Source organism: Zingiber officinale, chromosome 10A, assembly GCF_018446385.1.
Source record: "Zingiber officinale cultivar Zhangliang chromosome 10A, Zo_v1.1, whole genome shotgun sequence".
Classification (NCBI taxonomy): Eukaryota; Viridiplantae; Streptophyta; class Magnoliopsida; order Zingiberales; family Zingiberaceae; genus Zingiber; species Zingiber officinale.
In genome coordinates, this window is record NC_056004.1 from 95,534,447 (window position 1) to 95,606,535 (window position 72,089).

At 38.6% G+C, this 72,089-nt stretch overlaps 3 protein-coding genes across 6 annotated transcripts; 2 read left to right on the top strand and 1 right to left on the bottom strand.

The window, feature by feature from the left end:
* Positions 1-25,450: 25,450 nt before the first annotated feature.
* Positions 25,451-31,211, top strand: LOC122027240 (P-loop NTPase domain-containing protein LPA1 homolog 1-like). Its single transcript, XM_042586167.1, has 7 exons — positions 25,451-25,926; positions 26,165-26,490; positions 27,431-27,512; positions 28,948-29,367; positions 29,467-30,189; positions 30,442-30,567; positions 30,643-31,211. Exons 1-7 carry the CDS (start codon positions 25,756-25,758, stop codon positions 30,979-30,981), a joined length of 2,187 nt encoding a protein of 728 aa, XP_042442101.1. The 5' UTR covers positions 25,451-25,755; the 3' UTR covers positions 30,982-31,211.
* Positions 30,220-33,840, bottom strand: LOC122027241 (U11/U12 small nuclear ribonucleoprotein 31 kDa protein-like). 3 transcript variants are annotated; one of them, XR_006124326.1, is made up of 3 exons: positions 33,032-33,840; positions 31,386-31,496; positions 30,220-30,238 (listed from the first exon to the last, which is right to left on the bottom strand). XR_006124326.1 is itself a non-coding variant. In XM_042586168.1 (2 exons), exon 1 carries the CDS (start codon positions 33,793-33,795, stop codon positions 33,034-33,036), a length of 762 nt encoding a protein of 253 aa, XP_042442102.1. In that variant the 5' UTR covers positions 33,796-33,840; the 3' UTR covers positions 31,286-31,496; positions 33,032-33,033. The 3 variants fall into 3 exon arrangements, 1 of the variants encoding a protein (XP_042442102.1); XR_006124325.1 differs by lacking the exon at positions 30,220-30,238 and adding an exon at positions 30,286-30,304; XM_042586168.1 differs by lacking the exon at positions 30,220-30,238 and having other exon boundaries at positions 31,286-31,496.
* Positions 33,841-34,328: 488 nt separating this feature from the next.
* Positions 34,329-38,514, top strand: LOC122026233. 2 transcript variants are annotated; one of them, XM_042584890.1, is made up of 3 exons: positions 34,329-34,604; positions 34,763-34,799; positions 37,099-38,514. In XM_042584890.1, the coding sequence occupies exon 3, from the start codon at positions 37,110-37,112 to the stop codon at positions 38,202-38,204; it is 1,095 nt and encodes a 364-aa protein (XP_042440824.1). In that variant the 5' UTR covers positions 34,329-34,604; positions 34,763-34,799; positions 37,099-37,109; the 3' UTR covers positions 38,205-38,514. The 2 variants fall into 2 exon arrangements, with proteins under 2 accessions (XP_042440824.1, XP_042440823.1); XM_042584889.1 differs by having other exon boundaries at positions 34,330-34,799.
* The last annotated feature ends 33,575 nt before the right edge of the window (positions 38,515-72,089 follow it).

Here is a 72,089-nt window from a genome sequence, read left to right on the forward strand (position 1 = left end):
AAATTATTTTCAAAATTTTAACTTAAAAATTATTTTCAAAATTTTAACTTAAAAATTATTTTCAAAATTTTAACTTAAAAATTTTAATTTTAAACTTAAAAATTATTTTCAAAATTTTAAACTTAAAAAATTATTTTCAAAATTTTAATTTTAAACTTAAAAAATTATTTTCAAAATTTTAATTTTAAACATAAAAATTATTTTCAAAATTTTAACTTAAAAATTATTTTCAAAATTTTAACTTAAAAATTTTAATTTTAAACTTAAAAATTATTTTCAAAATTTTAAACTTAAAAAAAATTATTTTCAAAATTTTAAATTTTAAACTTAAAAAAATTATTTTCAAAATTTTAATTTTAAACTTAAAAATTATTTTCAAAATTTTAACTTAAAAAAAAAATCATTTTCAAAATTTTAATTTTAAACTTAAAAAATTATTTTCAAAATTTTAATTTTAAACTTAAAAAATTATTTTCAAAATTTTAATTTTAAACTTAAAAATTATTTTCAAAATTTTAACTTAAAAATTATTTTCAAAATTTTAAACTTAAAAATTATTTTCAAAATTTGAAACTTAAAAATTATTTTCAAAATTTTAACTTAAAAAAAAATCATTTTCAAAATTTTAATTTTAAACTTAAAAATTATTTTCAAAATTTTAACTTAAAAAATTATTTTCAAAATTTTAATTTTAAAACTTAAAAATTAATTTCAAAACTTAAATTAATTTTAAAACTTAAAATCAATTTCAAAATTTTAATTTTAAAACTTAAAATTAATTTCAAATTTTTAATTCTATAACTTAAATTAATTTCAAAATTTTAATTTCAAAAACTTAAATTAATTTCTAAATGTTAATTTTAAAACTTAAATCAATTTCAAAATTTTAATCTTAAAACTTAAATCAATTTCAAAATTTTAATCTAAAATAAAAAAAAAAAAAAAAAGTGTCAAAAACCAGGGGCGGGCGCCCCTGGTATTCTCGTCGAGGGCGCCCGGAAGGGATTCCAGGCGCCCCGCCCCATCAACCCCGGGCGCCCGGAATGGTTCAGGGCGCTCGGAGTCCCCTATAAATAAGGGGCAGCAGGCGCCCCCAACCTCTGCCCCACTCATTCACACTTTTGCCAAGGTTCACTTTGAACCTCAGTGCGAAAGTACTCTAAATCAAAATTTTCTTGCGGTGAAGACGCTGTTGCGATTCAACCGAGGTCGTCAAATCTATATTTTTTTCGATGGCTCCTCGGTAAAACATTCTTCCCCTCTCTAAAATTTTTTTTGTCTTCTAAATTTTTTTTTAATATTCTTTATATACAGTAGGAAACGAACAAATACTGGTGCTGGACCCTCCAATGCTAGTACAGACCCTAGGTTTCCCACAGACGAACTTAGGATTAAATTTGAGTCCACCATTTATAAGGCCATTAGGACTACCTACATAGATAGAGCGTTCTTCCTTAGGTCATGTCCCTCCGCTTTAGAGGTTATAGGCCACTATAACTTAAGGAACCTCGTCGAATGTACTAGTCCTATAAATATAAGTCTGTGTGCCGAATTTTGCAATAACCTAGTAAAAGTAGACGATCTCACCTATACCACTAGGGCGGCAGGCATTGATATCACATTTTCCCCTAGCGCTATCCGACAGTTCTTAGAGCTGCGTCCGTCTACTTGTTCCTTTTTGTGCTACCCTCCGAGGGATCTACCATTCGGAGATCCCTACGCACATATTACTCTCGATACGATTTATTCGTATTTCTTTGGAGGAGAGAGAGATCCCACTGTGACACAGTTTAGGTCAGTAGAGCTTCGAGTCCAGGACTACGCTCTTTATAGGGTTGTAGTCCTTTGCATCTTACCACTGACTACTCGAGACATCGCTGTGATGCGCCCTTTCCATTCGTTCTTACTTTATGCCCTGATTCATAGGTTAGAAATTGACATCAGCCTACATATCTTCTCCACCATCATCTATTCAGCTGGATATGTGACTGACAGTAGAGTCCATATGCCATTTGGTCACATTCTGACAGCATATTTGTCCTCGTTGCACATTGATGTCACTAGGGGAGACGTTGCCCATATGACCGAGTTCGATGTTATAGCCGCTCGGAACTTTTCCCTAGCCGGCATCCATATAGATAGAGATGACGGGACTATGTCTTGGCGGAGGGGGGCACAGCACTAGCCCGATCCAAACGCACAGATGGACGAGTTCATGCTCGCACTATTTCCGGAGGAAGCCGCACCGGCTCCACCACCACCCCCAGCTCGAGCACCATGACATGCTCCCCGCACCCTAGCCGACCGTATGACCGGACTAGAGAGAGCCATGGCGAGTCTCCAGCAGGAGAACTCCGAGTTTCATCGGGACATACGGCGAGAGGTTGCCGAGTTACGAGCTGCCGGGGACACCCGCCACACTGAGCTGATGGCACTTCTTCGATCCTTAGGATCTGGACCACCCCCTTCATCATCTCAGTAGCTTTAGCGATGACCTACTTCTGTAGCTACAATTTTTGTAAAATATTTTGGATTTATCTAGTGGCATTTCAAACTTACATTAAATATGTTCTATCTTAATAGACTAGGTAATTTCAAAAATACTTTCAAAATTGATTTCACCAACTTATAGGCTAAACTTGTTTGTTTTCAAACTTTCCATTTTTTAGACTTTCGAAAACAGTTTTTGCCCTTAGACTAGTTTAGAATCCTTAGAAAGCATGTACCCATAGGTTTAGTTCTTGAGCATCTCACCAACATCTTAGGTTTACCTTGCTTGTGTTTGATAAACATAGAAAGAGGTGAGATGCATAGGCCAATTGTCTGGACTTAAGATGCTTATTTCAGTGCATCAACATAAGTCTGGACATTAAATACAATTCAGATATTAATCAGATTAAAGTTCATCAGTCAAGTCAAACAATGACTGATCATAATTAACTTAATCTGACTAACCAAGTGAAAGTTACTATCTTCTGATAGTTAGTTAGTTAGTACCTAATTGGTTAGACAGTTGGTAAGCGTTAAGTATCAAATTCAGGGGGAGAAATAAAACTACTTTAGTTTTTCAAATTAAATTTTAAACTTAATTTTGAAAATCAAAATTTAAAAACAACTTGTTTCAAATTGTGAAATTTTTTTTCACAAACTTTTTATCCTTTTTACCTAGTCTTTGAAAACTGAACTTTTCAAGTATTTTAAACCATGGTTTTGAATCTAGTACGTTTAAACTTCAAAAAATTTGATTTCGGAAAACAAATTTTATCAAAACATTCTAAAAAGTAAAGATTTAAATTTAATTTAACCTTACTTTGAAATGTTCCTGAATCTAGTTCTTAACATTTGATTTTACTTAGTTTTGACAATTTGATTTGAAAGTTAAATTTTACAAAACTTATTTTACAAACCAAGCTTCTCAAAAACATTAGTTTTTCAAACTTGATTTTTGAAATTTGAATCTTTTACAAACTTAGTGTTGAAAAATAAATTACAATTTGTTTGGAAAAATAGATTTTTCAAACTTAGTTTTGAAATTTTGGTTTTGAAAACTTATGTTTGAAAAGCGTTTCAAAGTTGAAACTTGTTTTGAAAATTTAATCTTGAAATTTAGACCTGATACACTTATGTTTGAAAATTAAACTTAAAAGTTTTCAAATCTTTATACTCCCCCCAGTCAACTTGATTTTTTCTTGGATTTAAAAATTGTACTTTTGTCCTTGAATCCTGAACCAAACTCAGTTATTTTTCAAGATTAAGTGTTATTGTTTTAAGTAACTCTTCACTATGATTGTTTACCCTTGTTTTTTTTATGAATGCCAAAGGGGGAGAAGGGTTAGGTGGTTAAGTTAGCTAAACCAATCTGAAAAACACAAACTAACTTTAAAACCACACAAATGCATGGTGTTTCGTACATATGCTTTCACTAACTTAACCAGGTTGTCATTCCATCAAAAAGGGGGAGATTGTTGGTGCGGGTAGCACTAACGGTCTAACCCAGGTTTTGATGAATGACAAATAGGTTAAGTTAGTTGTGTTGTTGTCTGACACTTTGATCGAGTGTGCAGGAGAAGTCCAGACAGGTCGACGGGCTGACCAGATGTCTGGCACGAAGTCCAACTAGGTCGACGGGCAGACCGGATAGCTGGCGAGAAGTCCAAGTGGGTCGACGGGCTGACCGGACGCTTGGCGAGAAGTCCAGACGGGTCGAAGGGCTGACCGGACGTCTGGCAGGTAAGTAAGGTAAGTCACTGGAGGGGAGTGACTGCGAGGACGCGTTCCCGGGAAGGGAACATTAGGCGTCGATCCGGCTTAGATCCATTTCGGATATCTAAGTCGAGATCGTGACTAGATTCCGGTCTCGGAAAGACGGAATCTAAGTCATACTTTGCTTATCTATAAAACTGTGCTAACAATCTTTGCTGCAGGGTACATTTTGCCTCGGACTAACCTTTTCTGGCAGGAGAAGGACTTTCTGGAGAAGAGGGGTCCGGGCGCTCGGAGGCAAGTTTTATCCCCAGGACGACGTTGACACTTGGAGCATGCTGGTTGGGAGTGTTACGTCACATTCCAGGCGCCCGGAAGGGATCCAGGCGCCCGGAGCAGCATATAAAAGAAGCCCCAGGCAGGAGCTTCAATATATCAGTCTTCTGAGAACTCTGAGTCCAATCACTCTGCTGCTCTGCGCTCCAACAACGTTCACAAAGCTTCGGCGACTCACTCCGGCTCTCTTTTTAATTCATTGTTTGTCGGTTAGCTTTGTTTTCTTTCTTTTTCATTAGCAATATTTGTACGTAAATTGTAATTATCCGAATTGCTAGTGAATTGCCCAACGAAAGTACTCAAGGAGTACGGGCCTTCGAGTAGGAGTCGTCACAGGCTCCGAACGAAGTAAAAATCAACAGTGTTCATCTCTTTACTTCTTTACTTTTCCGCTGCGTTTTAACTCGAGATTTTCGAATCGATATTCACCCCCCCCTCTATCGAATTCAACGGTCTTACATCGTAGACTCATGTGTCACTCGACCATGTTATAAGCGAGTATGCTCTCACACCTCAACTATAGCCCCCGGGTTTTAGACCAGGCTTGTCCTAGACTCACGTGCTAATCGGTGGTGTTATAAGCGAGCATACCCTTACACCTTAAGATTATAGCCCCCGGGTTTCAGACCAGGCTTGTCCTAGACTCACGTGCAGATCGATCGTGTTATAATCAAGCATGCCCTCACACCTTAAGATTATAGCCCCCGGGTTTCAGACCGATCTTATCCCAGACTCATATGTCGATCGGTCATGTTATAAGTGAGTATGCTCTCGCACCTCAACTATAGCCCCTGGGTTTCAAATCGGGCATGTCCCAGACTCACATGCCTATCGGCTGTGTTATAAGCGAGCATGTCCTCGCGCCTTAAGATTATAGCCCCCGAGTTTCAGACCGGGCCTGTCTTAAATTCCCATGCTGATCGACCGTATTATAAGTGAGGATGCCCTCACGCCTTAAGATTATAGCCCTCAAATTTTAGAATGGGCCTGTTCTAGACTCACGTGTCAATCAGCTATGCTATAAGCAAGCATACCCTCGCGCCTTAATATTATAGCCCCCAGGTTTCAGACCAGGCCTGTCCCAGGCTCATATGTCGATCAACCATGTTGTAAGCGAGTATGCTCTCGCGCCATATAAGTATAAGCCCCAGGTTTCAAACCGAGCTTGTCAAAAACTCTTGATCCATTCGAGAGAGTTATAAGTGAGCTAAGCCCTCGTGCTAAGTGTCAAAGACTCTTGACCCATTTAGGAAAATTATAAATAAGATAAGCCCTCACGTTAAGTGTCAAAAACTTACTTGTTGTTCGGCTGTGATATCAGCAAGCAAAGCACTTGCACTTAATACTCAAGATGCATGTGATGCTCAGCCGAGATCAACTCTCATTCTACATAATATATGGACAAATATAAAAACCAAGTCAAGTACACTAAGGCTAAGTTGAAAGATTGAAAAAGCCCCACAATAGAGAACTTAAAAGCGTTGAACGGGTGCTCATCGATTCATACTTAGAAATTTTTTACAAAGTGCTTTCAGTGGAGGTTGTCAATAAACTTAGTGAAAAAACTACACAAGGTAGTCGAGCATGGCATTCAGTAGTGAATCTAAGATCTTCTTCCTTTTTATAATTTTGTTTGGCAGATCGAGGGAAAGATAACTGTTGTCCTTCAGTTATTGGAGGGTTCCATCAATACTGTAGTCAAAGAGGCGGAGGGTTCGGTTGGTGAACATTTCGTTGAAATCTTGGGAGCGAAGGTGCTTTACCGGGAAAGATTCCAGTCGATCGCACTACAAGAAATTTTGGATTCAGCAACAATTTTTTACCGTTGTTGTAAGCCCTAAAGAACTGTTGTTAAAAGCTGTGTTGTTAAAAGAGGTACTCAAAGATAACAGTTTTTCACCGTTAGCGTTTAGCGCGATCAACAACAGTTTAGCAACAGATTTAAAACATTGTCTTTGGGTAAAATAGACAACAGTTTGATAAGAAATAAAAACTGTTGTCTTTTATTTTGACGACAACAAAAAAACTATTGTGTTTTCAATAGTTTGACAATAGTTTAAAAAAATCATTATCTTATATTTAAAAGATAAATTATTTAAATAATTAAAGAATATAGGGATCAATCCAATTCAATAACAACAATAACATTATAAACATACTTCACATTAATAAAAAGTGATAATAACATTAATTACCCATCTTAAACTACAAGATATTGTAACAAAAAATGAGTCATATAAGGATTTAGTTACAAGTAGACTTAACAATAGTTTCTCCAATGAAAACATAAAACATGCAGTATTTGTGACATGCTTCGCCAAATTGATGCCTTTCATGTTCATAATATGACGTGCTTTTTGAAAACAATGCAACATGCTTCGCCAAACTCTGTTATCTTGTATATAGACACCAAGACTCGACTGTTGCTTATTTGTACAATGCATCCTCCATGAAAAACTAAGGCGCGTCCACTCCAATTCGTCAAATTTCTAAGAAGACAGGAGAACATGGAAAGAGGGAGCAAGTTATTCAAATAAACAGACTTCTACCAACATAATGAATGTGACTCAGAGAACCACATTTCTACCTACAATACCAAAATGGAAATAGTCAAAAGTCATTAAAATAATCAGAGGTATTTTATAGAAAGAAATTAGCATTAAAAGTAGATTACAAGGAAGAACATGATCAACCAAATTTACACAGCAATTGAAAAAGAAACAACTTTTATTCTCACAAAAGTAGATTACCAGGAATGGAGACCATTTTGTGCAAACCAAAATAGAATGGATACCATTCTATTTTCCAGCGGTGCTCAACAACACTACACATATAAATACAATAGTGCTCAACAACATATGCAATGTTCCCACTTTGTTGAACATTGTGCCGAGGCTAAAGGATTAGGAAAATAACTTATTATGTCATTACATGCAATTTCAAAATATGGAGTCGTACCTGATTGTTCAGTATAATTGCATATTCTAAACTTGATACGAACAAGATACATAATTTTCGAGTATCAATATGGTGACAAGGGGAAGAAATATTCAAAGTATTATCTACATACCATTAGTTTAAACATATCCATCAAAGCTTCATTTGGACCAATGAAGAGGTGCATCTAAGTATTAACTGAATCAAGTTAGCCATGTTGAGAATAATTAGCATAGTCTTAGGTGAGCTAATGTATTTGTTGGCCTAAAAAGGGAAAATGCATGATGGAGAATAGCTAAACAAGAATAATGAACAAGCTTAGTAAACTAAGATGAATAGCTAAATCCAAGATAGTACTATAATCAGATGCTTTCACGCTTACTTGTTGTAGCATTTACGACATGCTATGAATTGTCTTCAACTTGCATGTTAAGTCTCCAATAGACAGAAAAGTCACCAAGCCATTTTCTTGATTGATCATTGAAATCGGCTAAACATAATCTTTGGTTGGATCAGATCACCCTACTTAACCAGTATCTAACTGTTTTTCTTTATTTATTTGTCAAATTGTTAATGACCAATACACACATTAAAATATTTGAATGAAATAGAAGTACACATACCTTGATTACTTCTCATGTGTACATGCTTTCTTCCTTTCCTTCCTTTGTTCGAATTAAATAATCTTAATTCCCTTTATATATACATTCACATAGTTGATATAGGAGTGTTTTATGACTAAATTAAATGCATAATAAAAAGAATATATGAACTCACATCTTGCTCAATGCTAATGAACCCTCAAATAAGCTTAACATCAAGCACCAAATTGATAAGAAAATAGAACCTTAAGAAAGACAAGGTCATACCAGAGAGAAGCTGAGGTTTTTCTAGTCAGAGATGGAACGTGAATCTCACATCTTGATGTTTGAAGAACTCAAAGATCTACCTTTGAATCTGTATGAAGAAGAGATAAAAGAGGAAAGGAAGAAGATGATAGCTAGAAAAGAGAGAAGAAAGAGAATCAAATCAGTCAAACAGTGATTTTCGTTAAACAAAAATCCTTTCCCCCAAAAGAAATATACTCATCTCATTAAAAGCCACACACCATATCGATTGAATGGATCCACACCAGCACAAGAGCCACCATGCATGACTTAGGAGACAATTATCCATGAATTTAGACCTCAGAAAGCACCCTTTAATTTCTCTCCATGGAAACAAAAAGACAAAGTGAACAAAAAGGGAGAATCAGAGCAAGTAATGAAGATCGAGAAAGAGAAACACCTGACAGCTCTTCGACCAAGGGAGCACGAGCACGAGGAAGAGGTGGAGGAGGCGCGACCAATGTTGCGGAGAAGAGACGGAAGAGGCGCAGAGGGTTTTGACGGAGGAGGCGCGGAGGAGGGATTTGGCGTCGTGGGGTTTGTTCGTGGAGGCTACCTAGGTTTTGTGTGTGTAAAAAAAATAATTAAAGACAAAAGTTTAGTATAACCCAAAATTATTGTTTATTATTATTATTTTGGGGGGATTCAATAATATTCAATAGACAATAATTTAATAAAATCATTGTCTATTACCATATAAGAAACATTAATAGACAACGGTTAATTAAAACCGTTGTCATAGGTCCAAAAAATAAACTCAAAGACAACAGTTATAAAACACCGTTGTCTTTGACATACATAAGACAACAGTTTTTTAAAAATTGTTGTCTTTTATAAAAAAAGGTCAACAACAACAGTTTACAATAAAATCGTTGTTAAATGGGTGTAGTTAAATCCCAAATTTCTTGTAGTGTCGGGTTCCTCCTTCTTGAACTTGCTAAATTTAATCTTGGATGCCTCCAACTTAGCCTTCAGCGCAGCCAGCTCTGCATCTTTTTCACTTATTATTCACTTATACTCCTCGAGCTGGAGCTCACTCATCGCTTGCTCTGTAGTTCAGCCGCCAACGAAGCTTCTGCCTCTTTAAGCTTCTTTGCCAAGACCTGAACCTCCTTGTTTTTTATTTCCATGTTTTCAATGGCTCGGAATTTCTTGGCTTTGGCAGAATTGATCTTTGACTCAAAATGGTGGGCCTGCTTTGTAAGCCAGTCGAGATGGAAGGCATGTTCATGATTTTTGTTCTTCTCCACTATAAGCACCAGCTCGGACCCCAACAGTTGTTCGGAGCTCATATCCAAGTGTTTTTTTCAGTTGAGTCACCTCCGCAATTAGCTGCTCCACTCGAGCTTGAGAAGTGTCTGTTTGCCCGACCGGTACTCGAAACTACTAGTTCTCGTGTTCCAAGAAGGTCAGCCTCTAACACATAGGCAGACTCTCCACCCAGAACTACAGTCAAAAGAATCCAATTAGCGCTGACTAGGAAAGTGTATGAGAGACTCCAGATAAAAACTTGCTCTAGTCGATTTTTGAGTGAAGTTGTCAGCGAGCTCCTTGGGCGAAATGGTAGATGCTCAGACCCTAGCGTTTGCCCAGGTTTGTGCTAAGGGACCTTGAATGTTGATTTGGTGGTCAAGGGAGTGCGGCTCGGCATCGTCTGGGTGGCGCCACTCATCGGTGGACAAGCTAATGATGGCCCTGATATGTCTGCGGTCACTCGAATCTAAGGGCTCCGAGGTGGCCAGACCCTTAGATTTAGATATCATGGAGGAGCAAATAATGAAAATGGGTGCTTTTGTGCTAACCGGCGGAGGTGGAAGATAGGTGATCGGTGACATAAGTGTTGTCCCGGTCGGCAACACGAACAACAAGGGGGTTCGGTCGGAAGAAGGGGGAGTAGGCAACATAGCCTCCCTCTCAGGAATCGCAGAAGTGGAGGATTCCCTCCCCCCCCAGAAGGAGGTCTGGAGGTCATTGCTAAAGCACGGGCCTGCAAAGTCGAAGTCGTCGAGTGGGAAGAGGATTATGTTTGGTGTCGCTTGCGGCGTTGGATCAATGGCTTGCCCAACGTGGCTGATTCTAACGGAATAGCGATCGACGCCATGGGCTGCCACTCGACTTCACCCTGCTTCGCCAGTGGGCTCATCTGAATGCTCAACCGGCAATAGGCCGCGACTCTCTAACTCGCCCACTCCTTTAGCATTGATATATGCATCGACAAGCTTACACTTGCCGCTCAGCAACGCTCGATTCATAATTTGATCTGCAAAAAAGAGAAAGAAATTAATTAGATTCAAAAATGACATAAAGAAAAAAAAAGATGTGCCGAGAGGGATGGGCAGCCGTGTATATGGTACTTCTAACCAGCCAGGCTTGCAGCTGCTTGGAAGTAAGCCCACTAGCCTCGATATCTCCCAAGTGAAGGAGGCTTTGACAATTCTATCTACTAACCGATCGAAAAGTCTGGCCAGTCGGGGAGATGAACATAGAAGTAATGCTCTTTCCAGTACTCATTGGAGGAGGGCATTTTGTCAAAATAAACAGTGCCTACTTGGGCTTCAAAAGAAAAGTGTCTGGCTCAGATAGCTTTGGATAGCAAGAGTAATGAAATATGCAGGGTTCTAGGGGAATCTCGTACAGATGGAATAACACGACAACCCCGCACAACAGTCTAAAAGAATTAGGTACTAATTAATGCAGTGGAATATGAAAATATCTACAAACTTCAAAGAAAAAAGGATAAATGGGAAAGCGTAGGCCGACAAAAAATTGGTCTTTGAAGAAGGAAAGAAAATCGGATGGGGCGTCTGAGGGAAGTCATAGGCAGAAGGAATGGCGATTTGGCGATCGTCGGGAAAATGATAGATTAATTTTACTTGTTAGGACCAAAAGTAGCTAGAGGGGGGGTGAATAGCTCGTCGCGTTCGCTCGGTGCGCTTGGTTGCTTGGCGTTGCTTGTTTCTTCTTGGATGTGCAGCGGAAAATACAGAAACAAACACAAAACGCTAACGCTAGGATTTTACTTGGTATCCACCTCACAAGAGGTGACTAATCCAAGGATCCACACCAACGCACACACCCTCAACTATGAATAACACTCCTTTATGGTAACTACCAAAGGCGGAGAAGCCCTACAACACTCTCAATACAAGAAGAAGAAAGGGAAATACAAGTTAAGCAAAAGCTTACAAGATGTGCAGTAAAAACCCTAACCCTAACTTCTTCCTCTTGCAATAGATCCGCCTCTTGACTTGGAAAGCCTCCAAGAACCTTCAAGAACTGGCGATCACGTGCTTGTAGAGAGCTGTGGAGGAGCTGGAATGAATCTGAGAAGAGCTCGTGAAAGGATGCCGAAGACCACGCTCGCCTGCGGCTTTAAACACGACGCAACGGTCGGATCCCGATCGATTCAAATGTTCCGAATCGATCGAGGCTGGATCGATCCACGGATCGATCCGACCTTTCTGGAAAGCGCTGGATCGATCCACGGATCGATCCGGCGCTTATCGCAGCATCGTCCCGATCGATCGGCCGATCGATCGGGACCTCGATCGATCCACGGATCGATCCGAGCTTCTGATGACCGGAAGTATCCGGATCGATCCACCGATCGATCCACATCTGGATCGATCCACGGATCGATCCGACTTGGTTTTGCCCAAACCAAGTCCCAAACCTCCCTAACCAACATCCGGTCAACCTTGACTGTTGGTACATCATGTCTCGCATCTGGTCACTCCCTTGACCTGCCAGGACTCCCCACCAAGTGTCCGGTCAATCCCTTTGACCCACTTGGACTTTTACTCATCGTGCCAAGTATCCGGTCACTCCATTGACCTACTTGGACTTCTACCAGATGTCTGGTCAACCTTGACCCATCTGGACTTCCTTCCTTGCCAAGTATCCAGTCAATCCCTTTGATCTACTTGGACCTCCCAACACCAGATGTCCGATCATCCTTGATCCATCTGGATTTCCTTCCTTGCCTGGCTTCACTCACCAGGACTTTCACCTAGCTTCACTCACTAGGGTTTTCCATCTGCCTAGCTTCACTCACTAGGACTTTCACCTGGCTTCACTCACCAGGATTTCCTTCTGCCTAGCTTCACTCACTAGGACTTTCACCTGGCTTCACTCACCAGGATTTCCTTCTGCCTAACATGCCAGTTAGGACTTCCCAGTCAGGTATCCGGTCAACCTTGACCTACTTGACTCTTCTTCGATCAATATCTTATTGTCAAACATCTAAACCCTAACCAAGACTCAGCTTGGTTAACCAGGTCACCCTTGACCTGAGGGATATTGCACCAACAATCTCCCCCTTTTTGATGTTTGACAATACCACAATAACACTTACAATCCCACATGTAAGTTAGGCTAATCCTATAGCCTCCTTCTTCATGCCACTAGGTAATGAACCCATAAATTAAGCTTTCCATTCTCCCCCTAAGAGGGCAAACTCCCTCTAGGTAATGAAAACCTAACTTACTTCCTTTCATTCTCCCCCTATTGGCACACATCAACCCCCTACAAAAAACATCAACCCGTCTTTGGACACACATCAACCTATGCTCCAATTTTGGGCACACTTCAACAACTCCATTTGTTGAAGACTCTCCCCCTGAAGAGTTGCTCATCGTGATCACAGTTTCACTCATTGTGATCAACTCAATATTGAAGGTCTCATACCCTTCATTATCCTTAACTTTTCCCTCAATGTTGACAAATACCCAACCTTGAGCATTTTCAACCACTTGAGTTGCCACTTGAAATGATGAGGATATCCACTCCCCATTTACCCCCATTTCAAGTTTAAATGCTCAACCTTGAGCAAGTTCACAACAGAAGGTTAACCACCTTCCAAGGTTTATGAAAAATAATTTTCATGTCTTTAAAGAGTCCCTCCCCCTAAAGACATGGTGGTAACTTCTGTCATTGCACCAACAATGACTTGGAATCCCTAAACCTTTAGGAAACCCAGATTTAGAAGTTTTGAGGTTCAAATGTTCAAAATTTGAAACAAACCTCAACCTAAACTTCAACTTAGCCTTCCTTTACCATTTCATCCTTGTTTTCAACACGAAAACACCCTTTTTATGTATACAAATGTATTTTAAGGGTTTGGAATGGTTACCTAGACTAAAATAGGTTCAAAGTGCTGAAATCAGACTTTCCCAGCCAAAATCAGCAACTTGGATCTATTGGAGTTGGGTTCCAATCGATTGAACCTTTCTGAATCGATCCACTGATCGATTCAGACTACCTGGATCGATCGGTGATCGATCCAGAGCACATCTGTCCTCTCGAGTGCCCGAATCGATCCATGGATCGATTCAGCACCCAATCGATCCATGGATCGATCGAGCTCGATAGTTGCTGAAATTCCATTTCAGTCAACGAAACCCTAGAAAATTCTACAAAATTCAAAAATTATGAAATTTCGTGTAGACATTGTTTAGGGCATATATTATCAAGGAAAAATAGTTTTCTATGAAAATACATCATCTTTTCAAAGATTGACACAAACTTGAAAACTTGCAAAAACTTTAGTGTTTTCTTCAAGTTTGTGTCTAACTATTCAATGGTGATTACTATCAAAAGATAGCCTTCACCAAGGTTTTCCAAAATCATTTTGAAAAAATTTTTAAAACCAATATCCCACCATATTCCTTGGGCTTAATGCACATGACTTGTACATTAGCTTTCCCAATGATGGGAAAACACATAACTATGTGTTTTGATGAACCTAAAACTCAAAAGAATGCACTAAATCAACATTTTGAGTTTTGTTCATCTTCCTAACATCTCACTTGTATCTGATGTGCACTAAAACACATACAAGTCATCTTATAGTCCTTGTGAGATGTAAGATTTTGGTTTTGCCCTATTCTAGGGATCATGCATATCTATCTAGGCATTTTAGATATATACTAGACATCCACCAAGGATGTCACTTGTTAATAATTGTTGTTAAATGCCTTTTGTCCTTAATTACAAGGAATTAAACTAAATGCATGATAATGTTATGTCATACATCAAAAGGAAATAATTTTCAAAAGAAAATATCCTATAACTACATGATGTATGAATGTCATGACATGGTATTTTTGTATTTTTCATGATAAGTCATGAATGCAAAAGTAGACATGATGTCATGGCATATGATGGGCAAACAATCATGGCAAGATTTAGCATAAATAAAGTATACCTAGATTAGCTATCTAAGTATCCTTAAAACCTTAGCTAAACTTACAACTTAAACCTAGATTGCCCTTAAGTGCGTCAAGAAAACGCCAAAACCTAACTTGGCATTTCTAATTCCCTTGATTAATTTATGCCAATCGAAATTAAGCATATCCTCAAATGTTGGCATATTTCATTTTTCCACAAGAGTAGCACTTCAACATAAGGCTTCAATATCCTTCAATTTTCTAAGAACATACCAAAATCTCAACTTGGTAGCTCTTATGAATTTCCCAATATGTGCCTTTTAAGATTAAAATCAAATTTTCACCACTAGGCACATTTTACTCTTTCAAGGAGTAAATAATAGTTCCATTTCATTTTCAAAGGTTAACAAAAACCTTGAAAATGCTCCTTGAGTGTCAATTTCCTCAAAGTTGGGCTAACTACCCTTCTAATTGGAGTTGACACTCTCTAACCCATTTATGGGGTAGAGAAGATGCTCCTAGGAACCCAACACCTATTGGTGCTCCTTGGATGCTCTAGGTACTCACTAGGGATAACTTCCCTAGATACCTTCCTAGTGACCTTGTTGGGCTTCTTAGAAGCCTTGGTCACATTTTCTAGGTCAACCCTAGGGATAGCCTCCCTTGTGACCTTGTTAGTGACTTTCTTAGACTTCTTAGAAGTCTTAGTCACTTTGGTTGCAAAAATACTCTTAGGGATGACTTCCTAGTATTCTTGACTTGACCACTAAACCTAGGGTTTGTTCCATAACTATATGGAACCCTATGATAACTAGGCACATCCTTCTTAGCCTTTGGTTTGTATCCCAAACCTCTATGGCTATTTGATGGCTTTGACTTTCCTAGCCCTAGGTTTTGCTCATTTTGCCCTTTTAGGATATTTTCCATCCTTTTAGGGTCTTTTCCATTTTATCAAGTCTTGATCTCAAGACTTGATTTTCTATCATTAAATCCTTAGAATTTGGTTTTCATTAAGTCCATGAGCATTTTGGTTTCTGGGCTTGTATCTAAAATCCTTAGAGTTATTGCCTAGACTTTTACCTACATTCCTAACCCTAGGAGTGATAGTCTTAGCATGTAGGGCCACATGCTTTTCCTTAAAGCCCTCATGCTTTCTATTCTTATGGTAAATTGCATTAAAATGATAAAAATTTGAACTATCATGCTTTTTACCATTTTGCAAAGGAATAGGCTCAATGAAAGTTACCTTCCTTTTTACCTTGGAGGCTCCCCCTTGACTAGTGCCTCCTTGAGCCTTGACCTTCTTCTTCCCTTTGGGGCATTGACTACGATAATGCCCCTTTTGATTGCAAGAGAAGCATATAATATGCTCCTTGCTCTTCTTTGTGTTGGGGATGGTCTCCTTGGGCTTCACCTTGCCCTTTTGTGCCACTTGGCCCTTCTTCTTGGCTAATTTAGGGCACTTGCTCTTGTAGTGCCCATGTTCCCTACATTCAAAGCATATAATATGATTTTTATTATTAATTGAAATATTTATACCTTTGCTTGTAGGGGTGGCATCTTTTTCTTTGGATCCGGAGGTAGAGGCTTCCTCTTGATCGGACCTTGATACTCCTCCATTTGATTTTTCTTGACTTGTGGAGGTAGAATCTTCTTCCTCCTCTTCATCTCTTGACCCGGATGTAGAAGCTTCTCCTTCTTCTTGATCCGGCGTCACCAAGGATTGCTCCCCCTCAATCCTAGAGGTGGAGGCTTCATCATCTTGAATATTAAACAAGGAGTATGCTTTCTCCTTGTTCCCTTCGTTGCATTCCCTTGAGGATGAAGCTTCTTGGATTTCTTCTTCTTCGGAGGTTGAGCATTTTTCAACCTCGGAATCCTCCTCTTGGTCTTGCTCCAAAGAGTCACCCTCTCTGGATTCTTCTTGATCTTGTACAGTGGAGGGGATCTCTTCATGAAGCTTGGCCAATTTACTCCAAAGCTCCTTGGCATCTTCGAATTCTCCAACTTGAGCCAAGATGTGGCTAGGCAATAAGTTGACCAAAAGCTTGGTCACTTTGTCATTTGCCTCGCCTTTGAATTTGCTCCGAGCTCCATCTGCTTTTCTTTAGAAGCTTGCCCTTGGAGTTCGTTGGAGCTTTGAAGCCTTCCATTAGAGCAAACCATTGCTCTATCTCCATCATAAGAAAGTTTTCGATTCTTGATCTCCAAGAATCAAAACTTGTAGAAGTGTATGGTGGAGCCACCCTTGTGTCAAATCCAAGTCCATCTTGGAATTGCATCTTGAAGTTGAGCTTGATAAAATCTTGAACTTGAAGAATTTGCTCCAACTTCTTCACCCTCTAGCTTTTCTTGATATGCTTGACCCTTCCGGCGATGATTCCGGTGAAGAGCGGCCTCGCTCTGATACCACTTGTTAGGACCAAAAGTAGCTAGAGGGGGGGTGAATAGCTCGTCGCGTTCGCTCGGTGCGCTTCGTTGCTTGGCGTTGCTTGTTTCTTCTTGGATGTGCAGCGGAAAATACAGAAACAAAACGCTAACGCTAGGATTTTACTTGGTATCCACCTCACAAGAGGTGACTAATCCAAGGATCCACACCAACGCACACACCCTCCACTATGAATAACACTCCTTTATGGTAACTACCAAAGGCGGAGAAGCCCTACAACACTCTCAATACAAGAAGAAGAAAGGGAAATACAAGTTAAGCAAAAGCTTACAAGATGTGCAGTAAAAACTCTAACCCTAACTTCTTCCTCTTGCAATAGATCCGCCTCTTGACTTGGAAAGCCTCCAAGAACCTTCAAGAACTGGCGATCACGTGCTTGTAGAGAGCTGTGGAGGAGCTGGAATGAATCTGAGAAGAGCTCGTGAAAGGATGCCGAAGACCACGCTCGCCTGCGGCTTTAAACACGACGCAACGGTCGGATCCCGATCGATTCAAATGTTCCGAATCGATCGGGGAGGCTTTGGATCGATCCACGGATCAATCCAGAGCGCCTCTGTGCTCTGGAAACGCGCCTGGATCGATCCACGGATCGATCCAGCGCTTATCGCGCGAAGCAGCATCGTCCCGATCGATCGGCTGATCGATCGGGACCTCTGGATCGATCCACGGATCGATCCAGAAGCTTTCTGTTCGCTGGGAAGTATCTGGATCGATCCACTGATCGATCCACATCCTGGATCGATCCACGGATCGATCCAGCACTTGGTTTTTGCCCAAAACCAAGTCCCAAACCTCCCTAACCAACATCCAGTCAACCTTGACCTGTTGGTACATCATGCCTCGCATCTGGTCACTCCCTTGACCTGCCAGGACTTCCCACCAAGTGTCCGGTCAATCCCTTTGACCCACTTGGACTTTTACTCGTCGTGCCAAGTATCCGGTCACTCCATTGACCTACTTGGACTTCTACCAGATGTCTGGTCAACCTTGACCCATCTGGACTTCCTTCCTTGCCAAGTATCCAGTCAATCCCTTTGATCTACTTGGACCTCCCAACACCAGATGTCCGATCATCCTTGATCCATCTGGATTTCCTTCCTTGCCTGGCTTCACTCACCAGGACTTTCACCTAGCTTCACTCACTAGGGTTTTCCATCTGCCTAGCTTCACTCACTAGGACTTTCACCTGGCTTCACTCACCAGGATTTCCTTCTGCCTAGCTTCACTCACTAGGACTTTCACTTGGCTTCACTCACCAGGATTTCCTTCTGCCTAACATGCCAGTTAGGACTTCCCAGTCAAGTATCCGGTCAACCTTGACCTACTTGACTCTTCTTCGATCAATATCTTATTGTCAAACATCTAAACCCTAACCAAGACTCAGCTTGGTTAACCAGGTCACCCTTGACCTGAGGGATATTGCACCAACAAGAAGGAATGGCGATTTGGCGATCGTCGGGAAAATGATAGATTAATTTCATTTGGTCAACCTCATCGCTGTTAAACTTGGACTCGGTGGAGGTATGTCACAACCCGAGGACGACTGGGGTGGGGAAGGAGAGACTGCCATGAATGAAGGCTGGAAATCAAAGATCAAAAGAAGGAAAGAAAAAGGAGCTTACGGGAGAAGGGTCGTCGGAGATGAGCAAAAGTAGAGAAACGAGAAGATTAAGGCAACACAGTGGATCAAAAGGAGGACAAAGAGTTTAAAAACCTGAGGGGCGGTTGCTCGGAGTCGTCTTATTCAAGGCTTTAGAAAACAAGGTTCGATCTCAGGCGTTGATTTTGAAAAGGAAGCCATCACATCAAATCTAAATAGTCGTCTGCCATATCACACATGCGGCGGCATGGAAAGGTGACACGTGACATTCAATTATAAGTGGCATTAATAAGGAAGGAGAAAGCATGATTACAGGGCATGACCAAGCTTGCTTTACATTCATGGTTGGGGTTTTGAACGATTTTCGAGAAATTATGGTGATGTCAGCGGTCATTAAAAGGCACTACATGGGGGTAAGGGGCGAGAGCATAGATCGGAATGAAGTTGGAAAATAGCTAAGTGTTGCCCACGATAGATCCGAGTTGCACCGACCTTAGAGTATACATAGTCGATCAGAAAAATGACCAAAAGGAAGTTGAAAGTTAGTTAAAGCGCATGCGATAGCCGAGCGATGGTTCTAAACTCTAGCATCTCCGCTCGGAGAAAAGACAACTTCTCGACAAATGACATGAGGTGAGTGGTGTGAATGACGCAGCTGAGTGGCGGCTATAAACTCTTGAGCAGTGAGGATTGTAGCTGAGCGGCGGCTCTAAACCCTAGAACACCTGATCGGGAAGAAGAGTTTCAAAATATACTAACAGTCCAGTCAGTCAAACTTGTAGCTTCCTTCGACTAGACTTGAGGGGAAGACTTGTGATAGAGTGATGAAGAGGGGCCCCACTAAAGATAGGTCAAAGCAAGGAAAACCGGCTGACGTGCAAGTCAAAGTCAAGGAAGGTAAAGATCAGGCAAGGTCAGTCGGCCAGCTGAGTTATGGCCGACCGAATGGCACAACGGGCGAGCAGGGCCAAATGGACAACATAAGGTTACGAGATAAATAGATAGCACATCCCTCAGCCACCATCCCTGCCAAGGGGGCGGTGTATTAGTTCAGGGGAGGAGCCCTTCGATTACGGAAAAGCTAAGTAAAGGGACATTGCGTTGTTTAGCACAACCGAGCAGGGCGCGTCCCGACTGAGCAGCCAACGGTTGGCCTACAATAGGACCCACCTACGTATCACCTCGTATCCTTTTAGAGGTTTGTGTCACTGACAACAGAGCATGTTTTGTAGGCAAATCGTATGATAGATGCTTCCAGCCTGTCACATCAGGGATCTATATGCTCGCTTAAGGAAAGGTATTAGGAACACTTTTGGACTTGTCTTTTCTTATGATACTTGGGAAAATGTGCACCTGCTTTGAGATGTGTGCGCCTTGAGACTACAGTGACACTATAAAAGGGGATTCCCATCTACAGGCGATGGTATGCACAACTTCGTTATTTCACACGCTCTAGCTATAATTTTCTATTATTCTCCACTTGTCGAAACTGATTTGAGCGTCGAAGGACTAATACCGGGAACCCCTTCCCGGCCCAGCACTGAGTCTCTGGTGTAGTAGGATCACGTGGAGTCTCCACTTTATCAACCTTCAAGCTACATCTCTAGCTTGCTATTTTCTTCGTTTTCTAACATAGTCACTAACTATAACTCATAATTATAAAGAATGTCAAAAATACCCTAAATATCATAAAAAAATAATAATAATAATAATAATAATAATATATTTGAGGCTCAGTTGAGAACTTAAATGATGAAATTTGGATTAAAAAATTAGTGGTTACAAGTATCTCTAAAATAAATATAGATTTTTAAATTTTACATACGTGGTCACTGATAGAACCTAATTCCATTCAAGGGGTCATATTTGATTGATCCTCCATCAATTATATCTTATGTTCTCTTGTCAAGATCTACCAATCTATCCTAGGATAAACTCAGATATGAGTTAATTACCATCTCGCTATTCTAGAGAATGATGAAAGAAGCATAACTCTTCACAAGTAATCTGGGATCTAGATCGACAAGAGGATTTAATTTCGCTATGAAGCTCCAATCGAGGCGATCAGAGGCACGTTCTCCCTAACAATACCGATAAGCATCGCACCTTCCATGCCTTCCTAGTATTTGAAGGAGTAGCTGGTTTCATAAGCAAGAAAAAGTGCCTTGTATATAGCTCAGCTCGATCGATCCTAAATTTTGAAAGGTCTAGTAAAAAGGAAATAAACCCTTTATAATTATATTATATAAAAATAATAATAAAATTAATGCTATAAAAATAATTTTATTAACCGAATAAATTTTTTATCATAATAACAAAAATCAAACAAACTAATTGAGTAGTTTAAAATTATTTTTCATTTAATCATGCATCAAGTTAAATTAACATGGATCAAATCAGAAAATTCCATTTAAATTGAAGCCTCGAAGGGTCTAAGCACATGTGTAGTGTCAGTGGACATCGGTGGTGACATAATGATGCGACAATGATACTAGAAATCACAGTGTGAGAATTAGAAAGGTGACTATCGGTAGTTATCAAAGTGGGTGAAAGTGAAAAGTTTGAGTATGAGACATAAACCAAAAGTGAATTTAATATTTAAGAAGAATTAAAAAGCATAGGAAGAAAAGATATCATCCTCCCTTAAGTATTTCTCTCTTATATTATTAATACTTATATAAAAAAATCTATAATCATTTTAAATTTTATAATTAAATTTTTTTAAATTAATTTTTCATTCAATAAATATTTAAAAAAATTATTAATAGAAGTGGGTCTTACCCGACGTAAAACCTTATGCGCTGATCCCACCTTGACCACCTTAGGATCGATCCTAACGGCCCAGTGACTTGAGCCGATGACATCAAAGGCGGCCAACTCTTGTCGTTGTAAGCCTAGGGCATTCGCGGCACAACATGTGCCCCAACTGGCATGAGGACTTGGCTGTCGTGCGGACTGAGTTTGCAGCCACACGGGCAATTCAACCACCTTGGGCAGGTCAAGTTTGCGGCCGTATGAGTGACTGAACAAATGTATAATTTTCTCTTCCGGAAAAATTGCTCTTTGACGATGCCTTGCACTGATAAAGTCTAACCATCGTCGGTGAACAATCACAAGAAATTTAATCCATGCATCTTGTGGGCGGACGTAATGTTTGAAAACAGGGAGCACAAACTAACTTTCCGAACTGCTGCCAGGTTCCTTAAGGTCAACTATCTTAAAAAGTCAACTATTAGCCGTACTAATCCAGAGATTTGACTTCTAGATTGAAGTACCTCGGCAATTTATCAAAACGTACTTAAAGTTATGCAACTTTTAAATGTAAGAAAGAATGGATCTGTTTTTCTTTTATTTCATCCCTGCCAACCACATATTACATTTAAAAAAATTCATTGTGGTATTACATTTTGTAAATAAACATCACCATCACAATGATGCTAATTTTTAAAATACAACTATAATGATATTCTTTAAATGTAATAATATAATAGTTGACCAGAGAGATAAAATGAAAAATAAATACGTTATTAGAAAAATCTAAAATTTAAATAGTCTTTTTAAGAATTTCACAAGTTTAAATGCATTCTTGGATCAATTGTTGCAGTAATTACGCTAGCCAACGACTTAAGGGATCTTTGTTAAACTTACAATTAATGCTAAATTATTTTAAAATGGAATTACAATAATAGGAAATTACTAGCACACCTAAAAATGCGTTTGCAATTTTGACATTTAGGGAACATTTAGTTCAAATTTATCAATAGTAATAGATTTGATTACGATCAATAGGAATAAGAATCAGAATTACATTATTTGGTTCAAAATCTAGAATAAATATAATTATAATTAATAATGTTTGTTTCAAATCAACATCAATAATGAGAATCAAACAAATTTTCAATTTTATCCTTTTTATCCTTATTAGTTAAATAACATACATCCACTCATACTGTGTTTCAAGAAAAATAAATTCCAAAAGTATAATAATATAATTATACACATTATATAATAACTAAAAAACTTAAATATAAACTTAAATATCAAATAATCTTGAAAAAGTTAGGCAGTACATAAGGTAACTAGCAGAGTCATACAAAATTCTATATCACATTGAAAATATTCTAATCAAAATACAATAAAAGCATAAACACATGCAGTAGTCATCCTATACCGAATACTCCATTTATCTGATTATTAAACATTTCAATTGTCATAATATTCTTGAATGTATTCTACTGGTCAGTTGGGGAAATTATTCATATATATTCCACTTCATCATCATCACTTCCCTCATTTTCGCTTTCTTCATTGTCCTCTATAGATTCTTGAGGATCTTTACTCATAAATTTATGAAACAGATTATGGAGTAGACAGTAGGAAATAATAATACGTACTTGGGTATGTATTACGAAAAAGGAAGGGGATGCTAGAATTTTCCAATACTCCTTCAACAAACCAAAATACCTCTCGATTACATTTCTTGCTTTAGAGTGCTTCATATTAAAATGTTCTTCTGGAGTCTCGGGTCGATGACCATCAAACTCATTAAGATGATACCTATGCCCACGATAAGGCGCAAGAAATCCAGAAGAATTACAATAACCAGCATCAACCAAATAGTAACAACCTTCGACAATAAAACAAAACATGTAACACTACAACAAACAACTTATTTTGGGAATTTAAAATTAGGGATTGTTGGTTAATTCACAACCTTTTTAAATACGTTGAGGAACTTTAAGACCAATTGGTTTGCTAATGACATTACGAATAACTCAATCATCGTGAGCATAACCTTTTTCATCTAGGTAACACATATATAAACTGCATATTTGGGAAACATACTCCCAACACATTTGTCGCTATATCTCTCTTCCTCGTGCGATAGCGTTGTTTTTCTTCTTTAGGAGGTGTCATTGGAATAAAAGTATCATCTAACGTGCCTAAGCAACCCTTTAATATTCAAATGAATTAATAAAAAAATACTACTAAAACATAGTGACTCTAACATGTTACTAAAGTATTTATCATTTATTATTATCTTAAATGGTTTATATCTATCATCTTCATATTCTTTGAATATAGGTTTGATGTTTTGAGTAATATGTAGTGAAGGAAAATCGTCAACTGATTTTAAAGATATGGATATTAGGGTAGTCTATTCTGACATTATAAAAAAATTTATTCCTAAAACTCATGAATGAATCGAATAGAAGAGGGAACACGAGAATAAGATTATATCCAATTTTAAATAATAATTCCTATATCTATATTTTTATTTCTATCTTCTAAATATTATCAATGATAATTATTTTCTTTTATTCATATTGCTCATCCCTATTTTCTTAAATCAAACGCCCCTAAGATTTTAAGTGAGATACGTTTCCTAGGTAAATGGTAAATTAATTTATTATTTACTTTCGTAAAGTCAATTATGAAATATCTCTCCCTGTGTTAGCGGATCTTGACCAATTCTACCGAAGAAGAGTTGAGTTTGACCTTCACCAAACGTTCGACTAATTGTCACTTCTAGATTTTGCATTGTTTTGACATTTTTTTCCCGTAAAATTTCTTATCCGAATTTATTTAAAAAATAATTATTTTGTTGAAATTATTCAATTTGGCAATTTTTTAATACAAGTAAAAAAATATTTTTGACCCAGCACTTAGTTAGACCTGAGCCAAACCGGACCAGCACGAATTGTGTCAAGCCGGTGACTTGACACGTTTATCTCAGGTTTATTTTCAGCCGGACCGGGCCCATGGTTCTGTACTTTCCTTAGTCATTGAACGCCGACCAACGATGTGACTCAACGCCTCTATTGGTCGGTCCTTTAGGGGCCCACCAGGTGTGAATCTAATATTTCTGGAAAAATAAGTAAAATATAGTATTATTAATATTATTTAAGCCCGCGCGGGACGATGGCATTGTAAATATTATAATCTCAGATGAAATGACATTTCTACCCTTCCTTTCCTCTTAGTTAAAAATTCATCCATTAGTCATTGATTCTAGAACCTGTTTTAAAAAAACAGCATTCACATTAATTTCACAACAAATTGTCCTAACATCCCGGCATACAAATCCAACTTCGAAAAAAATTATTTTCAATTTTTATTTATTTCAGCTCTTTAACATATACTGATGACCTAATTGTCCTTATTTTTTTTTATATAAATTTTTTTAAAATAATATATAATTTCTTCTAAATTCAACATCATTTAATTAAAATTTAATATTTTTTTATTAATTATGCAATTCCAATCAATTGAAAATAAATTTGCAATCGATTAATTTATCGTGAGGAAATAGAAAACTTATTATTTATAAGTATAAAAAGTCTAGTATAAAATAAGATATAATTTCTTTTAAATTCAACATAATTTAATTAGAATTAAATATATTTTTTATTTAATTGAACATGACTTTTTTTTTATCTACCGATTGGGAGATATATCAATCAATTGACTTAGACTGAATTGATTGAGAGCCTAAATTAATATATTTGTATGAATTCCTAATTGATTGATAGAATGCTAAATTTGATAGAATTTTATTTTAAATGTGCTATATTTATGAGGAATTATATATTATTTTAAATTTTTTTACCTAAAAATGAGGATAATTCAATGTATATTAGAGAGTTAAAAGGAATTGAAGAAGAAAAATTTATGTGCAAAAAATAGGAAGGATGTAAATTGAACTCCGTAAATTAATTTTAAAATTCAAAATAATAAAATTAATAAAAAAAGAAATTGTTGTGAAATGGGGAGGGGTAAAATAGTAATTTGACAACGCTTGGGGTTTGATTTAGAACTCTTCAAATTGCGCCGTTAGAAAGCGGCGGGTTGGTCGTCCGCACCGCTTCTTCCTCCTCAACCAAATCCCGAGAAAGCGGAGGCCGCGCGGAACGCGGCGTGGAATGGGTCGCGCGGTGACAGAGGCGACCGAGATGCGCGTTCCCCCAGCGATCGATTCGTGGAGGCAGTGACAGAGCGCGACGACAAGGTCATGCCGCCCGTTGGGGCCAAGCATTGTAGGTGTAGCCCATGGCGGACGCTCCCTACCCCTTCCTCGAGCTGGCCCCAACCCTAGTCCGTCGCATTGCCCTTCCCCCTTCCTTCTTTATCGTTGTAGATTCGTTTTGATTTGCATCGGTTCTTTTGTTCGCGGGCATGGCGGAGGTCCCCAAGTTGCTCTACATTGTCGTGGTCGACGATGTCGGAGAAGAGAAGGAAGGGGGCGATGGCGAGAGGCAAAGGCGGAGCTTGTCCTTCCGGTACACGCGGTCGGTGCTGCAGAGCACGCTGCAGCTCATGGGTTGCAAGGCTCGTCATTCTTTCAAGGTTCGATGTCTCTAATGAATCCTTCGCCCGCGTTTGTGTCGCTTTCATCGCTTTTACTGTTCAGATCTCTTAGATCACGTCGCTTGTGAAAAAGAACAGAATTTTATGTACATTATAATGCGAAATTAACAAAATAAAATAAAAGCCTCTTCTTTCGTTGCACTTTATCTGATCTTTTGATGTTTTGTCTGATGCAATTTTCCTAGATTTAATCTGTAATTTTTCCTTGTTTATGTAGATTAGCAGAAGGGTGTTTGAAGTGATGAAAGCTGAGTACTCGAGCTGCAGTTTGCCTCCTGATGATCCAAGTCCAGATGTCTCGAATGTCTCATCCCCAGAAGAAAACAAGCGTAACACAAATGCCTCCCTTGATGAGGCAGAGAAGACTAACCATTTGACGCAAGACAAAGTTGATTTGAGTAGTCGAATGCCGTTCGAGTTGTACAAAAGACTAACAACTGTGGTTGTACCACGGAAATGCTTCTTACAAATTGTTTGTGATGCGCTTGCCATGTACAAATATGTTGCTCCCAATCAAATGTCTGACTTGCGCCTTGCTTGCAGGTATGTGATATCTTCCTACCAGTTGAGTTGTTCTAGAGGAGACCCTTGTGGCGCTGCTAACTTTGATTAGTTTAGATTGGTCAGGAATGCTAACTATAATGATGTTGTATATAAAGGTAGTTTGGTGATATGAGAAATTCTTTTAAATGCATTGTTGCTCTTTATTTATTGGCTCTCTAACAAGCATAAATTCTTCATCCTCAAGATTGGGCAGACTTGAGTTCCATTCATCACAGGATAATTTGTCTGATAATATGCCCAAGTCCCTGATTTTTACCGACTCAACTATTTATATCAATTTTAAAACTGAATTTGGACTTTATGTTTCTCTTAATTCACACTTATAGGTTGAATAACTTCCTATGCTTCTCAATCACATACCATGTTCCGACTGCCATGCTAGTAGACATTTTTCAATGAGTAGAAATTTTTTTTAGAGATCTCATGTTTCTCCTAGCTATGCTTATTCTTCCAGCATTCACTATGCTATTACAGATCATCTTGTTTATCAGGTTGATGAATCTGGGATAACCTTCTAAGATACTTAACATATTGTTCTTGTTTATCAGGTTGATGAATATGCAGGTGGTCTTGTTTCTTCGGAATCTGTACTCACAGCGCTCTTCATTATGTCTTCTTTGTTATACCATGGTTAATATGACCACATGCACCATACCATACACTTGGCTTCATTCAAATTCTCCACCTCAAGATAACCTTTGGATCCTGAGACATAGTGTTGGAATATGGCCTTTGGTCCATTGAAAGATCGCAATAAATATGTCTCAGTTGTTTTTCTTTGATTTTGATGTGTTACATCTGTCTGTTAAAGAATCTACTCAATTATTTTTTCTTTCATTAAATAATATATTTGCTTTATTTCTCTCCTTTTCTTTCCCTATCTTATGATCTCTATTTTTCTACACATTTTTTTTTGAAGGATTCGAGAAAAGAAAGAATCTGTGACAGTTCTTTTGTGTGGCGCTAGTGGTTGTGGCAAGTCTACCTTGTCTTCCTTGCTGGTACTTTACAGACATTTCTTCTGTAAAAATTGTCTAATTTCCACTCTTTTCTTTTCCATGTTTCAAGTAGTTGATATGCTATACTTTTTTAGGATATAGAAATGAAGAGCCATGATATGTTGCTTGACTCCCCGTGAGCGACACACTTAGAATTTTAGGTGCCTAAATCACTTTTGGGCACCCCGCACATTCATCAGGCATGGGAGTTAGGCATGGGGATCAGGCAGCATATCAAAACCGTACAAATGAATTATGATATGAATATAGTTATCGTTTGTTATTGTTGAATCATCATCCTCGTTATCATTATCATAAAGTTATATTTGTCCCAAATATTTTGGGTTGGGTATATGGATCTTATTCCTCCATTTAGGTCATGCAAATCGATATAACTCGTCTTATGTTCGTTTTTCTTCCAATCATAACATCTAACATTTCTAGTCTTCTTCCTCAGTGTTCCTATCCTTAGTTTCCAATCTAATCCTGTAAACATGGCTCAACCTTTGTCTATTGAGATACCTACTCTAATTCAACTTTGAAGCTTTTTCATCTGGGGTTAGAACTGTAATTGGCAGATATACTTAATAATTGCTGAATGAGATTAGTAAAGATAGGAAACTTAGATGTGAAAGAAAATAGAAGATCAAGACAAATAAATTAAGAAAAATATGTAATAGAATTGTTACATAAATTTGACTTGATGCACTATATTCAATCTTTACTGCATGCATAGAAGACTCAAGTAACAATGGTTTTTTATTTTGTTAGAACTAAGATGCTCAATGCCCATTAATCCTTCACGAACAAATACGGTGGTCTATATTATGTATAGTTGGCCCCTCTTCTATTGAGATTTTGAGATAAGTGGTTAACTGATCAACGTTAACTTTAACATCATGTTAGCGTTTGAATAAGATGTTCAAAGGTTAAATACTGTGTCAAAAGAAGTGCTCGTACCTCTTGTGTCATGATGTGTGAGGGGAAGTGTACCAAATCTATGTATATTATTGCCACATGAACAAGTTGATGTGTCATTATGAGAGCTTGCTCTTTTAAAATGAGTGGTTAACCAATTAAATTTTAATACCTAATACCTTTTGTCGTAATATTCAATGCCTGCTGGATTTTTATGGTTTTAGTGAATCGTATCTGATAATTGTATGGCTAATGTAGCTTGATGCTTGTGAAGAAAATTCTATTCTAAGCATGCTAATACAAGCATTTGGAAGTATGGACCAATTCTTTCTATTTAGATAATTCAATTGTATTTTTCATGTACTTTTAGCTAGTTAAACTTTGTGTGCTGATAAATGTTTGGTGTTCTTCAAAAATTATAGAGCTGTACATGCTACCATACGTGTGACCATATTACGAGCATGAAGTTGTAAAACTAATTCAATTTGACAAGGATTTTCTTCTGCATAACTTTTAACAGGGAGGGAGACTGGGCTTGACAACAGTTATTTCTACTGACTCAATTCGTCATATGATGAGGGGCTTCACAGATAAAAAACAGAATGCACTCCTTTGGGCTTCAACATATGATGCTGGTGAATGCCTAGATTCAGTAGCAGTTGCAGAAGCAAAAGCTAAACGCAAAGCAAAGAAACTTGCCGTTTCGCGAACACAGTCCAAGGAAGAAGCAACTAATGGAGTTCTTCATGAGAAACATGATGGCCGATTCCACGATCCCGTTATCGGTACTGATTTAATCAGCAAAAAGCAAATGGCTATTGAAGGCTATAAAGCACAAAGTGAGATGGTCATTGACAGCCTTGACCGTTTAATCACTGCATGGGAAGAGCGCAAGCAATCTGTCGTTGTTGAGGGTGTCCACTTGAGTCTCAACTTTGTGGTAGGTATTTGGCAACTTACATCTCCTTTAGAATTTACTTCAAGATCATTTCGACTCGATTTCAATTGCTTAAATATGTTTTGTTTTGCCATTCAACAGATGGGGCTCATGAAGAAGCACCCTTCAATAGTACCATTCATGATTTACATAGTAAACGAAGACAAACATATGGAAAGATTTGCTGTCCGGGCTAAATACATGACCCTGGATCCAACAAAAAACAAGTATATAAAGTACATCCAAAACATTAGAGCAATTCAAGATTATCTCTCGAAAAGAGCTGATAAACATTTGGTTCCAAAGGTAAATAATACAAATGTAGATCGGAGTGTTGCAGCCATTCATGCCACTGTCTTTGACTGCCTTCGCCGGCGAGAGGCAGGGGAGCACCTCTATGACCCTACTAAAAATACAGTGGCTCTAATACATGAAGTATACAGAAAGCAGTGTGTTGCTAATTCTCTTACTTCCAAAGGAATGTTTCAGTTGATCCAGAGGAAGGGCTCCTCAAGGAATCTAATGGCACTTCTTAATACTGATGGATCCGTCGCCAAAGCTTGGCCTGTTGGGTCAGTTGATCCTAGTGGCGTCTCATCCTTCGAAAATGGAACTGTAAGCCCCATGTATGGCCCTTTGCTGATCGGGAAAGCTGAGCCAGTGAACCTTCAGTTTGGAAATTTCGGCTTCAGTGCATGGCACAAAGATGGATGTGGTACAAGTCAAGCAGGAAGTATCCATGACTCCAAGGATGATGGCACCGATAGTCGATATTTCTCTTCTTGTTGCAGCTCTCCAAAGGCATTAGATGGGCATGCTAAAGAGGTATGCCATGAGCTGAATTTTAGCTATGTTGATCTTAGTCCTCTCTCTTCTGCATCATAATTTTTTTCCATGTTTAAGATCTTTTCATATCTGAAAATTTCTCAAATGCTTAAACCTGCAAATTTTTTAACTGGATTTACTGTCAGCATTAAGTGGTTGTTAGATTTTCACATTACATTCAAATTGAAATCTTTTGATTCAGATAAATGTCCCAAAAGGGGAATAACCTGTTTCCTCTTTATCTTTTTCCAGCTTCAGGAGGACTTTTTTGTTGCTGGAAGTGAAGAAGAAGAAGAGGAAGAAGAAGCTGACTACCCTGCTGAAGGGTTCAGCGATGAGGATCTCAGTGACAGAGACCACAGTGAGATGGTAGATGAGGTAAGATCTAAGATTGGATCTTCACATATGTCATCTAAACTATGAGAAATGAGAAATCGTCGATGTCTGTTTCAGTTTCAAGGCTCTGTCGACGAGAATTCTAGGTCGGATGATGAGTACGATGACTTGGCCATGGAAGACGGCATGGACAATAGTTATTTGCCTGATAATGAAGTCGATGAGCCAACAAGCGACAAGGTGGCGCCCGACATAATGGTGGCAGCGGACAAGTACCAGTGGAATCTTGAGCACTTCCTGGGCGAGCAACTCGCCGGGCCATCTTATTCTTACAGCCTGCTACCGGAGGGAACTGAGGGCGGCGGCGCCAATGGCATTAAAGCGAGGAGACGGTCCTTGAGTGACCCCTTCCAACTACCAAACAGGGCACAAGGCATCCCGCTGAAAATTTTGTAGACGCCAAGTGATCTTGTTTTTCTGTATCTTCGTATAACCCAAGATTTAAGGAACGTCCCATGTTAAAACTGGAAGTAGGATTATGGAACTTAATAGAATTACACTGCCAATGCAAGGTCCTCTGTTATGTTTTAACTGTCTCAAGAATTTCTTGGCACAATACAAACAATATTTCATATTTTGAATAACATTTAGATATGTAATTGTGTTAATGACTTATTATATTTAAAGATTAATCAATTAGGATTTTGATGTGATAAAACTAAAAAATTAGCTCTTATAAATAAAATTATAACGCAATAAATAAAAGGAATAAGAGAGCATTAATAGCTGTGGCGTAGTGCTTCATCACATGATGCAAGTTCAAGAACTCTCCCAAACGTTAACCCAAAGCAAGTTATTACCTATCAGCAGATGAAACTGCTACAAAGAAACTGCATCAATTATGTTGAGTGCGCGGTAAATGCCCTACTGTTCTTTAGTGGTGCTAAAGATGGAGATGGTTCACCATGAGCCTGCAAACAAGAAGTCTTGAGACTCAACAATTCGATCCTAATTATGATAAGTTACTTTCATAGTCTAGGGCACTGCAATAAGTCAAACTAATGTTAGTAAACTAAACTAAGCCTACTAGCTAATTACACAACTACCACATTACTTCTGATGTGAGACTGAATCTTAAAAAAAAATAAATACATAAATAAAAATCTCTGTGTAAGGCTTGCCATAGCTCAAAGAATTAGGTTGGTTGTAGTTCCAAATACCAATCATCATGATGTAATCCATTGTAAGAACAACTGAATGCATAATTTAACAAATTAGAATCAAGATCAGGAAACTAAAGACATTATTGTGATGAATTGTTTTTTTGTACAATGAACATAAGACCCATGGTATGAATGGCACATTCGAACTATTTCTATAAGCACAAAGGAAGCTTAGTGCCCATCAAAGAATTAAGTTGTAAGCTCAAATCAAACAGATTAAAAAATTGTCATCATTACAATTTGGGATGAACTATGTATGAACAATTGAATGCATAATTAGAATCAAGAAACCAAAGAAAACACTGATGAGTCTAGCTTCATTAAGCGTGTGAATTAACATATGTAGTCCACCAAATATGAGACTACATTGGAAAAAAGGCCTGCTTGTTGCTAGAAAAGTAGCGAAATAAATGTGATGAATTGATGTTTGTACAATGAACATAAGCACTATGGTATAAATGGCACATAAGAATGATTTCTATAAGCACCAAGGAAGCTTGGTGCCCATCAAAGAATTAGGTTGTAAGCTCAAACCAAACAAAGTAAGAAATTGTCATCATTACAATTGGGGTAAACTATGTAAGAACAATTGAATACATAATTATAATCAGGATCAGGAAACCAAAGGCAAAATTGTTGAGAGTAGCCTCATCAAGGCGCATGAATTAATATATGTAGTCCACCAAATATGAGACTACATTGGGGGAATAGGCCTGCTCATTGATGGAAAAGTAGTGAAATAAATGTGATGAACTGATGTTTGTACAATGAACATAAGCAATATGGTATAAATGGCACATTAGAACAATTTCTATAAGCACAAAGGAAGCTTAGTGCCCATCAAAGAATTAGGTTGTAAACTCAAATCAAATAGTAAGAAATTGTCATCATTACAATTAGGATAAACTATGCAAGAACAATTGAATGCATAATTAGGATCACGATCAGGAAACCAAAGGCAAAACTGATGCGAGCAACCATGTTAAGGGGAATGAATTAACATATGTAGTCCACCGACAATGAGACTACATTGGAAAAAAGGACTGCCCATTGATAGAAAAGTAGTGAAATAAATGTGATAAACTGATGTTTGTACAATGAACATAAGCACTATGGTATAAATGGCATATTAGAACTATTTCTATAAGCACAAAGGAAGCTTAGTGCCCATCAAAGAATTAGGTTGTAAGCTCAAATCAAACAGAGTAAAAAATTGGGATCATTAGAATCGGGATAAACTATGTAGAACAAGATGAGATTTTTATGAGTTTCAGAGAAGTTACCTCTATTCATCCTCGCCGCTCTCGTCACTGAAATAACTAGCTTTCTTCTCCTTTTTCTTCTTCTCGTTTCCATCTTCAACGGGTTCCTCCCTCTCCCTCTCCTTCTCCTCAAATCCACGAGTGTCCACCACGGATGCCCAATTATCATCTTCAAACCGTTCCTCTTCCCCGGCGCCGCCGTCGGAACCCCAATCCTGAGCCCCACCGCCACTGGAGTCTTGAGCTCTCCTGCGTGTCCTCTTCGGATTGGGACGCTCCCTGGGGCCCAGCTGGTTCTTCGGACACTCGTAGGAGAGGTGGCCCTCCTCGCCGCATTCGTAGCACTTACTCTTGTCCTTGTAAACCCTCCGGCGAATGAACTCTGCGGCCCGGCCGTTGTCAGACGCAATGGAAGCGGCGAGTGTGCGTCCGTTGAGGATCTTCCCGTTCATCGACCGGGCGGCCGCCGCGGCGTCGTCGCGGGAGACGAAGAGCACGAAGGCGACGCCGCGGCTCCGCCGAGTGGTCCGGTCCTTGAGCACGGTGACGCGGGCGACCTTCCCGAAAGTGGAGAAGATGGTGTGGAGGTCGGAGTTGGTGAGCGAGAAGTCTAGGTTGGAGACATAGACCGTCGATTTCGAGGGGGCGAGCCCACCGGATCCGCCCCTGGATGAACCCGAGGCGTCCGACCCGGAAGCAGAATTGGCGGCGGGCAACGGCGGAACGGGGTAACGGTAAAGGAAGTCATCGTCGTCGTCGTCGCTCGCGTTTCTTCGGCGAGCCATCTTCTCTCTCTCCCCTTCTCTCTCTCTCTCTCTCTCTCTCTCTCGTCTTTAGGGTTCTACATTTTTATGGGAAAAAAAAAAAAAAAAAAAAAATTAAACCTGAGACCACCACGTCATAGCTGGGCCCGTATTCATCGTGATTTACTCCCTCTCATACTTGTAGGGCCGAGTTGAGGGGGCCGCTGGGTTGACGGTTCCAACCTTTGCAGCATTTTTATGGGAAAAATTACATTTTAGCCTCCAATTTTGCAAATTTTCTAAAAACATCCTTAACAGCTTTTAATCGTTCATTTTAATCGTTGGATAATCCTTCCTGTCTCTGGTGAGACAGCCAACAGCCTGACAGGTCCAATTCCGCCTTCTAGATTATCATTCTGTGCCAGCTCATCTACCATTTCCCTCCCTAAATTCGGCGCCTGCTGTCTGAAAAAGAACAGGAGATCCCGATCCGGTTCGTGGCGGTTTCGTGGAGTCTGTCTATCGTACACGTAAGCAACGCCATCTCCCTACCTCCTAGTTTTTTTATATCCAAAATTAATTATTTAAAAAAAGATAATGCCATTTCGCCCTTTCTCTCTGTGCCGTATCTGATCGCCTCTCCCCTTTGGTTTTCCTCGAGATCGTTGTTTAATCTTCGATTTTGTTCAGATCAAAGAGAGAGGAGAGACGACGACAAAGAGATTGATCTCTATTCTTCTTAGGTAGAATCGGTAAAGGAAGAACGAAGTGGTCTAGATCGATCGAAAAGATTAAACAAGAGTGGATTAAGAAGAAGAGAGAAGGAGAATCGCTTATCCGTGGCGCAACCCGTACAGATTTATTTGTTTTCTTTCGGGAATATAATTTTATTATTATTTTTTTTTACCCTTGTTCGTTTGGCTTTAGATCCGGTTGTTTTGGCGACGACTTGTTCCAATTTTAGGTTTAATTTCGATCTAGTTTGATCCATGGATCTTTTGCTTTACAGGTTGCGGAGTGGACGGCGATTGCTTGACTTAATCGAGGTAGTTCTTTGATGTTTTTTTGCAAGCAAGTTGTTTGATTATTTTGATGTATGTTCAAGCTGTTCTTTTGATCTCAGATCGCGTCAAGCAACAGGGAGAACATTTTTGTTGTTGTTAATATTGTTCTTTTAAGTGGTGGATGTGTGATCTGAAGTTGTTAGCTTTCAGGAAATTGAAAAGTAACATCCCAGGTGTATATTTGATATTCAACATCTGTGATTGTTGGGTATTTTCTCTGGATCTGAGTTTAAACTGATGTTAGCGATCTATTATGATCTCCTCACTAAGTTTTGATGGAACATTTGGCTGCATTAGTATAGACATCTGAGCTTTGTAACAGCTGTCTATTTTCTATGAAAAGTTTGGATAGTATCGAAAGTAAAAGTAGCAAGTGAACTCAGTGTTGCATTCGTTTTCATGATGACTTTCCCAAACTTGTAGTTTTTTGGAGCAATTACAATGATTTATGTCATTATTTTCTTTATCTTCTCAGTTTATTGAGCTTGCTATTGCTAAATAGTATAAATTTGATGTCAGTAGAATAAATTTGTTTCACATTTCTTGTAAGGATTTGCTGTCACAGTCATCTTGGCATTGAGTAGCAATCGCTAAGAGTAGATTAGCAGAAGAGTATCAGTAAACAATAAGACATGGAGGCCTCACACTCATGGGTTTGTGCTCGGTGCTTTGCTTCCACTCTAAGCTATTATTAAATGATTGCTTGACCAAAACGGTTAATTTAGCCAGAGTGCCGAACTCATGACTTGTGTTTTATTCTCTGCTACCTCATTGAGCTAGGTAGTAAACCAAAGGGATTAATCTGAGAATTGGTGATGCAATCAAGGAATCAAAGGTTTCTAAAGTTTTAGATGGAAAGGAATGAATTTGAATTATAATGAAGTTTTGTTAGTATTTTATTTGTGTATTTTTTGATTTGGTAGATGAGTCTTTTATTTTGGTTCAAGTTTAATGAGTTTAATTTGTTTTCAAATTAGTAGTATTTCTTTCCTATTTTGGTCTGTATTTTCTTTGGTTTTGACTGTATAAAAGTGCTCTGTCTCTCTGTGTTAATGAGCTTTGTATTAGTAAAATATTTCAATTTTTAGTTGAGGTTGTTTCTTCTCAGTTTGAACTCATGCCTGTGTTGGTCATGCTGTCATCTTTTAAAGAGCAATCTTTAGTGAATGGCTTGTAGGTTCTTGGTTAGTAAAACCTTGGTTGCAAATTAAGTCTGATACCTAGGTGAGTAAACTATAAATCTCTTTGGATCTTGTCAAGGATTAGGATCATTTTCAGACAAATAGAAAGAATAATTATTAAGACTTTTTCTACTTTGTAAAGAAGTCTTCCTAATCTAAAAGCAAGGAGTGTTTAGATTAATTTGATTGAGAGGAAAGTGGAAAGAAATACTTGAACACCTAGAATCCTAGATTTGGGGAACTTCAGTAACTTGTTTGAAATTTTGGTGAGGAAGGAAAGAAAAAACTTGTATGCAGATGCTGAAATGGTGAGATACATATCTAGAGAGGCTTGATGAATGCTATGCTTCATTGTTGGTATTGCCCTATCAATTTTGATGACCAATTAAGAAAACAAGTTTGCTTGAGTTTGATATGGTGAAAGTCTGCACAAATATTTAAATTGAAAGCAAGCTTGTGTTGATTCATTTCCTTGTTTATAGCATATGATGATAAAATTAAAGCATAAACAAAGTCTTTTGATGGCAGTACCATCTTAAATCAGAGCAAATTGTTGAGCATTATTCTTCGGCCTGGTGTCCACATTGCATAAGATGTAATCTCCCTTAATGAAGATCATGATATGTCAGAAAACTATGCATGCTAGAAAAAAAAAATTCTCATCATTTTTGTTGTTTAAGGGAACCTTCCAAGTGAACACAGTAACATTAATTCTTTGTTTTGGCTCATGTTTTGATCATTTATACTTCCTTTCTGGTAGTTTACTGGTGGGTGCTGCATAAAAAACTTCACTTGTGTGCTTCTGCATCGGTTGTGTGGAGTATACTAAAATCATTGGCTGGAAAAAAAGCACTTCTTTGTCTTAACCAGCTACATTGTAATGTTCATGGGGATTTTTTTTTTAAAAAAAATTGCGTATGGGACTTCAAAATCCTTGGTCCAATATTGAATTTCATTAACCTTGGTGTCCATATTTGATGAACTATTTTATGTTATTTGTTGGCTTTCTTCTCTGCAATTACTATTTCTCTTTAAATATATTAGTTTGTATCCGTATATGAATGTGTGAAGCGCCTAATATTCTGAACATTTTATTATAGTGTGTTGAAAGATGACAGATAAAACAGAAAGCACCTTGAAGGATGCTGATATACACTCCCTCCAAAAGCAATGGGATGAGATTTTGTGCCCTATTTGTATGGAACATCCACACAATGCAGTAGTTCTTATCTGCACTTCATATGAAAAAGGTTGCAGATCTTACGTTTGCGATACAAGTTACAGGCATTCAAATTGTCTAGATAGATTCAGGAAACTAAGAATGTGCTCTGGTGATAACACATCTGGTTCTGCTTCTACTATCACTGAGAATGTTGATGCAGAGAGACCTCACTCGAGCTCTCTTTATGGTACAGATCCTTCTTCCCCTCATCCAGCAACAGCACTAGCAAACGCTGTTGAAGCCCATGACAATTTTAGCATTGATGGTGTAATACCTGGTGAGCTAGATGAATTTTTTGATGACCCAGAGCTCAGACAAGCACAAGATGGATATCAAGCATCTCATTCAGAGGGCAATATGAGTTCTGATGGATCTGGTGGTGGTGATGAACCCGAGGTTAACTGCTTGAAGTGCCCTCTCTGCCGAGGTGCTGTACTAGGTTGGATGATTGTCAAAGAAGCTAGACAATATATGGATTTGAAGTTAAGAAGTTGCTCCAGAGAATCATGCTCATTTTCTGGCAACTACAAGGAACTCCGTAAACATGCCCGGAGAGTACACCCCATGACTAGGCCTGCTGAGGTTGATCCATCAAGGCAACAAGCTTGGCATCACATGGAACGCCAGCAGGAGTATCATGATATTCTCAGTGCACTTAGATCTGCGATGCCAGGTGCTGTAGTGCTGGGAGATTATGTTATAGATGAGGGCGATGGCCTTTCAGGCGATGGGAGTGGCCCATGGTGGCCTACAACACTCTTGCTGCTTCATATGCTTGGAAGTCCATTAGGTTCATTGGATGACCGAAGATCTTCTAGGGCATGGAGGACAAGGCGACGCTCTTCAATGCGTCGTTATTTATGGGGTGAGAACTTGTTAGGCACTCAAGAATATGACGACTGGAACTCAGACAACGACATCCTTACACGAAGAAGGCGTAGGAGGATAACTAGACCCAGACATGACGAGGAGCATCAACAATAACTTGTATTTCAGATAACAATTTGGAAAAGCAGCCACCGGTGTGGATAGCTGGAGCTGAAGTTCCGGTTATTGTGAGGTACTCTTGGAGCTGAAGTTCCATTTTCTGTGAGCTACTCTTGTTGATCGATGTTGTTGAATACAAAATATCAGCTTTGCTCAGAAATTGAAGTGTTGTCTCGGGTTTTAGATCCTTAAACATTTGGTACTACATAATCACGGTCACGTTTAGCAATGCAGCTTTATTTTTATGTGTGACCTTGTTATGAAATCAAGGGTTGGTTCTGGAATGCAGCTTCATTTGTTTGTGTGACCTTGTTATGAAATCAATGGGTTGGTTCTGTATCCTTTTAAAATGTTGGGCCGGACTCCTGTAGATCCCGCCCGTTTGGTTTGCTTTCACTTGGGCTGGGACTTATGGTGATCTTCTTTATGTTATCTAGGCTTTTTTGGGCTTCAACTAGATATATGTATGAGTAAATGCATTGATTTAGGATAGGAATTCACCAGTAGGGGTGAACAAAAATTCGATTAAATCGAAAAAATCGACCGAATTTATAAATTCAGTTCGGTCTATTCGGTAATTCGGTTTTTGTCTTTAAAAAAATCGGTTATTTTTTGTCATATCGGTTGGGTTTCGGTTTTAGAAATCAATATTTGGTTAAATCGAATAAACTGAAATAATATTAAATATAATTTAAAAATCAAATCCTATAAAATAGAAACCATCCGCGACTTTTTTCCGTCGCACTTCACGTCTATTCCGTCGCACTTCACAGTTCACACGTCTTCAAGACTTTGCGTCCCCTCCCCGCTGGTCGATCCCTCCGGTCCTCGTCGTTCTTGTCTCCAGCGACGGCGAGCCTCAATCCCCTCCTGTGATCTCTTACCGTCGCTCTCTCACAGCCTCAACCCTCCTCAAGTCGCTCTCGTCTCGCTCACAATCAAGGTCTCCCTCTCGCCATGAACCTTGAATCTCCACATTGAGCAATAATATCTAGTAAGTGCTTTTCTATTGCTGATTTTGTTTTTTTATTTTGTTCTTAGTTTGTTCTTGGGTTAGAGGCATAGCTTCTGCTCAAAAGAGAGGAGAAAACAAGATACTTAAGACTGTCATTGTGTTGCTTTTGCCTAGGCATAACTTCTCTTCAGATTTGGATTCACAACTCATAAGAGTGATTTACTAGAGTCTATTCCTCCAGATCCCCATCTCCCTCTCGTCCTCGCACCACAATAGCAGGGACCGCCAACTAGTGAGGGTAAATAGTGATTCTATCTTCTCAATATTTTATAGTAATCTCTGTATTGATTTTGTTTTGGTCATATGTATATCCTTATTGAACTCAAATATTTAACAATGTTTAGAATTAGATATCCTGATAAGTATCAATCATCCTTTTAGTTTCATATTTGTCATTTGGTTTTAGTCTATTATATTTTGATTAGTCTTATCAATTATCACACCTTGTAATATTTTGAATAGTGTTGTAGGTAGATCAGTATTTGTCTGATGTCAATGTAAAGAGATTTAGCAAATATGGATATTGGTAATAGTTGTTCGGTACCACAATCTGATACCTGTCCTTCGGTGGGGAAAAAAACTGCTGTAAATTGTAAAAGAAAGGTAACCAAGAGAAAAATAATGAAACCAAGAAGTGAAGTTTGGAATCATTTCGTAAAGTTTACTAATGCTGAATCAGAGATAAAAGCTAAATGCAAATATTGTGATAAAGAGTTTTTTTTGTAATCCATACAAGAATGGAACTACAAGTTTGAGATCTCATATCACCTCATGTAAAAAATACCCTCATGCTATTGAAACAGCTCAAGCGTAGTTAAGTTTACAAGTAGGTTCAAGAGAGGGTGAGGTGTCTTTGACTTCTTAGAAATTTGATCAAGATGCTTCTAGAAAAAACATTAGCTAGAATTATTATAATGGATGAACTCCTTTTCAAATTTGTAGAAAGAGAAGGATTTAAAACATTTATGGTCATGGTATGTCCAAAATTTTGAATTCCTTCAAGATGGACGGTTGCACGTGATTGTATTGAATTATATGCAGTTGAAAGGGAAAATTTAAAAAATTTATTGCGTGATTCAGCACAAAGAGTTTGTTTGACCACTGATTCATGGACTTTTATTCAAAAAATCAACTATATGTGTCTAACAGCTCATTTTATTGATACAAACTAGAATTTACAGAAAAGAATTCTCAATTTTTGTCCGATTACAAGTCATAAAGGCGAGGCTATTAGTTTAGCCATTGAAAATTGCTTGAGGGATTGGGGAATTAATGGAATTTTCACTATTACAGTTGATAATGCAAGTTCAAATGATGTTGCTATCAATAGTTTCAAAAAAAAATGATTAATTGGGATTCCACTATTTTGAAGGGAGAATATATTCATATGAGATGTGTAGCTCATATAATCAATTTGATTGTTTTTGATGGCTTAAAAGACATAAATCAATCTGTGATGAGGGTGAGGAATGCGATTAAATATGTTAAGCAATCTCCCTCCAGATTAAACAAGTTTAAAGAATGTGCAGAGATTGAAAAAATTGAAAGCAAAAAATCATTATGTTTAGATGTACCAACTAGATGGAATTCAACGTTCTTGATGTTGAATATAACTCAAAAATTTGAAAGAGCTTTTGATAGGTTTGATGAACAAGATCCATGCTTTAAATTAGATCTTCAATATACAGATTGGCTTGTTGTTTTGAATGAAAATGGAGAGATGATGTTTGAATCATATGGTAAACTTAAAAGAGAGTTAAAGACTTTTGATGGGAAGCCAACTAGTGCAGATTGGAATAACATTAGACTTTTTGCATATCTACTAAATGTTTTTTATAAGCTAACATTAAAAGTTTCTGGATCTTTGTATGTCACATCCAATACTTTTGCACATGAGATTAGTTATATTCATACCATCTTGAAGGAGTGGCAAGAAAGTGATGATCTTGATGTGTATTCGATGAGAATTAAAAGCCACAAAAGCCATAATATCCTTTCCTACTCACAAAAGCCATAAATCATGAATTAAACATGGAGTAGTGATATATTCATTTAAACAAATCATAACATGGTATAAGAGAGCATAAGCATAAAGTAGTAGCATGTTCTTCTAGGTATCATAGACATATCTCAAGAGAACATCTTCCTAAAGCATAATAATCACATAACATGAAATCACATATAGATGCAAGAAGTTCTTTTGAAAACATATATTATATAAATACTTAAACATAAATCTCAACATGAGGGCCCGACATTGTACCACATACATGAATTGCGTGCATCCTAAATAAATCTGAGGTAGTTAATCTCGAACCTACTAGGAACTAGGCCCGTTTCCTTGACCATCGACCTAGGGGTAACTTAGGAGCCCATCCCATGGACCATTCTTAAGGTCCGATACAAATCAATACAAAAGTAAAATAGCATATCATGTTCTTGTCATATCATGAAACATAGCATGTTCTTGTCATATCATGAAGCATATCATGTTCTTGTCATATCATGAAGCATATCATGTTCTTGTCATATCATGAAGCATATCATGTTCTTGTCATATCATGAAGAGTGCTCTTAGTCCCAACTTAAAGGGAAGCATCTCTTAGGCATTTCATCATACATAATCTTTTCATAAGCATAACATGGTGACATAAAGTTCACATATCACATAGCATAACATAGAGAGTCATTATCATGCATAGTTAGGGATTTGAACTTTCCACAAGTCCTAATTCACATCTTGGCCGAAACCCTAAGAGCATGGTTCTAGGTTTTTAACAACTTTAAAACATGAAAACCTTATTAATATCACATGATACATGGCATAACAAGTGAGACTCATAGCAAGCATACATGAAATCTCCAACCCTAATTTCCAAGCCTTGGCCGAAACCTATAAGCATGATTCTAGGGTTTTCTTTTAAGCAACTTTAAGCATGAAACATCAAATTAATATCACATGATACATGGCATAACAAGTGAGACTTATAACAAGCATACATGAAATTTTCAACCCTAATTTCCAAGTCTTGGCCGAAACTTATAAGCATGAATCTAGGGTTTTCTTTTAAGCAACTTCAAGCATTAACATTAAATTAATATCACATGATACATGACATAACAAGTGAGACTCATAGCAAGCATACATGAAATCTCCAACCCTAATTTCCAAGTCTTGGCCGAAACCTATAAACATGATTCTAGGGTTTTATTTTAAGCAACTTTAAGCATGAAACATTAAATTAATATCACATGATACATGGCATAACAAGTGAGATCATAGCAAGCATACATGAAATTTTCAACCCTAATTTCCAAGTCTTGGCCGAAACTTATAAGCATGAATCTAGGGTTTTCTTTTAAGCAACTTCAAGCATGAACATTAAATTAATATCACATGAGACATGGCATAACTGTTAGGACCAAAAGTAGCTAGAGGGGGGGGTGAATAGCTCGTCGCGTGCCCGTTGTTCGGCGTTGCTTGTTTCTTCGAAGATGTGCAGCGGAAAATACAGAAACAAATCACACAACGCTAACACGGTTGGTTTACTTGGTATCCACCTCACAAGAGGTGACTAGTCCAAGGATCCACACCAACACACACACCCTCCACTAAATAAAACTCTCCTTTATGGTAACTACCAAGGGCGGAGAAGCCCTACAAGACTCAATACAAGAAGAAGAAAGGGTAGTAAAGAAATACAAGCTTACAAGCTTACAATGAGTGCACAAACCCTAACCCTAGTTTCTTCTTCTTGCTTTGATCCGCCTCTTGACTTGGAAGAACCTTCAAGAACTGGCGATCTCGAGCTTGAGAAGAGCTGTGGAGGAGCTGGTGAAGATCTGAGATGAATCGGTGAAGAAGTGCCGAAGACAACGCTCGCCTACGGCTCAAATACGACTCAACGATCGGATCCCGATCGATTCGATTTTTCCCAATCGATCGGGGAGGCTTTGGATCGATCCACGGATCGATCCAGAGCGCCTCTGTGCTATGGAAAAGCGCCTGGATCGATCCATGGATCGATCCAGCGCTTATCGCGCAAAGCAGCAGCGTCCCAATCGATCCATTGATCGATTGAGACCTCTGGATCGATCCACTGATCGATCCAGAAGCTTTCTGTTCGCTGGGAAAGGTCTGGATCGATCCACTGATCGATCCAGCACTTGGTTTTTGCCCAAAACCAAGTCCCAAACCTCCCAAACCAACATCCGGTCAACCTTAACCTATTTGTACGTCATGCCTAGCATCTAGTCACTCCGTTGACCTGCTAGGACCCCTCACCAAGTGTCCGGTCAATCCCTTTGACCCACTTGGACTTTTCTTTCATGCCAAGTATCCGGTCACTCTCTTGACCTACTTGGACTTTTACCTAGCTTCACTCACTAGGGTTTTCAATCTGCCTAGCTTCACTCACTAGGACTTTCACCTGGCTTCACTCACCAGGATTTCCATACTGCCTAGCTTCACTCACTAGGACTTTCACCTGGCTTCACTCACCAGGATTTCCATCTGCCTAACTTCACTCACTAGGACTTTCACCTGGCTTCACTCACCAGGGTTTCCTTCCAGTCAGGTATACCTACTTGACTCTTCTTCATTCACATTGATCAGTCCCTGATCAGAATCTCCCCATATGAACAACTGCATTGTCCATGTGTCTACATGTATTGTCAAACATCGAAACTATGACCAAGACTCAAGCTTGGTCAAACCAGTCAACCTTGACCTAAGGGATATTGCACTAACAATCTCCCCCTTTTTGATGTTTGACAATACCTTTAAATTTGGACCATTCTGAGTTAAGCTAATTCCATAGCCTTAACTCCATTCATGCCAAAGTATGAATGTTGGTTCCCTTCATTCTCCCCCTATGACCTCCCCCATAGGTAATGAAGGTCTAACTTAAACCACACATTCTCCCCCTATTGGCACACATCAACCCATCTCTGAGCACACATAAACTCGTGCCTCAATTTTGGACACACTTCAACAAATGCCCCATTGTTGAAAACTCTCCCCCTGAAGAGTTGCTCATCGTTGTTCACAACGTCACTCGTTGTGACCAACACGATAATGAAGGTCCCATACCCTTCATTTATCCTTAACCCTACATTCTTCCTCAATGTAGGCAAATGCCCATCCTTGAGCATTATTCACTTAACGGAAGGTTAACCACCTTCCAAGGTTTATGAAAAATAATTTTCATGCCTTTAAAGAGTCCCTCCCCCTAAAGACATGGTGGTAACTTCTGTCATTGCACCAACAATGACTTGGGATCCTTAAAACTTTAGGAAACCCTATTGTAGAAGTTTTGAGGTTCAAATATTCAAAATTTGAAACAAACCTCAACCTAAACTTCAACTTAGCCTTCCTTAACCAATCCATCCTTGTTTTCACATGAAAACACCCTTTGAATGTATACAAATGTATTTTTAGGGGTTTAGAAAGGTTACCTAGACTAAAATTAGTTTAAAGATGCCGAAATCAGGCTTTCCCAGCCAAAATCAGCAACTTGGATCGATTGGAGTTGGGTTCCAATCGATTGATCCTTTCTGAATCGATCCACTGATCGATTCAGACTTCCTGGATCGATCGGCTGATCGATCCAGCGAGCTTCTGCTCGCGGGAGACTTGCCTTCTGAATCGATCCACGGATCGATTCAGGCACTCCAATCGATCCATGGATCGATCGGAGCTCTGATAGTTGCTGAATTTCAACATCAGCCAACTTCAGAAATCCCTAGAAAATTTTACAAAAATCCAAAAATCACGAAATTTCGTGTAGGCATTATTTAGGGCATTTACTATCAAGGAAAAATAGTTTTCTATGAAAATACTTCATATTTTCAAATATTTACACAAACTTGAAAACTTGCAAAAACTCTAGTGTTTTCTTCAAGTTTGTGTCTAACTATTCAATGGTCATTACTATCAAAAGATAGCCTTCACCAAGGTTTTCCAAAATCATTTTGAAAACATTTTCAAACCAATATCCCACCATGTTCCTTGGGCTTAATGCACATGACTTGTACATTAGCTTTCCCAATGATGGGATAACACATAACTATGTGTTTTGATGAACTTAAAAACTCAAACGAATGCACTATATCAACATCTTGAGTTTTGTTCATCATCCTAACATCTCACTTGTATTTAATGTGCACGAAAACACATACAAGTCACCTTATAGTCCTTGTGAGATGTGAGATTTTGGTTTTTCCCTATTCTAGGGATCATGCATATCTATCTAGGCATTTTAGAGATATTAGACATCCACCTAGGATGTCACTTGTTAATAAGTGTTGTTAAAAGCCATTTGTCCTTAATTACAAGGAATTAAACTTAATGCATGATTATGTTATGGCATACATCAAAAGGAAATAATTTTTCAAAAGAAAATATCCTATAACTACATGATGTATGAATGTCATGACATGGTATTTTTGGATTTTTCATAATAAAACATGAATGCAAAAATAGACATGATGTCATGGCATATGATGGGCAAACAATCATGGCAAGGTTTAGCATAAATAAAATATACCTAAATTACCTATCTAAGTATCCTTAACCACTTAGCTAAATCAAAAAGCATATACCCTAGATCACCCAATTTCCTTAAGAAAATGTCAAAACCCAACTTGACATTTCTTTAATCTCTTGAATTAATTATGCCAATTAAGAATTTAAAACATTTCTCAAATGTTAGCATATTTCATTTTCCCATAAGAGTAATCACTTAAATTAAGGCTTAGATTTGCCTTAAATTCCTAAGACAATACCAAAGCCCTAATTTGGTATTTCTTAACACTTGATTTCTTGTGCCATTTAAAGTCATCTCAAATTTCTTCCTTTACAGCACATTTTACTCTTTCCAAGAGTAACTAATAAATCCATTTCATTTTCAAAGGTTAACAAAAACCTTGAAAATGCTCCTTGAGTGTCAATTTCCTCAAAGTTGGGTTAACTACCCTTCTAATCGGAGTTGACACTCTCTAACCCATCTATGGGATAGAGAAAATGCTCCTAGGAACCCAAAACCTATTGGTGCTCCTTGGATGCTCTAGGTATTCACTAGGGATAACTTCCCTAGATACCTTCCTAGTGACCTTGTTGGGCTTCTTAGAAGCCTTGGTCACATTTTCTAGGTCAACTCTAGGGATAGCCTCTCTTGTGACCGTGTTAGTGACTTTCTTAGACTTCTTAGAAGTCTTAGTCACATTTATCGTAAAAATACTCTTAGGGATGACTTCCCTAGTATTCTTGGCTTGACCACTGAACCTAGGGTTTGTTCCATAACTATATGGAACCCTATGGTAAGAGGGCACATCCTTCTTAGCCTTTGATTTGTATCCCAAACCCCTATGGCCATTGGATGGCTTTTGTACCCCTAGACCTAGGCTATGCTCATTTTGTCCTTTTAGGATATTTTCCATCCTTTTTAGGGTCTTTTCCATTTTATCAAGCCTTGACCTCAAGACTTGATTTTCTATCACTAAGTCCTTAGTTTTTAGTCCATGAGCATTTTTGTTCTTGGGCATGTATCTATTATCCTTAGTGTTCCCGCCCAAGTGTCTATCTACCTTCCTAACCTTAGGTTGGGTAGTTTTGGCATGTAGGGTCACATGCTTTTCCTTAAAGCCCTCATGCTTTCTATTCTTATGGTAAATTGCATTAAAATGATAAAAATTAGAACTATCATGCTTTTTACCATAATGTAAAGGGGTAGGCTCAATAAAAGTTACCTTCCTTTTTACCATAGAGGCTCTCCCTTGACTTAAGCTTCCTCCTTGAGCCTTGACCATCTTCTTCCCCTTAGGGCATTGACTCCGGTAATGCCCATTTTGATTGTAAGACAAACACACAATGTGCTCCTTGCTCTTCTTTGTTCCGGGGATGGTCTCCTTTGGCTTCTCCTTGCCCTTTGGTGCCACTTGACCCTTCTTCTTGGCCAATTTAGGGCACTTGCTCTTGTAGTGCCCATGTTCCTTACATTCAAAGCATATAATATGATTTTTATTATTAATTGAAATATTTATACCTTTGCTTGTAAGGGTGGCACTTGCTCCTCCATTTGATATGAATGTAGAGGCTTCCTCTTGATCCGAAATCGATTTCCCTCCAATTGATTTATCTTGACTTGTGGAGGTGGAAGCTTCTTCATCCTCTTCTTCTCTTGACCCGGATGTGGAGGATTCTCCTTCTTCTTGATCCGGCGTCACCAAGGATCGCTCCCCCTCAATCCTAGAGGTGGAGGCTTCATCATCTTGAATATGAAACAAGGAGTATGCTCCCTCCTTGTTCCCTTCGATGCATTCCCTTGAGGATGAAGCTTCTTCTTGGATTTCTTTTTTGGAGGTTGAGCATCTCTCAACCTTGGAGTCCTCCTCTTGATCTTGATCCATTGAGTCGTCCTCTTTGGATTCCTCTTGATTCGGTACAGTGGAGGGGATCTCATGGATTAATGCCAACTTGCTCCAAAGCTCCTTGGCATCCTTGAATTCTCCAACTTGAGCCAAAGTATTGCTTGGCAATAAGTTGACCAAAAGCTTGGTCACTTTATCGTTTGCCTTGCTCCTTTGAAGTTGCTCTTGACTCAATTTGCTTTTCTTGAAAGGCTTGCCCTTGGAGTTTGTTGGAGCTTCAAATCCTTCCATGAGAGCAAACCATTGCTCTATCTCCATCATCAAGAAATTTTCGATTCTTGATCTCCAAGAATCGAAGCTTGTGGATGTGTATGGTGGAGCCACCCTTGTGTCAAATCCAAGTCCATCTTGGAATTGCATCTTGAAGTTGAGCCTTTTGATTTCTTTGACTTTGATGAATTTGCTCCAACTTCTTCGCCCTCTAGCTTTGCTTGTTTTGTTTTGCCCCTTCCGGCGGTGATTCCGGTGAAGAGCGGACTCGCTCTGATACCACTTGTTAGGACCAAAAGTAGCTAGAGGGGGGGGGGTGAATAGCTCGTCGCGTGCCCGTTGTTCGGCGTTGCTTGTTTCTTCGAAGATGTGCAGCGGAAAATACAGAAACAAATCACACAACGCTAACACGGTTGGTTTACTTGGTATCCACCTCACAAGAGGTGACTAGTCCAAGGATCCACACCAACACACACACCCTCCACTAAATAAAACTCTCCTATATGGTAACTACCAAGGGCAGAGAAGCCCTACAAGACTCAATACAAGAAGAAGAAAGGGTAGTAAAGAAATACAAGCTTACAATGAGTGCACAAACCCTAACCCTAGTTTCTTCTTCTTGCTTTGATCCGCCTCTTGACTTGGAAGAACCTTCAAGAACTGGCGATCTCGAGCTTGAGAAGAGCTGTGGAGGAGCTGGTGAAGATCTGAGATGAATTGGTGAAGAAGTGCCGAAGACAACGCTCGCCTGCGGCTCAAATACGACTCAACGGTCGGATCCCGATCGATTCGATTTTTCCCAATCGATCGGGGAGGCTTTGGATCGATCCATGGATCGATCCAGAGCGCCTCTGTGCTCTGAAAAAGCGCCTGGATCGATCCACGGATCGATCCAGCGCTTATCGCGCGAAGCAGCAGCGTCCCAATCGATCCATTGATCGATTGAGACCTCTGGATCGATCCACTGATCGATCCACATTCTGGAAAGGTCTGGATCGATCCACTGATCGATCCAGCACTTGGTTTTTGCCCAAAACCAAGTCCCAAACCTCCCAAACCAACATCCGGTCAACCTTAACCTATTGGTACGTCATGCCTAGCATCTAGTCACTCCGTTGACCTGCTAGGACTCCCTCACCAAGTGTCCGGTCAATCCCTTTGACCCACTTGGACTTTTCTTTCATGCCAAGTATCCGGTCACTCTCTTGACCTACTTGGACTTTTACCTAGCTTCACTCACTAGGGTTTTCAATCTGTCTAGCTTCACTCACTAGGACTTTCACCTGGCTTCACTCACCAGGATTTCCATACTGCCTAGCTTCACTCACTAGGACTTTCACCTGGCTTCACTTACCAGGATTTCCATCTGCCTAGCTTCACTCACTAGGACTTTCACCTGGCTTCACTCACCAGGGTTTCCTTCCAGTCAGGTATACCTACTTGACTCTTCTTCATTCACACTGATCAGTCCCTGATCAGAATCTCCCCATATGAACAACTGCACCTGCATTGTCCATGTGTCTACATGTATTGTCAAACATCGAAACTATGACCAAGACTCAAGCTTGGTCAAACCAGTCAACCTTGACCTAAGGGATATTGCACCAACAATAACAAGTGAGACTCGTAGCAAGCATACATGAAATCTCCAACCCTAATTTCCAAGTCTTGGCCGAAACCTATAAGCATGATTCTAGGGTTTTCTTTTAAGCAACTTTAAGCATGAAACATTAAATTAATATCACATGATACATGACATAACAAGTGAGACTCATAGCAAGCATACATGAAATTTCCAACCCTAATTTCTAAGTCTTGGCCGAAACTTATAAGCATGAATCTAGGGTTTTCTTTTAAGCAACTTCAAGCATGAAACATTAAATTAATATCACATTATACATGACATAACAAGTGAGACTCTTAGCAAGCATATATGAAATCTCCAACCCTAATTTTCAAGTCTTGGCCGAAACCTATAAGCATGATTCAAGGTTTTAAGCTACATAAATCATGAATAACATTTTGATAACATCACATCACATATTAGGTATCATGAGAGAAAACATAAGCTAGACAAATTTGAGTTTAAACTTCTCTAGGCCTTTTAATTCATCTTGGCCGAAACTTCAAGGTATGACTCTAGGGTTTTTGAACTACATAAATCATGAATAACATCTTAATAACATCATATCACATATTAGGTATCATGAGAGAAAACATAAGCTAGACAAATTTGAGTTTAAACTTCTCTAGGCCTCTTAATCCTTCTTGGCCGAAACTTCAAGACATGACTCTAGGGTTTTTGAACTACATAAATCATGAATAACATCTTAATAACATCCTATCACATATTAGGTATCATGAGAGAAAACATAAGCTAGACAAATTTGAGTTTAAACTTCTCTAGGCCTCTTAATCCTTCTTGGCCGAAACTTCAAGGCATGACTCTAGGGTTTTTGAACTACATAAATCATGAATAACATCTTAATAACATCATATCACATATTAGGTATCATGAGAGAAAACATAAGTTAGACAAATTTGAGTTTAAACTTCTCTAGGCCTCTTAATCCTTCTTGGCCGAAACTTCAAGAGTAGATTCCTAGGTTTTTGTTAAGCAACATAAGGACCACAACAAAGAAAATTACTTGTAATGTAGGTGAGGGGAATACTTACATCCTCTTGCTTGGTTTACTAAGAAAATACCCTTGGTGAAGAAGAAAACAAAGACCCTTTTCGCTTCTAGAATTCCTTTTTCCTTATTCCTTTTTTTTCTTGTAATAAGAGTATGCTTCAAGAATTTCTCTTTGTGAAGTTTTCTTAGGGAGAAAACCCTTGCTTGAATTTGGCAATGGGAGAGAGGATGTCACGCCCCGGAGGAGTACTTGTCCGAATAAATTTCGGCATCATCTCCCCTGTACGACGGACAATCTGAACTTACTACATCACCATATACCTCAGCCACATGCGGCTGGAATAATAACAATAATAAACAAACCACAACACATAGACATCCACGCAGTTTAATAAGCAATCAAACTGAACAGTAGTACGATGACTCAAAAATAACTCTACTCCACTACACCCATAAAGCACAAATCCGACGATAAGATCCACTTACCTCTTCTGCCGTCTAGGCAGGTATGTAGTAAAACATATCGAATAAAAATCCATCGACAAGTACAATCCATACAGGATCCAAAGTATCAAAACAAAACAAGTCCAAACATAGTCTAGTACATAATGCCGAAAGATAAATAAACATCCTCGTGGGCTGCAGGGGACTAGCAACTGGAACTCTCTCCTGACAGCATCAACCTGAAACTAATAACGGAGGCGGGGGTGAGTCCAACGTTCAACGGGTAACAACTGATATATATAGTAAAGAAGTAACATCTAGCACTAATCATGCGTACAGTCTCCTGACGTAATAAAGGTAAATGCAATCTGAAATGAACAGGAGAATATTGTACTAACCAGGACCTGGTACAAGGATAAACAGTCCGAGAGGTATAGAAATCTTGTATGCATGGCATCCAACCAATATGCAGCAAATAAATGCAGCAAACACAATCACAAGAAATAAATGCATCAATGTGTATATTGCCAATGCAGTCATGGTCATCCCTGACGTCAGTCAACCATCTCACACCCAATGGTGGGACCGAGTGGGTAGGGCTGTGACAACCGTGCACTCTGCATCACTACTCCTGATGAGTGACCGAGTGGACGGGATGCTGTCGGAGTACACACATACTCCTACCCCAAATCATAAATGGGGGAGCGCAATGCTGTCATCTCCCGGTACACAATGACGGGAAGGGATCTCGACGTGCTACCACGCTGCAATCACACTACCCATGAGCGGACCAACGGAGCACCGAACGAGCAAACTGACGTGCTACCACACTGCGTCACGCTACCCATGAGCGCCACAACGGAGCACCGAACAGTGATGAAACTGGCGATGTGCTCGACAATAATGGAGCAATCTATCACACAGCATGCAATCATGCGAATGGTGCATGACACTAAACATGGTAATATACTGAACCAAATCTATATGCATATATGATGTGCACCATAATCAATAAATCATATCAAGGGTACACAGATCAGATAAGGTATCACACCTAGGTCCTGAACATGGTGAAGCATGGTTAAATCACTACCCCTAAGCATGTATTAGCAGGTAAGTAATAACATGAGATGCAAAACAAGCAATCAACCAAACATGTAACAGGTATCGGGTAGTGACTAACCGAAACAAAATAAGAAACATAATTATTGCTATTTGTTAAATTCACTACTATGCATATCAAAGACATAAAGTCAAAAATACCCACCTCCGATAAGAGGATCGTATCCGAAACAGATCCCTCGTCGAGACACCGTCTCAAATCAAAGTCCTGTAATAACATATATACATATTTAGCTAATTACATATAAATTAATTAGCTAAATCAAATCCTCAACTAGCATTATCCTTAACCTTTCCTAGCTCCAAATTTGTGTACGCTATAAGAAATGAAACAGTTTCTCTACTTCTTACCTCAATTCACAGCTGTGATTGTTGATCCACAGCAGGAGTGTTGATACTGACAACAAGATGGGCTACCAGATGGAATGGCCGCCGAAACCAAAACCCTCCTCCAAGCCCAACCTCCTTGCTGGATACTTTACTGACCAGAATCAAGAAAAGCAAATCCAGAATCAACAAAACAACCTAATTCCATAACCAACCTATTCATTTTACCTCTTTCTCTCCACTGGTCCGAGGTGATGAACAATTTGGCGAAGGAAACTCCAGCGAACAGTGATGGGGTGGCTGAAATCTAGCAAATCTTCTACCTTCGGACACAAAACTCCCAAATCAATACCACTCTACCAAGATCAAGTCCAAAACCCACAGCTAGGTATGATACTTACCTCCAAAATCGCTGCTAGGGAGACCTTATGCTCCTCGCCGTCAGCCAGAGAAGAGCTAAAGGAATCGCAGACAGTGTTAGAGCAGAAAGATCAGCAGAGGGCTCGGTACTCCCTCTTCCGGCCAAATTCGCTGGCGCAAGGGGCGGCGATCCGAGAGTAGGACGGCTGAAGGCGATCGGGAGAAGAGAAGCCGGAGGTGTCGATTTCCGGTTGGAGACAACCGGTCGTGGATCCGCAGTGGTCGGCGGCGGCGCTAGGGCACAGAGGGCGACGACGTGCGACGGTGGAGTGGCTAGGGTAGAGAAAGGTCTCTGCTCGGCTGTGCTCGAGCGTCGCCGGCGCTTGGACAAGGAGGAAGAAGGGGGTCTCGGTGGCTAGCGGCTAGGGCACAAGGAAAAGGGGTCGGCGTCGGCAGAGGAGAAGAAGAGGAAAGCGAGCTTGGCCGAGGGTTTATCCGCGAGAGAAAACGGCGGTTTGCATCGCCGGTTGGGAGAGGCGGTTAGGGCACGGATGGTTCGGCGCGAGGAGGAGAAGGGAACGGAGAAAATTCGGAAAAAAGAATAAAAAGAAAAGAAAATAAACTTTTCCTCTTTTAAATGGGGTAGCCTAAACAGGCTTTTCCGGACCCCGTGTTTATCCCCATTAACTCGTCCATACGAGCTCCAAAAAATTCTCGAAAAATTTCTAAAAACTTCAAAAAATTCCTTTATCTTTATTCACTATTTTTTCGATATTTTACAGAGGAGCTTGGAGTTTTCGGTGGAGGAGGAAGAAGGAAAAGAATAGCTTTTCTTTCCCTTTCTTCTATTTATTCTCCATGTAAGCGAGAAGGGAAAAACACCTTTTCATTCTTCCCTTCATTTTTTCTAAATGAAGGGAGAAGGGAAAATGAACTCTTCATGCTAAGTGAAGGGGAGAAAGAAAAGACAAACTTGTCTTCTAAGTGAAGAGAGAAAGGTGTCCTTTCACCATCCTTACCCTTAACTACAATTTCCCTTTCCTTCCTATCAATACTTTCTCCTGAGCTATTGGTTACCCCATACTACTTAAAACTTGCCACTTGTTAAGAGGTTCAAGGTTCAAGCCTTGACCACTCTTCTTTTCTTTTTTTTTTATTTCTTTCCTTTTTGGTTCCATTTTCTCTTATTTTTAAAAGAAATTCATATGAAATTGCTGGGCGTTACAATCCCCATACCATCTAAAAAGTTCGTCCTCGAACTTAGAATAGCTCTGGGTATATTTGTTTCATATCGTCCTCACGTTCCCAGGTGGCTTCTTCGAATCGTTGATTTTGCCACAGGACCTTTACTAAGGGCACTTCTTTGTTCCTTAGTCTTTTGACTTCTCGATCTAGTATATGAATAGGACGACTTTCATAACTTAGGTCCTCTTGAACTTGCATTGTCTGTGGTTCGATCACTTGGTCTATATACTGGAAATATATTTCTTGAGCATTGAAACATGGAACACGTTGTGAATAGCTGACATCTTCTTAGGCAGCTCTAGTTCGTAAGCTACCTTGCCGACTCTTTTCAGGATCGGATATGGTCCCACATAGTGCGGGCTTAGCTTACCCTTCTTTCCGAATCTCATCACCCCTTTCATAGGAGCTACCTTGAGAAACACTGTATCCCTGACACTGAATTCCAATGGCCTATGCCGCCTATCTGCATAGTTCTTTTGCCTGCTCTGAGCAGTTTCTATTCTTTAGCGGATGTTCTATATAGCTCGGGTGGTGTCGTCAATGAAATCTGTTTGGAGTCACATCTCTTTTTTTTCACCACCTTCGAACTAGCATATAGGAGACCTACATCTCCTCCCGTACAGAGCCTCGTATGGCGTCATTCCAATAGTAGCTTGGTAGCTATTATTGTAAGCGAATTCCGCTAAGCATAGATATCGACACCAGCCCCCCTTGAAATCTAAGGCGCAGGCTCGTAACATATCTTCGAGCACTTGGTTCACCCTTTCCGTTTGTCCGTCGGTCTGAGGATGGAAGGCAGTACTGAATAATAGCTTCGTGCCAAGGGCCTTCTAAACACATTCCCAGAAATATGAAATAAAGCGTCCATCTCTATCAGAAATGATGGTCTTAGGAATCTCATGTAATCTGATAATTTCCTTAACATATAATTGGGTCAGTTGCTCAGTCGAGTAAGTCATCTTGATTGCTAAGAAGTGGGCAGACTTTGTCAATCTGTCCATGATTACCCAAATAACATCATATCCATTCGTCGTTTTGGGTAATCCTGAGATGAAATCCATAGAAATATCTTTCCATTTCCATTCTGGAATTTGAATTGGCTGCAGTACTCCTCCAAGTCTCTGGTGTTCTGCTTTAACCCTTTGGCAGGTCAAGCAGGTACTGACATACCGAGCCACATCTCTTTTCAAACCGAACCACCAGAACTTTCCTTTTAGGTCTTGGTACATCTTGGTGGATCTAGGATGCATCGCATAAGGTGTCCCATGAGCCTCCTCCAATAACTTCTTTCGCAACTCTGGATCGTCGGGAATACATAAGCGATCTCTGAGGTATAGTGTTCCACTATCAGCGATACGAAATCCATCGTTCTTTCCTTCTAGGACCTATTTCTTGATCCTTTGGATGTTTGGGTCACCTGTTTGTTTTTCTAGTATATCATCGAACAACGTCGAGGTTATTGTCAGAGTAGAGAGCTGTCCGGACATGCTTTCGACCCCGTAACCCATAATTTTCCTTTGTTTTCCAATAAATTTAAACATCGGTTCTGCCTCTGGCCGGAAGACCACTTTTCTTTTACGACACTCGATCAAAGCACCGTACTTGCTCAGGAATTCCATTCCCAAAATAATATCATAATCCTACATGTCGAGCACTATCAGATCACAATAGAGTTCTCGGTCTACGATTCTGATAGAAGCGGCTCGCAGCATATGAGTAGATGTCATCACTTCTCCCGAGGGCAGGATTGTTAAGAATTTGCAATCTAAGGCTTGTGGTGGCATGTCTATCTTCTTTGTGAAAGGCGTGGAGACGAACGAGTGTGTTGCCCCAGTATCAAATAATACAGTAGCATGCTGACTGAAAATAAATATTTGACCTGTGACAACCGTAGAAGCATTCGCCACGTCCTCCTTGGTGAGGGAGAAAATCCTGGCATTTGTCGTAACTGGTGGGGCTTCTAATCTCCCTTGGCTTATCTGAGTACCTTCTATCGCAGCTTGCATCTGGTGTAGCTGTGAGGGAGCACCCTGGTTCTGAATATACTGTTGATGAGGTGCCTGAACCTAGGTAGGGCAGTCTCTGGCTCTATGCCCTTCTAGTCCGCAGTTGAAGCACTTGTTCGTACCCCTACGGCATACTCCTGGATGCTTCTTTCCACATGTCGTACACTGAGGGTACATGGGTTGTTTGTTCGCTGGACCACCCTTAGAGTTGTTCCATTGCTTTCTCTTACCATTGTGGTTTCCTTTCCAGCTGGTTTTGGTACTTTGAGATTTCTGTCCTCCCGATTGGGCTTGACTCTTGCCTTCGTTCAGCGCCTTCAGGTAGTGTTCGGTGATCAGGGCACTGCTGAACAGCTCTTCTGCGGTCTGCGGTCTATTAACCCCGGCAGCCACATTCAGAGCTATTTCGGGTCTGAGTATCTTCAGCATGAGTCTGATCCTTTCTCTTTCCGTACTGACCAACTCTGGGCATAGGTGTGCTAGTCGGTTGAATCTTTTCACGACTTCATTAACTGATAGGTCACCTTGCCGGAACTCGGTGAACTCATCATAGTGCTTGTTTGTCACAAGCATATGGAAGAATTTTTGGAAAAATTCAGCTTCAAAATCCGTCCATCTCATTTGGTTCACTTGCCTCTTTGCTTTAACCCGATCCCACCACATTCTGGCATCTCCCGAAAGGCAGAATGATGCACATTTGACCTTTTCATGTTCGGGCCAGTCTAGTAGCTCTACTATGCTTTCTACAGTCTTGAACCAGGCTTGGGTGTCCCATGGTTCACAAGTACCAGAGAAATTTTCCGGCTTCAGCCTCTGCCACTGAATTAGATATGCCTCTTGTCAAACTACTGGGGTTGGGCCTATCGATGGTACTGGTGCAGCTGTAGGTACAACTGGCATCGTATTATGGTTCACTGGTGGGGTGGCAGGGTTCCCCTGCTGATTCATCAGAGCATTAATTACTTGCTGCTGTTCTGTAACCTGACGCTGGAGTTCAGTAACTACATGCATCAGATCAGGTGGGGATACTGTCTCATCAACTCGGTTATTGCGTCTCCTAGTCATGCTTATCTTCATATATGACAACAAACTAGCATAAGTTATCATCATTCCTAACAAGGCTAGCATAAGATTATTATCATTCCTACTTACATTCATGCATACTTAGACTAAAAAAAAATATTTCTTTATCATACATAAAAGAAATAAAGTAGGCATAGAAGTTCTTACTTGGAGCGGCAGGATGGAGGCTTGATGTGTGTGTAGTGGAAAGACAGACCTGTTCTGATACCAAACTGTAACGCCCGCCCTTCCTCTTGCCCTGGCACGACAAGGGCGGCGCTACGCGACATACATACATGCATATGAAATCATTGCAGCGGAAGAAAATTTTCTTAATAATTCAATCATATAAACAAAACATGTGAACATGCTAGCTTTCATGCATATAAAATTTGATTATTACTATCTATTACTTGGAACATGATACATGCTTGTTTAACTAAAACATAAAGCGTACTAAATAAGAAGGAAAACTAAACATGTATACTGTTCTCTAGAGTTCATGATAACCAACAATTCTCTAAATAAGCAAGTACTTAACATTTCAAGGTGTCATGGAAGCAAGAGCAAGTATAGTTCACCTTAAGTATAAATCATCCAACAAGTTCAAGCTAATATCATCAGAAGAAGCAAGAAAGAAATAGTTCACATGCAAAAGTATAAATTAGGAAAAATAAGTTAACATGCAGAACTTAAAATATGCATAAGTTCTGAAACACAAAACAGATCTCTTCCACCATGCCACTACCACACACAACTTTGCCCTTCCTCCTTCTCCCTTTAGTTTAGCCATGTTTTACCCTTTTCTGCAGTACAAGGAAAATAAAACTAAAAGCACATAGGCTTAATAAGATCATTTCCTACTCACAAAAGTCATAAATCATGAATTAAACATAGAGTAGTGATATATTCATTTAAGCAAATCATAACATGGTATAAGAGAGCATAAGCATAAAGTAGTAGCATGTTCTTCTAGGTATTATAGACATATCTCAAGAGAGCATCTTCCTAAAGCATAATAATCACATAACATGAAATCACATATAGATGCAAGATGTTCTTTTGAAAACATATATTATATAAATACTTAAACATAAATCTCAACATGAGGGCCCGACATTGTACCACATACATGAATTGCGCGCATCCTAAATAAATCCGAGGTAGCTAATCTCGAACCTACTAGGAACTAGGCCCGTTTCCTTGACCATCGACCTAGGGGCAACTTAGGAGCCCATCCCATGGACCATTCTTAAGGTCCGATACAAGCCAATACAAAAGTAAAATAGCATATCATGTTCTTGTCATATCATGAAACATAGCATGTTCTTGTCATATCATGAAGCATATCATGTTCTTGTCATATCATGAAGCATAACATGTTCTTGTCATATCATGAAGCATATCATGTTCTTGTCATATCATGAAGCATATCATGTTCTTGTCATATCATGAAGCATATCATGTTCTTGTCATATCATGAAGAGTGCTCCTAGTCCCAACTTAAAGGGAAGCATCTCTTAGGCATTTCATCATATATAATCTTTTCATAAGCATAACATGGTGACATAAAGTTCACATATCACATAGAATAACATAGAGAGTCATTATCATGCATAGTTAGGGTTTTGAACTTTCCACAAGTCCTAATTCACATCTTGGCCGAAACCCTAAGAGCATGGTTCTAGGTTTTTAGCAACTTTAAAACATGAAAACCTTATTAATATCACATGATACATGGCATAATAAGTGAGACTCATAGCAAGCATACATGAAATCTCCAACCCTAGTTTCCAAGTCTTGGCCGAAACCTATAAGCATGATTCTAGGGTTTTCTTTTAAGCAACTTTAAGCATGAAACATCAAATTAATATCACATGATACATGACATAACAAGTGAAACTCATAGCAAGTATACATGAAATTTCCAACCCTAATTTCCAAGTCTTGGCCGAAACTTATAAGCATGAATCTAGGGTTTTCTTTTAAGCAACTTCAAGCATGAACATTAAATTAATATCACATGATACATGACATAACAAGTGAGACTCTTAGCAAGCATACATGAAATCTCCAACCCTAATTTCCAAGTCTTGGCCGAAACCTATAAGCATGATTCTAGGGTTTTCTTTTAAACAACTTTAAGCATGAAACATTAAATTAATATCACATGATACATGACATAACAAGTGAGACTCATAGCAAGCATACATGAAATTTCCAACCCTAATTTCAAGTCTTGGCCGAAACTTATAAGCATGAATCTAGGGTTTTCTTTTAAGCAACTTCAAGCATGAACATTAAATTAATATCACATGATACATGGCATAACAAGTGAGACTCTTAGCAAGCATACATGAAATCTCCAACCCTAATTTCCAAGTCTTGGCCGAAACCTATAAGCATGATTCTAGGATTTTCTTTTAAGCAACTTTAAGCATGAAACATTAAATTAATATCACATGATACATGGCATAACAAGTGAGACTCATAGCAAGCATACATGAAATTTCCAACTCTAATTTCCAAGTCTTAGCCGAAACTTATAAGCATGAATCTAGGATTTTCTTTTAAGCAACTTCAAGCATGAAACATTAAATTAATATCACATGATACATGGCATAACAAGTGAGACTCTTAGCAAGCATACATGAAATCTCTAACCCTAATTTCCAAGTCTTGGCCGAAACCTATAAGCATGATTCTAGGGTTTTAAGCTACATAAATCATGAATAACATTTTGATAACATCACATCACATATTAGGTATCATGAGAGAAAACATAAGCTAGACAAATTTGAGTTTAAACTTCTCTAGGCCTTTTAATTCATCTTGGCCTAAACTTCAAGGCATGACTCTAGGGTTTTTGAACTACATAAATCATGAATAACATCTTAATAACATCATATCATATATTAGGTATCATGAGAGAAAACATAAGCTAGACAAATTTGAGTTTAAACTTCTCTAGGCTTCTTAATCCTTCTTGGCCGAAACTTCAAGGCATGACTCTAGGGTTTTTGAACTACATAAATCATGAATAACATCTTAATAACATCATATCACATATTAGGTATCATGAGAGAAAACATAAGTTAGACAAATTTGAGTTTAAACTTCTCTAGGCCTCTTAATCCTTCTTGGCCGAAACTTCAAGAGTAGATTCCTAGGTTTTTGTTAAGCAACATAAGGACCACAACAAAGAAAACTACTTGTACTGCAGGTGAGGAGAATACTTACATCCTCTTGCTTGGTTTACTAAGAGAATACCCTTGGTGAAGAAGAAGACGAAGACCCTTTTCACTTCTAGAATTCCCTTTTCCTTATTCCTTTTTTTTTCTTGTAATAAGAGTATGCTTCAAGAACTTCTCTTTGTGAAGTCTTCTTAGGGAGAAAACCCTTAGCTTGAATTCGGCAATGGGAGAGAGGAGCTTGGAGTTTTCGGTGGAGGAGGAAGGAGGAAGGAGGAAGGAGGAAGGAGGAAGAAGGAAAAGAATAGCTTTTCTTTCCCTTTCTTCTATTTATTCTCCATGAAAAGGAGAAGGGAAAAACACCTTTTCATTTTTCCCTTCATTTATTCTAAATGAAGGGAGAAGGGAAAATGAACTCTTCATGCTAAGTGAAGGGGAGAAAGAAAAGACAAACTTGTCTTCTAAGTGAAGGGAGAAAGGTGTCCCTTCACCATCCTTACCCTTAACTACAATTTCCCTTTCCTTCCTACCAATACTTTCTCCTGGGTTATTAGTTACCTCATACTACTTAAAACTTGCCACTTGTTAAGAGGTTCAAGGTTCAAGCCTTGATCACTCTTCTTTTTTTTTTTCTTTTTTTTTTCTTTCTTTTCTTTTTGGTTCCATTTTCTCTTATTCTTAAAAGAATTTCATATGAAATTGCTGGGCGTTACAGTACAAGAGTAGGAAAGATGATAAAGGACCTTTTATTTGCTTTGTACAAGAATTATAAGGAAAAAATGGAGTCTCAATACAATACTTCAACACGCATTTCATCTATTTCAGAATCAGTTAATGATAATGCTTCAACAAATATGAGTCAAATGGATTTTAAAAGACAATATATCATTGAGAAGTATAAGAAACAAAAGGCTCAAGTTTTTGGTGATGACAACATGTCAGAATTAGACAAGTATCTTAATAAAATAATTGAACAGTATTCTGATATTTTTGACAATTTGGGATGGTGGAAGCAAAATTGTCATAGATTTCCTATACTTGCTCAAATTGCTCATGATGTATTAGTTATTCCAATATCAATAGTTGCGTCAGAATCTGCTTTCAGTACTGGTGGTCGGGTACTTAATTGTTTTAGGAGTTCATTGACTCCTAGGATGGTAGAAAGTCTTATTTGTACTCAAGATTGGCTTCGGTTAAGTTTGAAGCCACTCAACATTAAAGAAATTCTAGAAGATGTGGAAAAAATTGAAAGCAGTAAATTTTTATTTTTTAAGAAAAATAGAATTAGATTTTTATTTATAATTATAAACTTATAAAGTATTTATTTATTTAACTTATATTTTTTTGTCAGAATTTTCAAATATTATACTAGATTCGTCTTCTTCGACAATACCACCGCATGAATGAATGACATAATAATCAATGGTATGTTATGTCTACTATGGTAATCTGATATTAGTTCTGTTATTTCATGATTTACAATTAGCATATCTATTCTCATATTGCAATGTAAAATTTAATTTCTAATTGAATCTCATATTTTGTCTACTAAATCTCATACTGCAAATTGCAAATTGCAAATTGCAATCCCATATAAAATTCCATATTTTGTCTACTAAATGTCTTATGTCTATGGTTCTATGTTTTATCCACAGATTTTTGGAGGAAACTGCTAGTGGACAAAATGTTAAAGTGCATGTTTTTTTTGCTTCCTAAAAGAGAATTGTCTTTTTTTTTTTACTTATAATAAAACTTATAAATAGGAGAAAGTTCCTTTATCTAGATTATATTAATTTCTTTATTATTCTTTTTATGTCCTATAATCAGGTTCTGATGCACTAAATTTTGCTAGTTTCATGGTGATATTTTGTGTCATGACCATGAGTCATCATGAAAGGTTTAACTCCTCCCAACATTTGCTATTATACAAATTCTAACCACTTCTAAATCGAGCTTGCTTATCATTAGACTGCCAACACAAATTCAAGATGCTTTGTTACCATTCTAACCGTTTTCTTTTTCCCTTTTCATTTCTTTAGAAAAATATATGCATCATCTTCGACTGCTTATGATGTTGAAGGAGTGACTGAAGGTCAAGCTCTCCAATGCTTCTACATAATTCAAGTTGGATAAGAAACTATCTTGATAAGAAAAGTGTAATCTGTATTGTCTTGGCTGTTGTGAACATAACAAGTTGTGGAGACTAGTTTTTTTTATTTCTGCATGAAGTGAGCTTGATTTCCTTATCATGACTAATTATCCAGCAAATTTGGTAATATTTAGACATGTTCTCAGTTCATTACTAAGATAATCTTGTTTTATCTCTACTTGATTATAAATTTTTATATTTTATTGATTGGGGAAAAATTATACATGATTTTTAGAAAGTATATTTTTGATCATTTTAAAACTGAATATACAATTGAGAAGACATAATTGAGACTGAGCAAAAAGAGTATGTCTTGTCTACCCATAGTGAGAAATTGGTCGTTGCATATGGCCTTCTAAAGTTACCAGCTGAAGCTCCAGTAAGAGTTCTTAAGAATCTAAGAATCTGTGGAGATTGTCATTTTGCAATCATGTTCATGTCAATCCCAGTTGGTAGAGAGATCGTTGTCACTTGTCAGAGATGGTAAGCGGCTTATGAGTTTTTTTAAATAAAATAAATTCGGTTATTTCGGTTTAAAACCGAATTAATCGAAATTATATCGGTTTGGTTATTTCGTTTTTTTTTTATTTTCGGTCGGTTCGGGTGGTTTGAAAAAAATTCGGTTTGTTCGGTTTTCGATTTATTCGATTCAATCAGTTCGATTTTGACCGAATGCACAGCCCTACTCACCAGACCATGGCTTTCTGCGGTATTGTTATTTTGCAGGTTGCTTTTGGAGCAATTCAAGGACATCACAAAACAAGAAACTCATGTCTTGTCCAATACCATATCCACTGTACGTGTTTCTCATTCTCTTGATTTTCAGATCTATGTATCTTTCATCTCCATATTACGACTCTTTTTGACCTAGTCGTCGTATTAACATACTCCAGCTCCTTTCCATTGCGTTCGATCTAGTCAGTTTCCCTTGCTATGTTATTGTCGGTATACAAGTATACCTTTATGTATGTTTAAATGAATTTTATTCTAGTTTGTTAATTAAGTTTTTTTTTAAAAAAAAATAATCTTTCTCAATTGATCGGAGTAAAAGATGATATTACTTATCTCAAACAATTCAGTATCATTAGTGTAGTGATTCTTTGCATGGAGAGGTCAAACACTCAACATGATATTTTGTACTTTTTGAAAATTGACTCGAAAATTTGTTGGAGTAAATATTTATATAGATAATAACTAACTACATCAATTGGTAAGTATTGTTCATCTAAGTATATATTTATATTATTTTAAATGTGTTCCTTAGAATTGTTTCTTAAGATATACTATTTTATTTTTTTCTAATATTTTTTTTAACATATTCACGTTTGGACTCTCATTTTCTACAATTTTCTACTTAGTACTCTCTTTTTTAATAATACATATCTATTTAATTTTAAAATTATAAAATTTTCTTTTAAATCTTGTAATCAAATATTTAACACACTTTTCTATTTCAACTATTTTATTTATATTATATATAAAACATCTTTATAAACCTCTCTATCCTTTTATTAAAAAAAAATCAAAATATTTAAAAAAATTTATTACCATGTCAACAAAAAAAACTAATAAAAATTAAAAAATCAACCTTTTATTTTTGCCCAAAAACTTTTGGAAACCAAAACAATATACTCAAAGAATGTGATTTAACAGCGGTTCCAAGTAATTATTCTAATCTATGCATAAAGAAATTATCCACGAAAAATCACAACAACAACAACAATAAAACTCATCAAAGAAAAAAAAAAGAAATTAATCAATTTACAAAAGAAATATCAGAATCTCACAATCCCAGCATATCATGTATGCGAGTGTATCTCCAATACAAATAAAATGAAAGATCCAATAGAAGAAAAAATAAATAAATAGTGCAATTGATGTTTATAAACTAATTAGTGGTTAAAGTGATGTAGACAAAACACATCCTTTCTTGTTGCTCATTTAAAAATGAGAGATTTCAGGATTACAACCAAAGGTGCATCTGCCTTCACATGCACTGCCTGCTTCCCCTCCTTCCCTCCATGTGTGCCGGTCCCTATACAACAAAGTGGCCATCACCATCACTCCTTTTCACCTCCCAAAGCTCCTTCATATAATCTAGGTATTTAAGCTTCGTCGAATTAATTTTAAAGATAGACTAGGTCATGGATTCGGACCGAGGTAGGAATAAATCATCCATCTTCATTAAAGAAAAAATAACTTGGCATGTTCTTTAAAACGAGTGGGCTGTCAAGCGCAGAGTACGGGCCACCAGCTCGCACATGATAGCGATTGGCAGCCATGTTGAATCGGAAAATAGGCCAACTGCTTTTTTATTTGATCTTACCTCCTTTTTCATCTAAGCTATAATTGATAGGATGTAATCTGTCCTGTAATATAATTAAGATTATGTTAGATTATTTTATTTGATATAATTTTAAAATTATAAGATAATGTAATCTATATTATTAAAGGTAATAAAATTTTGTAATTTAGATTACAGGGCCAACATCATATAATTCGATTATATTATTTCATAGTTTAATTAAAATTTAAATGTCAAATATATTCTTAGTCTATTTTCAGTATCAACTAGTCATCGACGTCGCTTCCACTGCTCGTCGTCGTTGCCCGCCACCCATTGTCGCTGCCCGCCGCCGCCACCTACCGTTGGCCACAAGTCGTTGCCGCGACCGCCACCTTCAAGCATCGTTGGCCGCCGTCGATCACCGGCATTACTGTCGCCACCGGCATCACTGCCGCCACCGACGTCACTGTCGCCACCGTCGCCACCGCCATCGGCTACTACCACCTCCGGGCACTATCGCCCACTGCCGCCACCTCCGGCTTCGGCAGAGGTGTGGCGGTCGCCGCCATCGATTGCCGCCTCCAACAAAGATCACAGGATATTTTTATTATTTTTTAATAATACAAATTACATTCCCTTATAAAAAATATTAGACACTAAATAAAATAATATAACCATCCTTATAATAAAAACTTACATATATTATATTACCAAATATAATAATATAATCAATATTATATTATAAATTAGATTATATTACAAACTAGATATTATGTCTAACCAAATACAACCATAGTGGCTAGTGGTGGCCATTAGGGACACTGTCGACTGTTTGGTCCCCTAAATGAAAGGGTTGAGGTATCACCATCGACCACTCTTCACCTGTCAAAACTCCTAGGTATTCAAGTTTCGTACAATTAATTTGGAAGATAAACGATTTCGTTTTTCTAATTCTGCATCCTTTTCACCTATAGGCCAGTGGTGGCCACTAGGGACAATGTCAAGCATGCGGTCCCCCTAAATGGAAGGGTATTAGTTCGTCCATTCATGCAAACAATTACAAGTCCAACAAAATTTGTAGGACCTAAATGAGTATGTGTTCCTTTAAAAAAAAATTTTTACGAAAATAATCACAGAGATAATAAAGATACACAGCGGCAAAACAAACCACAAAAGATAATGTCATATGCTTGATTCGTAGTCCAACGACTACTGCACCAAGGCAAATGATCCTTTGGACGGTTTTGACTGGATAATTCATTAAAAAATTTCTTTCCAAAAATTTTCGGAGGAGGGAAATTCTGTAGGATCGAAAAGAATTTAGATATCTCCATAATTATATGATATTGTCCACTTTGGGCCTAAGCCCTCATGATTTTGCTCTTGGGCTCTCCCCAAAAGGCCTCATGCCAATGGAGATATCTTTTCTCTTATAAACTCATGATCTTTCCCATGTGTTTCCAATATGGGACTATGTTTGCAACCTTGCAACCCCAACAATCCCCCCTCAAACAAAGGACCATAGGCTTCCCACGTCCGATCCTCGACCCACCAGGTCTTCCTACCCCTCGGTCCACCCGACCTACTAGGACTTCCTTGCCTAGTCGCAACTAGGACTTCCTGCCTGGTGTCTGACCTTCTTGATCTGAACATAGGAGCCCCCACTTTCTTTGTTCGAGGTCAATATTGTACCCACATGGCTCAATCAGACCATAGCTCTTGTGCACAGTCGGCGGTTAAACCTTCTGGCAGTCCGGGCTCTGATACCAATTGTAGGATCGAAAAGAATTTAGATATCTCCACAATTGCATGATATTGTCCACTTTGGGCCTAAGCCCTCATGGTTTTGCTCTTGGGCTCTCCCCAAAAGGCCTCATGCAAATGGAGATATCTTTTCTCTTATAAACTCATGATCTTTCCCATGTGTTTTCAATATGGGACTATGTTTGCAACCCCAACAAATTCATATAAATGAATTAAGTAGTAACAACACTACTACCTCTTAAATTTGAATGCAACTAAATAAATATACCGACAACACAAGTATGAAATTTGGGCATAGGTTGTCGGAGAACCTCTCGGCATAATTGTTAGGATCCTTCGTACGGAGGCTAGAGAGGGGGGTGTGAATAGCCGACCCCAAATCGTCGTTTCTTTCTACAAAACGTGTTAGCGCAGCGGAAATAAACACAAGAAACGAAAACAAGAAGATCAAACCTCAACGCGTCGATGTAATGAGGTTCGGAGATGATACTCCTACTCCTCGGCGTGTCCGTAAGGTGGACGAAGCCTACCAATCCGTCGGTGGATGAGTCCCCGGAGAACCGGCTAATAACTACTCCTTGTGGGTGGAGAAACCTCGCCACAATACTTGTAACAACAAGAAAGGAGTACAACAGATACAAGAAAGCAAAAGACAATATGAAACACTTGCTTACCTTTCTTGTTGACTGGAGTGAAGAAGCAGCAACCTCACACCAGCAGCAGCTAACGAGAATCCAGTCGAGAAGCTCACGCGAAGCTTCAGCAGCGAGGAGCTCAGCAAAGCTCTGATCGCAGGTAAGAGCAGAAGCTCTAGAGCACCAGAACAGAAGTTCTAAGAAAAGAAGCAACCCGCAGCAGTAGCCCTTCACCTAGATTTATACCTGCGAAGAACCTGCAACGAAGACAGAAGACGCAGAACCTAGCCATTGTCACTCACAACTGCTAGATCCAGACCGATCAGGCTTCACCCTGATCGGTCCGGGCTTGCTCGATCGTGGGGACCGATCAGGCCGATCGGTCCCCACCGATCGAAGGCTTCACGCAGAGTTGCCCAACTCTCGTGGAATCGATCGTCCTGACCGATCCCACCTCGTGGTAGCGCCCCTGATCGGTCCGGGGACCGATCAGCCCATCTTACGCCTCGGTCCCGATCGACTCTGATCCATGATCGCCTTCTGTTTGTTATCCGATCGGTCACCGGCACCGATCGATACACAACGTATCGATCGGTCTGCAGATCGATCGAGCTTGGTTTTTGCCCAAACCAAGTCCCAAACCTTCCAAACCAATATCCGGTCAACCTCGACCTATTGGTACATCATGCTTAGCATCCGGTCACCCTTGACTGCTAAGACTCCCCACCAAGTGTCCGGTCAATCCCTTTGACCCACTTGGACTTTCCTCTTCGTGCCAAGTATCCGATCACTCCCTTGATCTACTTGGACTTCCCAACACCAGATGTCCGATCACCCTTGATCCATCTGGATTTTCCCTTGCCCGGCTTAACTCACCAGGACTTTCACCTAGCTTCACTCACTAGAGTTTTCACCTGGCTTCACTCACTAGGATTTCCAATCTGTCTGGCTTCACTCACCAGGACTTTCCCTTGCCTGGCTTCACTCACCAGGACTTTCTCGAATGCCTGGCTTCACTCACCAGGACTTTCACCTTCACCTAGCTTCACTCACTAGGATTTTCACCTGGCTTCACTCACCAGGATTTCCCGACTGCCTGGCTTCACTCACCAGGACTTCTCCGACTGCCTGACTTCACTCACCAGGACTTTTCCCCGTGCCAAACTCCCTGTTTGGACTTTCCCAGTGCCAAGTCTCCATACTTGGACTTTCCGCGTGCCAAGCTACCTGCTTGGACTTTTCCCGAATCAGGTCAACCAGGTCAACCTTGACCTAAGGTTACACCTACAATCTCCCAAACACCTATTCTTGTCAAACATCAAGAATACAACTCTCTTCTCGTCAAACATCGTCAAACATCAAAACACAACTCGAGTCAGGTCAACTCGAGTCAGATCAACCAGGTCAACCTTGACCTAAGGTTGCACCAACAATAATAACTGCAAGACTTGCACGAATGAAGCAACAAAAGAAACAATAATAACAACAAGACTTGCACGAATGAAGCAACAAAAGAGAGATGGATTGATGAGAGAATTGTTGCTCAATCTCATACCGAAGGGTTCTTTTTATAAGTTTTTCATCCGATTGACCTAATCTTTTTTGGTCGACCAATCTTTAGAATTTGCTCGGCTTCGCGTCCAAGTGCACGATCTACGTAGATTGTATCTTCCACGAAATCAGCCTTTATTCGTTGACCGACTCCTTGTTTGGTCGACTGAAAATCTAAATTTCCTTTTGCTGCTTGATATGATCTTATATGATCTGTGCTTATCAAATATGTTTGGTCAACCAACCACATGTTTGGTCGACTCATACCTTTTATTTTCTTTATTGCTCGATCTGATCTTATCTGCCAAACATATGATTTGACTGACCTATTTGACCTTCTTCTTTTGCTTAGTGTCTGATCGATCCACCAAAACTTTTCTTACTTGATGTCTAGTCCAGCTGACCCATCAAGTGTTCTACCAGATCAACTCATCTGGTCTTCTGCCTAGTGTTTGATCCTTCTAATCTACTAAGACTTCTTGCCTAATGTCTAGTCCTCCTGACCCACTAGGTCTTTCCGATGCTTAATGTCCCATCTACTTGACCCATTAAGAATTTCCATGTTAAATGACATGTACATTTAACTAACATATCAAACACATAATATCTAACTTTAAACCATTTATCAAACATGGATACTGATATGCACCAACAAAGCTTACCGCGGGAAGAAGGTGCTCCTGATCAACTAGGGCAACTCCGAAATGGAGCTCTACCAACAATGTTCTTCCAATATCATGATCGCCCCGGCCCGCGACGCGGTAACTCCATTAAAAATCGAATTTTAAGACGCTAGCAACTTCTACTAGTCCATGTCCTAAAGTTGACAAACAATTGTGCATAGAATATATGCTTCTTCGAAGAAAGTGACTATCCTTCATCACCTCCTTGGATCTACCTTTCTTTTCAATCTTTCCTTCCCCCACCATCTAAAAAGCATTCCCTTCGCGAGCAACGTACGTTGCATCTATTTTTACTCATGAATCAAAAGTAATGCTAGCTATTGATCGTCAACACTCAATGATGACTTAAATGCTTAAAGTAGTGCAACTTGTCGAACTATGACGACGAGTATCTTATCGACTTGGGCACATCTCAACCATTAGAAAAGTTAAAAGATGGATGTAAAAAGTATGATTTAGCTTTCATTCTTTTATTTGCAAGTGGGGATCGTAAGAAATAGCTTAGTTTAAGGTTGCCCGAGGTATTTAATATAAAGTTGAGAGTGATCCTCGAAGATGAAGCTTATGACACACAAGGTTTAGAGTATGAAAAAGTAATAGAAGAAGAGATCGACAAAGCAAAATATAAGTAAAGGCGGAAAAAAAGAAGGATATCCATCAAATGTTTAGAGTGGAAATTATACAGAAAATTACATTTTCAGTCCTATAACTTATATCTTTTTCAATTTTAGTCTTGTTATGTGTTAATTTACGTTCTTAGTCCTATAACTTGTAATATTTTTCAATTTCAGTCTTTTTTTCCTTCAAAATTGAAATTTTTCAACGAAAAATGTCTAGTTTGTATTTGGAATATAAAAAGCACGTGGGTAAGAAAAAAATCAAAATCCCCAAATTCAATTTACAACTCATCATTTTTTGTTGAAAAATTTCAATTTTAAAGGAAAAATGACTGAAATTGAAAAATATTACAAGTTACAAGATTAAAAATGTAAATTTACTCATAACAGGATTAAAATTGAAAAATGTGTAAATTACAAGACTAAAAACATAATTTTCTCATAAATTATATGATATTTTAAGTTTGAGTTATATAGGATGATAATTTTTCCTATAGATTCAGGTCCCGTGGAGAAAACTTGAAATGGAGGTGGGTTCGGAGAATTTTTTGATTCGGATTTGGATGCGGAGAATTTGTTCAGGTTGAGACAGGTATGAGAATGCTATTCACATCTCTGAATCCGTCCCGATATGACATGATAGATATGTGCACGGAGACGAGGATGAGGATGAGGATGAGGATGAGGATGGGAATGGGGAAGAGGATTTCTCGATATTCTTTTATATTTATTCTAGAGGATAGGAACAGGAATGATGATAAAAATTTACTGTCTACGAAATGAAAATTAAAATTTCTCAATTAATGAGCAAATCTGCCTCTATATATATACAAAATTGGGAAAGTACAAAATTGGAAAAATAAATAAAAAAATTCCGAACTTTTTTTGGAATCCTCTAAGAGCTTGCAAATTTGAAACATTTGGATGAACGATTATCATACTTTTAACAAAAAGGTATTGATCACTTTACCTTACTTTATTTTTTTTTAAAAAAAATTCATGAATTCAAAGGACAAGTACAATAATATAATTTTTTTTTAATAAATTCAAATTCTTTAAGATTATTAAATTCTAATAAAAAAGAATATAAATGAATAATGATAAATTGGGATTAAGGAGTTGGGATAAATCGAGAAATCGAAGGTAATGTAAATTGAAAAGGATAGCGGTGAAGATTTAGGGGGTGTTTGGTTAAATAATGGGAATGACTATAGATATGAGTTTGATAGTAGGGTGGAATGAGAATAGGAATGGAAATGAAACCCATCAAATTATATGAATTTGATGATTCCCATAAATCTAGTAATCATTCCTAAATCCACAATCCAAATACTATTTTTTACTATCATTTCATTTCCTCATTTCTAAATTCATCAACCAAACATTCATCTGACCGGGAATCATTATAGGATAGAGTGGCGGATAAATGATAAACATTAATAATTACGGGAGGAAGTCAGGGTGGTTGTTATTAAATGATTAATTGATTAAATCCGTCCAATAATTTAAAAGGATTGGATTAAAATTTTATTAATATATTTTAAAAGGGCTTATTTATACGTTTAGAAGGAATAAATAATTGAGTTGTCATCCCTATTAGATGCCAATTAATTAAAAATAAACATTATTATTTTCTGTTTAGAAACCACTCTCAATCAAGAAGAGTTTGCGTCGGACGAAGGTTACGTCATAAATTATTCGTTTGATCCAGAGACAGCGAGGACCATCCAAATTTAATCGTACGACGGCGTAAATTTAAAATAAATTCATTTATATTTTACAAAGATTTTATGCTTTTAAAATTCCGAAAGTTACGTGATAAAATACTTAAATTTTTTATTTTTATTTTTATTTACGGTGGAATGGGACGCAATAAATTACGAAGTCAATGACGCCGCCTTAGGAATTAATTTCCATTAAATAATTATTAATTAAAATATTTTTATTAATAAAAAATAAAAATGAAATTGACAGTCAACGAAATCCACGTTCCGCTGCTCTCTCCTCTACCGACACTATTCCTCCGATCACGATACCTTTTGCGAATCTCAAAGTGAACGTGTCGCGCCTGATTTTTGTTTGGTAGCCAGAACCACTTCCACCCATTGCAGGTAGTTCGAAGCTCAATCTACTCTCGCCACGTGTATAC

Coding starts and splice junctions, on each gene's coding strand:
- LOC122027240 (XM_042586167.1), top strand. CDS start 25,756: ATGGCGGAGGTCCCCAAGTTGCTCTACATTGTCGTGGTCGACGATGTC. Junction 29,368..29,466: donor ACTTGAGTCTCAACTTTGTG/GTAGGTATTTGG, acceptor GCCATTCAACAG/ATGGGGCTCATGAAGAAGCA. Junction 30,568..30,642: donor ACAGTGAGATGGTAGATGAG/GTAAGATCTAAG, acceptor TGTCTGTTTCAG/TTTCAAGGCTCTGTCGACGA.
- LOC122027241 (XM_042586168.1), bottom strand. CDS start 33,795: ATGGCTCGCCGAAGAAACGCGAGCGACGACGACGACGATGACTTCCTT.
- LOC122026233 (XM_042584890.1), top strand. CDS start 37,110: ATGACAGATAAAACAGAAAGCACCTTGAAGGATGCTGATATACACTCC.